This window comes from Medicago sativa, chromosome 1 (genome assembly GCF_051527215.1).
Source record: "Medicago sativa cultivar Bolivia chromosome 1, Bolivia_mono, whole genome shotgun sequence".
In the NCBI taxonomy this organism is placed as follows: domain Eukaryota; kingdom Viridiplantae; phylum Streptophyta; class Magnoliopsida; order Fabales; family Fabaceae; genus Medicago; species Medicago sativa.
The window spans coordinates 36,899,857-36,971,157 of NC_140749.1; the positions used below are offsets into that span (position 1 = coordinate 36,899,857).

General features: G+C 36.5%; 5 protein-coding genes and 1 pseudogene across 18 annotated transcripts; 4 read left to right on the forward strand and 2 right to left on the reverse strand.

Annotated features, from left to right (window-relative positions):
- Positions 1-17,441: 17,441 nt before the first annotated feature.
- Positions 17,442-18,683, forward strand: LOC146954699 (ribonucleoside-diphosphate reductase small chain). The gene has a single exon (XM_085717793.1). The coding sequence runs from the start codon at positions 17,505-17,507 to the stop codon at positions 18,495-18,497; it is 993 nt and encodes a 330-aa protein (XP_085573919.1). The 5' UTR covers positions 17,442-17,504; the 3' UTR covers positions 18,498-18,683.
- A 7,115-nt stretch (positions 18,684-25,798) lies between these two features.
- LOC146954700 (arabinogalactan O-methyltransferase 2 pseudogene) lies at positions 25,799-26,851 on the reverse strand (annotated as a pseudogene).
- Positions 26,852-32,115: 5,264 nt separating this feature from the next.
- LOC146954701 (cleavage and polyadenylation specificity factor subunit 2-like) lies at positions 32,116-41,563 on the forward strand. Of its 5 annotated transcripts, none has more exons than XM_085717769.1 (17): positions 32,116-32,367; positions 32,580-33,004; positions 33,081-33,207; positions 33,300-33,415; positions 33,635-33,729; positions 33,826-33,977; positions 34,626-34,683; positions 34,758-34,865; positions 36,335-36,587; positions 37,211-37,395; positions 37,845-37,937; positions 38,800-38,898; positions 39,708-39,839; positions 39,925-39,969; positions 40,057-40,224; positions 40,757-40,831; positions 40,943-41,563. In XM_085717769.1, the coding sequence occupies exons 2-17, from the start codon at positions 32,590-32,592 to the stop codon at positions 41,042-41,044; spliced, it is 2,223 nt and encodes a 740-aa protein (XP_085573895.1). In that variant the 5' UTR covers positions 32,116-32,367; positions 32,580-32,589; the 3' UTR covers positions 41,045-41,563. The 5 variants fall into 5 exon arrangements, with proteins under 5 accessions (XP_085573895.1, XP_085573903.1, XP_085573912.1 ...); XM_085717777.1 differs by having other exon boundaries at positions 37,211-37,383; XM_085717786.1 differs by having other exon boundaries at positions 33,662-33,729.
- Positions 41,564-43,544: 1,981 nt separating this feature from the next.
- On the forward strand, positions 43,545-49,932 carry LOC146954702 (uncharacterized). 9 transcript variants are annotated; one of them, XR_015014597.1, is made up of 3 exons: positions 43,592-45,389; positions 47,449-47,617; positions 49,425-49,932. XR_015014597.1 is itself a non-coding variant. In XM_085717835.1 (2 exons), exon 1 carries the CDS (start codon positions 43,741-43,743, stop codon positions 45,379-45,381), a length of 1,641 nt encoding a protein of 546 aa, XP_085573961.1. In that variant the 5' UTR covers positions 43,554-43,740; the 3' UTR covers positions 45,382-45,389; positions 45,850-46,112. The 9 variants fall into 9 exon arrangements, 4 of the variants coding, with proteins under 4 accessions (XP_085573961.1, XP_085573951.1, XP_085573933.1 ...); XR_015014598.1 differs by having other exon boundaries at positions 47,473-47,617; XR_015014600.1 differs by having other exon boundaries at positions 47,473-47,617; positions 49,514-49,932.
- Positions 49,933-51,135: 1,203 nt separating this feature from the next.
- BZIP60 (basic region/leucine zipper motif 60) lies at positions 51,136-53,767 on the forward strand. Of its 2 annotated transcripts, XM_085717862.1 has the most exons (4): positions 51,136-51,566; positions 51,612-51,646; positions 51,862-52,085; positions 53,288-53,767. In XM_085717862.1, the coding sequence occupies exons 1-4, from the start codon at positions 51,267-51,269 to the stop codon at positions 53,536-53,538; spliced, it is 810 nt and encodes a 269-aa protein (XP_085573988.1). In that variant the 5' UTR covers positions 51,136-51,266; the 3' UTR covers positions 53,539-53,767. The 2 variants fall into 2 exon arrangements, with proteins under 2 accessions (XP_085573988.1, XP_085573982.1); XM_085717856.1 differs by having other exon boundaries at positions 51,136-51,646.
- Positions 53,768-54,850: 1,083 nt separating this feature from the next.
- LOC146954704 (WAT1-related protein At5g07050-like) lies at positions 54,851-57,178 on the reverse strand. The gene is made up of 6 exons (XM_085717849.1): positions 56,623-57,178; positions 56,464-56,526; positions 56,010-56,367; positions 55,516-55,677; positions 55,265-55,416; positions 54,851-55,124 (listed from the first exon to the last, which is right to left on the reverse strand). Exons 1-6 carry the CDS (start codon positions 56,826-56,828, stop codon positions 54,992-54,994), a joined length of 1,074 nt encoding a protein of 357 aa, XP_085573975.1. The 5' UTR covers positions 56,829-57,178; the 3' UTR covers positions 54,851-54,991.
- Between the last annotated feature and the right edge of the window lie 14,123 nt (positions 57,179-71,301).

The following is a 71,301-nucleotide window of genomic DNA, read 5'->3' on the forward strand; positions in this document are numbered from 1 at the left end:
GTTTGAGTATTCATCCAGGAGCTGCTAAAATGTATCAAGATTTGAAGAAAATATTTTGGTGGTCTGGTTTGAAGCGCGACGTGGCGCAATTTGTGTATGCATGTTTGACTTGTCAGAAGTCGAAAGTTGAGCATCAGAAACCTGCTGGGTTATTGACACCGCTAGAGATTCCGGAATGGAAATGGGATAGTATATCCATGGATTTTGTGACGAGTTTGCCGAATACCAACAAAGGGAATGATTCAATTTGGGTGATCGTAGATAGATTGACGAAGTCGGCTCATTTCATTCCGATTAATATTACTTTTCCTGTGTCCCAGTTAGCAGAGATTTATGTTAGAGATGTTGTGAAGCTACATGGTGTCCCATCAAGCATTGTGTCGGATAGAGATCCGAGGTTTACATCGAGGTTCTAGAAGAGTTTGCATGAGGCCTTGGGCACTAATTTGAAGTTAAGTTCAACGTACCACCCGCAGACGGATGGACAATCGGAAAGGACAATTCAGTCGCTGGAGGATTTATTGAGAGTTTGTGTGCTTGAGCAAGGTGGAACTTGGGATAGTTATCTACCTCTAATAGAGTTCACGTACAACAACAGTTACCATGCTAGTATTGGAATGGCACCCTTCGAAGCATTGTATGGTCGGAGATGCAGAACTCCGTTGTGTTGGTTTGAATCTGGTGAAAGTGTGGTATTGGGACCAGAACTTGTCCAACAGACTACCGAGAAGGTGAAGTTAATTAGAGAAAAGATGAAAGAGTCACAGGATAGACAGAAAAGTTATCATGATAAGCGCAGGAAGGATCTTGAGTTTCAAGAAGGAGACCATGTGTTTTTGAGAGTCACTCCGGTGACGGGTGTTGGACGTGCATTGAAGTCAAAGAAGTTGACTCCGAGGTTTATTGGTCCGTATCAGATTTCAGAAAGGGTCAGAACGGTTGCTTTTAGGGTGGGTTTACCACCACATCTTTCGAACTTGCATGATGTGTTTAATGTATCGCAACTTCGGAAGTATGTGCCGGATCCATCCCATGTGATTCCAAGAGATGATGTGCAGGTAAGGGACAACCTTACAATCGAGACCCTACCGGTGAGAATAAAGGATAGAGAAGTGAAGAGGCTTAGAGGCAAGGAGATACCTCTTGTGAAGGTTGTTTGGGAAGGAGCAGCCAGTGAAAGTTTGACTTGGGAGTTGGAGAGTAAGATGCGGGAATCTTACCCAGAGTTGTTTGAACAAGGTACGTTTACGAGGACGTAAATATTCTAAGTGGGGGAGAGTTGTAACGCCCACTTTTTCATAATTAATATTTAAGTGATTTATGGTTTTTATTAGAATAATATGTGAATTATTATATATATATATATATATATATATATATATATATATATATATTGGTAGAAGATATGTTAATAATATAAGTATTTTCTTAAAGTGGGGGAGGAATATTGTTATTAGTAGAAATAATTAAATTAATAGGGGAAAGAGTAAGTTGTGGTGAGAAGAGCAATTAGGGAAAGAATAAAAGTCTGTAATTGGGAGAGAAAATTAGAACGCTACAACAGAGAAAAGAAGAGAGAAAGAGGAGAAGTCAGAGAGAACCCTAAAGAACGAAGAACGCGGCTAATGGATTTCAGAAACATAATCTAAGGTAAGGGTGAGACTAACTCTCATTATTAACAAGTTTTGATTCATAGGAAGTAGTCAATTGTTGTAGGTTTAAGGGATTGGGATTAGGTCCAAAAATCATTAAAATTGGAAGATTTAAGTGAATTGTTATGTAATTTGATGTAGACAGATGTTAATTAGTCATAGAACACGTTTAGATGTCGATTGGTGATGAATTAGAGGGCTGGGAGGTGAGAATTCGTGTTCTGAGATGAGAGATGAGAGCTGCGACAGAACCCTGTTCTGTCATCGCTCGCAGCTGCGAGAGATCCTACTCGCAACTGCGAGTAACCCCTTAGCTCGCAACTGCGAGCAATGTTGTACGCAACTGCGAGCTTCCCCGTTGAGCTCGCCACTGCGAGTTGTTTAGCTCGCCACTGCGAGTTAGTGCAGTACAGACCTGATGTTGTGCGAAATTGTGTCTTTTCGCCCGTATCTTTGATGATTTAGTTTCTGATGTTTATATTAGTGATGATGCTGCTAATTATGATGTTCCAGTGATGCTGTTTTGATGTAATGAGTTTTTGTGAATTATTTGTTAATTAATTTAACATTGAAAATGAAGATTGTTGCATTTAGAGTGATAAGTGTTTAAAAGTGATATATTTCATATAGGAGTTTAGGCATTTTAGTGACTTGTTTTGCAAGATTCTCTATGGAAAACTCCAATTATTGTGTAAATATGTCATTTATGCTTTTAAACCTTATTCTACCCTTTTTGTGCAGGAAAATACAAGCAAGGAGCAAGAAACGTCAAAGTTCAAGGTCCCACGCTATTAGCGTGTCCTACGCTATTAGCGTGATGAAGAAATGGCCAAGGTCAGAGAGATACACCATTAGCGTACCTGGGGCGTAGGATCTGGAGCACTCTTGAAGGCTACGCTATTAGCTTATACTGCGCTATTAGCGTACATTGTCCAGAGAGCTACGCCATATGCGTACCTGGAGCGTAGCAACCATGAAGAACTACGCTATTGGCGTAACCTACGCTATTAGCGTAAATACTCCAGAGAGCTACGCTAATGGCGTGGCTGGAGCGTAGCATCAGGGCAGGGCCAATGTGGCACACTCCTATTGGCCAGAAAATAGGCCGCCTTACCACGCTATTAGCGTGAGTTGCGCTATTAGCGCAGGTGCATAAATGCAGGCCCATTTAAATAGCATTCTTCCCTCTCTCTAACATTATTCACTATTCCATTGAAACATTTTATACATTTCTAGAGAGAGGTTAGAGCTATTTCATAGAGAGAAACACAAAGCAAGTGATTAAGGAGTAGATTCAACCCTAGATTCATTGAGACATCAAGGATCTTGGCATGGAATCTTCATCTTTCCTTCATTCCTTGCATTAGTTTACATGTCTATATGTAACTATCACCTTCTTTGTAGTATTGAGGTAACTATCAAGCTATTATGTAATCTTTTGATCTTTTAATATATAAGGTTCTAGCTTAATGATTCAATATTGTTGTTATTCTTGCTTTTAATGCTTTCAAAGAGATTCAAGATGATTTGGACACAAACTCTTGAATCTAGAACTAGAATAACAATCTATCTTATGTTATATCACTCTTGACAAGTTTGTAAACCTTTGATAATTACTTTTAATCAAGATTTTAATGCTTTCGGATACTTAATCAGGCTGGACACGGTCGATTAAGTTATCCGATCGACTTTGTTATCGTTTAAGGAATTTGGACACGAATGTTTAAACGCTAACTTGGAAATAACGATGTCGCTTTGGACACGAAGGATATTGTAGAAATGATTGTAATAATATTGGTTATAAAGCTAGAGTCTGTTAATCGATCGAGAGATTGCTGCTGTTATGCTTGCTCGTTATCTTATACCGCAAGCGAAATAGTTCGAGCCCCTCTCGTTTTTACTCTAGTGTCAAATATGGATATAGTGTTACAAACAAACAAATTATATCCAAACCCTTAATGTGAACGATTGTGTAAATGCTTATGATTAAACGTAACTCCCTGTGGAAACGATCCTATATATACTCACGTGTACATAGTTAAATGACATGTAGGAAAAATCTTACATCAAAATGGCGCCGTTGCCGGGGAGTAACGGAAATTTTTGTCATAAGTGTTGAAACAATTTTGTCATGTTAAGTCAATTTTGCACAAAATTCTTTCATGCATATACTTATACACATATATCATTCATTATTTTTTATGCTAACCACTTGGTATAGTCTTGGTGAACTTTGTTTATGCGAGGTACCGTTGCTCACGAAGACCTACAATTTGATCTAGAGATTGAGAAAACTGCTAGGTTACTTAGAAAGCAAGCAAAGGAAGCTAGGAGATTAGCCAGGCTGGCTCAGCCGGAATCTTTACTTTTTATTCCTTCTCCGTCAGGTTCGGTGCATACTATTTCACTAGGTGATTCTTCACATTCTTCTGCACATTCATCTCCGAGGAGTGAACCAGAAGTAGACATGGCTAATGAAGATGAGAATGCTCTACCTATGTGGGTTAGTCCGAGGAGGCTAGCTAATCTTGGCAATCGTAATGCCAAATCAATTGAGCTGAAGTCGGGGTTGATAAACTTGATAACTCATAACCAGTTTACCGGTATGGATCATGAGGATCCATATAAACATCTTACCAACTTCTATGTTACCGCCGGTACACTTGGTATGAAGGAAGATGAGGAAGAGGGTGTGTTTGTGCAATTGCTTCCTCATTCTTTGATCGGGAAGGCTAAGGAGTGGTATCTTGATCAACCAACTTCTTTGATGGAAAATTGGGGTGAGCTAGAGAAAGCATTTCAAGAAAGGTTCTTTCCGGAAGATAGGCATCTTGAGGCTAAAACTTCAATTACAACTTTTGCTCAAGGCCAAAGTGAGACTCTTTGTGAAGCTTGGGAGCGTTATAAATCATTGCTAAGGAATTGTCCAAAGCATGGTTTTGATAGCCAAATGCAACTATATCTTTTTCGTCAAGGGCTTCAAGACATGTCCAAGACGATGCTAGATGCAAGTGCTGGAGGTTCTATTGCTTTGAAAAACCCAGCTGAAGCTGTCAAAATCATTAACCAAATGGCTCTCAACACAAGAAAATCCTCTCACAACCGGAATCCTAATCAAAGGAAAGTCGGTATTCTGGAACTAGAAGCAAATGATGCGGTCTTAGCTCAAAATAAGCTCCTCACTCAACAAATAGAAGCTATGCAAAAGGAGATGAGAGCTATGCCTAAACAAATTCTTGAATCTCTCAAGCAAGAAGGAGGAACCGCTCAAGTCAATACTTGTGGACTTTGTACGGGGGATCATCCCACCGGCTATTGTCCCGAACCCGGTTCTTTTGAAGAGGAAGAGGTCAACTATGTGGGAAACCAACAAAGGCCTAACCAAACACAACAAGCCGGAACCTCACAACAAAATCCGGGTACTTCCAACTTCCAAGGAAGGTATCCGGCCAACCAAAACCAACAAAGACCGTGGAGAGCACCTTACAACAATAACTACCAATATCCTCAATCAAATTTCTACCAACAACCTTTCCCCCAATCCCAACAACCCTTCAATAATCAATACCAATTCCCACCACCAAATAACCCCCAACAACCTAACAATTCCCAAAGCACCGAGGAGGTCTTGAAACAATTCATGCAAGTGTCCATGGCTAACCAGAAAAACACCGACGCGTCGATCAAAGGCCTTGAGACACAAGTTGGTCAGTTAGCACAACAAATGGCTCAAGGTCCTCCGCAAGTGGGAACTTTCACCGCAAACACTCAACCAAATCCTAAGGAGCACCACAAGGCATAGCAGTCAAAAGCTATAGCTACAAGGAGTGGGAGAGTAGTAGGTAAAGGGGTAGGTGATGATATTGTTGTTGAAGAGAAGGATGATGAAGTTGTTAACGAGGAGGAAAAAGAGGAGTTAGAGGAGGATAGTGTAGAGATAGAGGAGGAAGTGTATATAAAGAATAAAGAAGCATTAGTTGAAAAAGAAAAAAATCAAAAAAGAGATCTTGAGGTACAAGTGGAGATGGAGAGGAAGAATAAAGATAAAGGGAAGAAACAAGTAGTTGAGAAGCAAGTGGTGGCTCAACGCTTACCATACCCACATGCTCCATCGAAGAAAGACAAAGAGCGGCAATACGCAAGGTTTCTTGAACTCTTCAAGAAGTTGCAAATTGATATACCATTCTCAGAAGCCTTGGAGCAAATGCCGGTCTATGCGAAGTTCATGAAAGATATCCTTTCCAAGAAAAGAAGAATCAACGATGAAGAGACGATCCAAATCGATGCCAATTGTAGTGCTATTATTCAAAGAACGTTGCCTAAGAAAGAGCAAGATCCGGGAAGAGTCACTCTACCGGTAGCTATTGGCACAACACATGTAGGTAAAGCACTACTTGATCTTGGATCAAGCATCAATCTCATGCCTTTGTCCGTTGCCAAAAGAGTTGGTGACCTTTGTATAAAGCGGACTAGGATGATGTTGCAATTGGCCGACAAATCCTTTGCAAAACCACTAGGTATGGCCGAAGATGTTCTTGTAAAAGTGGACAAATTTATTTTTCCGGCTGATTTTGTGGTTATGGATGTCGAAGAAGATGAGGATGTGCCTATCTTAATGGGAAGGAATTTCATGCAAACGGCTCGGATGATGATTGATCTTGATGATAATATCATGAAGGTCAAGGTAAATGATGAAGAGGTTACCTTCAACATCCGAGAAGCTTTGAAGTACTCGAAAGACAAGGGTGCGTGTTTCAAAATGGATGCAACCAAAGAAGTCATCTTGACTACTCGGAAGCAAATGCACAATAGAACACCCCTTGAGAGTGCTTTGGTGGACGCACTCAATGCTATTGATGAAGACGAAGCAAGTGCCATTGAAGAGTGTTTGAAGGAGCTAGATTCCTTGAAGGAGGTTCTTCCTAATCAAGCCATACTTGAAGATTTGAAAGAAGAATCCAAGGAAGAAGCCAAAGTTGATGACACCAAGGTAGAATTAAATGTTTTACCATCTAATTTGAAATATGTTTTTCTTGAGAAAGATGGTACAAAACCGGTGATCATTAGTAGCTCCTTGTCCATCGATGAAGAAACAAAGTTGGTAGAGGTTCTCAAGGCCAACAAGGAAGCGATAGGGTGGAAGTTATCCGACTTGAAAGGGATAAGTCCATCTTATTGTATGCACAAGATTATGATGGAAGAAAACTTCAAGCCGGTAGCACAACCACAACGCCGCTTAAATCCAAATATGAAAGAGGTGGTGCGAAAGGAAGTAGTGAAGTTGCTTGAAGCCGGCATGATCTATCCTATCTCGGATAGTGCTTGGGTAAGCCCGGTTCAAGTAGTCCCCAAGAAAGGAGGAATGACGGTGATCACTAATGATAAAGATGAGTTGATCCCAACTAGAACCGTCACCGGATGGAGGATGTGTATAGATTATAGAAGACTCAATCAAGCAACAAGGAAGGATCACTTTCCCTTGCCCTTCATGGATCAAATGCTTGAAAGACTCTCCGGTCAATCCTTTTATTGCTTCCTAGATGGTTACTCCGGTTACAATCAAATCGCCATGAACCCAGATGATCACGAGAAGACGGCTTTCACTTGCCCCTTTGGTATTTTTGCTTATCGAAGAATGCCATTTGGCTTGTGTAATGCACCCGCAACTTTTCAACGGTGTGTTCAAGCAATCTTCTCCAAACTTATTGGAAAATGCATGGAGGTGTTCATGGATGATTTCTCGGTTTTCGGTTCGTCATTTGATATGTGTTTGAATAGCTTGGATACCGTGCTGAAGCGGTGTATTGAAACTAGCTTGGTGCTCAATTGGGAGAAATGTCACTTCATGGTTACCGAGGGTATTGTCCTTGGTCATAAGATTTCTGCTAAGGGTATCGAGGTAGACCAAGAAAAGGTCGATGTCATAGGAAAGCTTCCTCCACCGGTAAATGTCAAAGGTGTGCGGAGTTTTCTTGGTCATGCCGGTTTCTACCGGAGGTTCATCAAAGACTTCTCAAAGATTGCAAAGCCTATGAGCAACTTGCTCAACAAAGATAAGTCTTTTGTTTTTGATAATGAATGTCTTGATGCATTTGAATCTTTAAAAGAAAAGTTGACCACCGCACCAATAATCATTGCTCCTAATTGGGATTTAAATTTTGAATTAATGTGTGATGCAAGTGATTATGCTGTTGGTGCGGTCTTGGGTCAACGTAAGGACAAAATTTTTCATGCTATTCACTATGCAAGTAAGGTTTTAAATGAGGCACAAATTAATTATGCTACAACTGAAAAAGAGTTACTTGCAATAGTTTATGCAATGGAGAAATTTCGTTCTTACTTTGTAGGTTCCAAAATTGTTGTTTACACTGACCATGCAGCTATCAAGTATCTCCTTACTAAGTCCGACTCAAAGCCAAGGCTCATCCGTTGGATGTTGTTGCTTCAAGAGTTTGACTTAGAGATCAAGGATAAGAAAGGCACGGAGAATCTTGTAGCTGATCACCTTTCAAGGTTGACAAACAATGAGGTAACCAAGAATGAACCGGAGGTTCGTGAAGAATTTCCAGATGAACGGTTGCTAGCAATCAATGTGAGACCGTGGTTTGCCGACATGGTAAACTACAAAGCAACCGGGTTCATTCCGGAAGATTTTGAATGGCAATAACGCAAGAAGTTCCTTCATGATGCTAACCACTTTGTGTGGGATGAGCCTTATTTGTTCAAAATTGGAGCGGACAATCTCTTGCGTAGGTGTGTGGATGATGAAGAGGCAAAGAAGATCATATGGCAATGTCATAATTCGCCCTATGGAGGTCACTTCAACGGGGAGAGAACAGCCGCAAAGGTACTTCAATCCGGGTTCTATTGGCCAACTTTATTCAAAGATGCCAATTTACATTGCAAGTATTGTGATGAATGCCAAAGAACCGGATCAATGTCAAAAAGAAATGAGATGCCTCTACAACTCATCCTTGAAGTGGAAGTGTTTGATTGTTGGGGTATAGATTTTGTTGGCCCTTTTCCTTCATCATATTCAAATGAGTACATCTTGGTAGCTGTTGATTATGTTTCAAAGTGGGTGGAAGCCGTAGCATCGCCTAAAGCCGATAGCAAGACGGTAGTGAAGTTCCTAAAAAAGAATATTTTCACCCGGTTTGGTACACCAAGAGTTCTTATTAGTGATGGAGGGTCACACTTTTGCAACACACAACTTGCCAAGGCCCTAGATCATTATGGAGTCAAGCACAAAGTAGCATCACCGTATCATCCGCAAACGAATGGACAAGCCGAAGTTTCTAACCGGGAGGTCAAACGTATACTTGAGAAGACGGTCTCTACATCTCGGAAGGATTGGTCGGCTAAACTTGATGAAGCTTTTTGGGCATATAGGACTGCATACAAGTCTCCTATAGGCCTCACTCCTTTCCAAATGGTCTATGGCAAATCTTGTCATTTACCGGTCGAGCTCGAACATAAAGCCTTTTGGGCGTTGAAGTTCCTAAACTTTGATCAAGAGAAGGCCGGTGAAAGAAGAAAAGTTCAAATGCATGAGCTTGAAGAATTGTGAAATCAAGCTTATGAATCTTCAAAGCTCTACAAAGAAAGGACCAAGAAGTATCATGACAAGAAGATCATTCTGAGACAATTCATGCCGGGACAAATGGTATTACTTTTCAACTCAAGACTGAGGTTGTTTCCGGGCAAATTGAAGTCTAAGTGGTCCGGACCTTTCATGGTTAAAGAGGTCAAACCGTATGGAGCTGTTGAACTTGAGGACCCAGTCACCAAAGCCAACTGGACTGTTAATGGGCAAAGGCTTAAGCCCTACTTCGGTGGTGAAATTGATCGGTGTTTGACGACGATTTCACTAATCGAGCCATGATTTCTTCAAAATGCGTCAAGCTAAGGACGTAAAACAAGCTCTTGCTGGGAGGCACACCCAGTTTTGTAAGTATTTTTATGTTTATTGCATATAGTAGTAGTACATAAGCATTTAACAAGCAGAAATGAAAACTTCGAAAAACTGATCCTGAAGCCTCACGCTATTAGCGTATTTTTCGCTATTAGCGTGAGAGCTCCAGAGAGCCACGCTATTAGCGTGAGTTTGGCGTGGGAGAAAAAAAATTTTGTGGGCCCAGGGGATTAACTCCCCTTAACTTCCCACAACCCCTCATTTTCCCCTTTTACGGTTTCATTACTTCATTTTCTCAAAACCACAAACAAAAACTTCTCTCCCACTCACTAACCCTAGAAATCAAACCCTCTTTTCAATTGGTTTCAAGCATCCATTTTTGCATCATTTCTTCTTGCATTTGTGTTGCTTCTCTCTGCATTAACAAGGTTTGATCTTCTCTTCCTATCTTTGTTCTTGAATTTAAAAAATCCATGTTTTTGACATGATTAGAGATGGTTAGGTTAGGGTTAGAGTTTTGATTTGTGAATAGAGATTGTTCTTCATTGATAATAGTTGGAAAAGGAACAATAATCATAACCCACATGCAACAAACATTCATCTTTTGATTTTGACCCATTTTGTAAATTTGAAAAATAAGGGTTTTGAATGATTTGTGTACCAATGTTGTGATTCTGATTCCTTTTCATGATTCTATTGTGTTTTAGAGACATAGGATGAAACCTAGGGTTGAAATTTGCTGGTTGGTGTTGTGAAATTGCAGGAACAAAGATTTTGAAAATTTGAAAATTGCAGGTACGAAGAACTACGCTAATAGCGAAATATACGCTAATAGCGCAACTTTTCCAGAAAAATTTCGCTAATAGCGTACCCTACGCTAATAGCGAAAGTTTTCCAGAAAAATTTCGCTATTAGCGTGGCAGGCGCTAATAGCGTAGATCTTCATACTTGCCCAGATTTTCAAAATTTTTGATGTTTTTAAATAACCAATTCTGCTTTGTGCTAATATTTTCTATGCAATATGTTGGTGTTTCCTGGTTTTGTTGCAGATGGCACCGAAAAATGTTGAAAAAACTACCGGGACCAAACGTCCAAGAGGCAAAGGTGCCTCTACCTCTGCTGCACCTGCAATCCCAAACCGTTTCCCCACCCCTGCCCACTCTGCCAGGTTTAAGAAGATGGCACAGTACAAAACCTGGCACGAGAAAACCTTTGACATTCACCCTAGTGGTGAGCATGCTGATATGCTCCACATTTTCACTGGTCGCAAATGGACCAAACTCCTTGTGCCCGCAACTGAGATTAACACCGACCTAATCAGGGAGTTCTATTGTAATGCTGTCCCTGATGCCTCACCCGCTACCTTTGCTGAGACTTTCTCTTGGACTTCTTATGTCCGAGGAAAGCAAATCCCATTTGATAGGGATGCAATCAATGATTTCCTTGAAAATGCCTTAAACCTTGAACCATCTGAGGACCCCACAATGCCCACCTTGTGTACCTATGCTAAGAGAAACGCTCAAGGCAATTGGAAATTTCAGCAAATTGAGCGTGATATCATGAACAAGGGTAGGTGCTTTGTAAAGAATGACAAGGGAGAGATTAGGCATGCACTTACCAAGGAGATGACCGTTACTGCCCGCTTAGTTTTCCAATTCCTTGTCCACAATGCCCTTCCTAGAGCCCATACATCCGATGCCCCAAAAGCCGTTCTACCACTCATCTGGTGCATTATGAAGGAAGTGCCTGTTGATATTGCTCGCATCATAGCCAATGAGATGAAGGCTGTGGCTTTGAAAGTTGCCACGGGTGCTAAGAAGGTGGCATTGTTCTACCCGGGTTTGATTATGGGATTGCTTAAGGCTAATGGAGTGCCCATTTCTGGACCCTATGATGAAGATATTGAAGGGGCCATTACTGACACTCATATTCGCACCTGGGAGAAATCAGAGCAGAGGGCAGCCCAATACCATTTCTCTGATGATGAAGGTGGCCCATCTGAGGGTGCTGGTTCTTTTGACTTTTCAGGTTTGCAGACCTTTATGCTGGAGCAGCAGATGCATAACCAGTACGTGAGGGACCAGAACAGCTTCTTAATGGATCAGAATGAGGCAATTTGGAGGAGCAACATGGGCATACACCAGGACCTCTACAATGCTCACATGCACCCGGGAAATGCTGAGTACCCGGTTATGACTCCTGAGCAGTACCAGGCTTATGTTCATTGGCCTGAGGGCAGGCCAAATCCTTATGTGGGGGTGGCTGATGCTGTTGATGATGAGGCGACACCTGATGATGCTGGAGTTGTGGGTGATGATGATGTGTACCAGGATCTTGATATGGATGATGCTGGAGAGGATGATCAGTGATCTGGGTTTTTAGTGATGTTTTTTCTTTCTGCTTTCTAACTCTATGTTTTTATTTCATGTTGGAACAGTTGTTTATTTGGTTGTATTTTGTACTCTTCAAGCACTGTGGTTTTAGTGCTTGATTTGTTACTTTGTTACTTTATATTTGGTTTAATAACTTAGCTTTTTGGTTTAATAACTTATGCTTTGGATGAAATTTTTGTTTACATCTTGCTTGTGTCTCTCAAAAGAAAATTGCTCATGAACAATAAATTTTAAAGTGCTCCATGGAGCCATGTTTGAGCAAAAGCAGGTGAGTGATAATGATATTACTTGTGATAAAGCGTAAGGCCAAGGTATTGGTTTCCTGTTATTCTAGGTTTTTAATAAGAATTTGAAACTTGTACTTTGCACAAAATATATATCATGTAAGTCTTTTCATAAACATAAATATCTTTGAACCACTTAGTACTTAACCTAAATGTGAGGTAGCTTCAATCTGTTGTATATATGCTGGAGACCGATAATCATCGTCTAACTTGTTTTAGTTATGTTAAATCTGATAATTATTTTGAATTGTTTGAAAGCATGGAAAGGATCAAGGCACTTTTTGAATTGAGAGTAACCTACTTGACCACATAAAGCCTACCTGTGAGAAGAGCGAGTATCCGATACCCCAATCTGAGCCAAATGAATCAAGTCCTCAAACATGAACTGTCAATATTCATAAGCACAATGCTTGTTGAATTTGCCTGAAATTTTTCAAAAATCCAGTTCATGGTTGAATCTTATAGGACTTTGATAATTTTACTTTGTTGAACTCTTAACCTTTTTGTACTTTGTCCCTTGCCTTAGGATAGGGGAACATTCAATTAAAGTTTTGTTGTATTCAAGTTGGGGAGGAAAAGGAGGCATTATATGTTAAGTTATGGTGAAATTGTAAAATAACCTGACAACATTGAATCAAAGAAAATAATTGTACATTTGAAAAAGAAAAGAAAAGAAAAAGAAAGAGAAAAATCAAAAAGAGAATAAGTTGTCAAGGTTATAAGTTTGATTGTTAATCACCAAAGGTTTTAATTCTTGGTAGGGAAGTATATGGATTTCAAGTTGTGATACAAAAAAATGTTCCTCTTTGATAGGCTTTCTGATCAATTGTCCCACATATGACATTTCTTTTGTAGCCCGGCCAAGTTATAACCCTTGCAAGACCTTTTGATCCATGCTTTTATGCTTTTTGAGACGATATTTGGATGGACACCTAACTTAAATAGGATGTTAGCATGATTGTTGGATGTGTGTTCATTACCTCATTCATTGTTATCATTATATTGCATTTACTTTCAAAGAAGTGTGTTAGGTGTGGTTCACAGATAGATATGTTTATGTTTTGAAGTTTATGATGTATAGTTTGTGCTTAGGACATTTTTCGCATTCTTAGTTTGAACCTAGAGTAGCGGAGGACTTCATGCTTATCCACGCGATCATATTTGAATCACCATTTGTTTATTTTTGTTTTGAATTGTTTGACACCATGTTGAAAACCTTGTCCAAAGCCTTGTTAGTTTCCTTTTCAATTGATTTGTTTGAGGACAAACAAAAAGCCAAGTTGGGGAGAGTTTGATAAGTGTTTAAAAGTGATATATTTCATATAGGAGTTTAGGCATTTTAGTGACTTGTTTTGCAAGATTCTCTATGGAAAACTCCAATTATTGTGTAAATATGTCATTTATGCTTTTAAACCTTATTCTACCCTTTTTGTGCAGGAAAATACAAGCAAGGAGCAAGAAACGTCAAAGTTCAAGGTCCCACGCTATTAGCGTGTCCTACGCTATTAGCGTGATGAAGAAATGGCCAAGGTCAGAGAGATACGCCATTAGCGTACCTGGGGCGTAGGATCTGGAGCACTCTTGAAGGCTACGCTATTAGCGTATACTGCGCTATTAGCGTACATTGTCCAGAGAGCTACGCCATATGCGTACCTGGAGCGTAGCAACCATGAAGAACTACGCTATTGGCGTAACCTACGCTATTAGCGTAAATACTCCAGAGAGCTACGCTAATGGCGTGGCTGGAGCGTAGCATCAGGGCAGGGCCAATGTGGCACACTCCTATTGGCCAGAAAATAGGCCGCCTTACCACGCTATTAGCGTGAGTTGCGCTATTAGCGCAGGTGCATAAATGCAGGCCCATTTAAATAGCATTCTTCCCTCTCTCTAACATTATTCACTATTCCATTGAAACATTTTATACATTTCTAGAGAGAGGTTAGAGCTATTTCATAGAGAGAAACACAAAGCAAGTGATTAAGGAGTAGATTCAACCCTAGATTCATTGAGACATCAAGGATCTTGGCATGGAATCTTCATCTTTCCTTCATTCCTTGCATTAGTTTACATGTCTATATGTAACTATCACCTTCTTTGTAGTATTGAGGTAACTATCAAGCTATTATGTAATCTTTTGATCTTTTAATATATAAGGTTCTAGCTTAATGATTCAATATTGTTGTTATTCTTGCTTTTAATGCTTTCAAAGAGATTCAAGATGATTTGGACACAAACTCTTGAATCTAGAACTAGAATAACAATCTATCTTATGTTATATCACTCTTGACAAGTTTGTAAACCTTTGATAATTACTTTTAATCAAGATTTTAATGCTTTCGGATACTTAATCAGGCTGGACACGGTCGATTAAGTTATCCAATCGACTTTGTTATCGTTTAAGGAATTTGGACACGAATGTTTAAACGCTAACTTGGAAATAACGATGTCGCTTTGGACACGAAGGATATTGTAGAAATGATTGTAATAATATTGGTTATAAAGCTAGAGTCTGTTAATCGATCGAGAGATTGCTGCTGTTATGCTTGCTCGTTATCTTATACCGCAAGCGAAATAGTTCGAGCCCCTCTCGTTTTTACTTTAGTGTCAAATATGGATATAGTGTTACAAACAAACAAATTATATCCAAACCCTTAATGTGAACGATTGTGTAAATGCTTATGATTAAACGTAACTCCCTGTGGAAACGATCCTATATATACTCACGTGTACATAGTTAAATGACATGTAGGAAAAATCTTACATCATAGAGTCGAGTTGTTGCATAGTCGGCGATGGGGGCTTAATGCCTAACAGGTTCTTATGACCTTAGCGATGGGGGCTTAATGCCCGACGGTCCAAATATGACCTTAGCGATGGGGGCTTAATGCCCTGGTGGTACCACATGCATGTTGATGTTGTCTAAGTTGTTGTTGATGTTGTTGTTGCATTATAGAGTCATCATAAATTATAATAAATGATGAATGTTGTGATGATGTTGCTGCCTTGTTGCTGTTGATGTTGTCACAATAATTATAATGATGTTAAATGATGATATTAATGTTAGATATATGCTGTTGATTATCTTTTATGAATTATTATTTGTTTTTAATGAATGTGAAGTCTCACCCCTTCTGCGTATATGTTGCCTCGACCGTGGGTAATGTGCAGGTAATAAAGACTAGCTGTGTTCGTGAGTAGACTCCTCACATCGTGTCGTCTAGGATGCTCTGATACGTAACGGGATGGGGATTGTCTGATGCTTGTTTCCTTGTTACGTATTTTATTCAATAAATGTTGAACATTTTATGAAGACTATTTGAGATGTTAAGTTGTGGCCTTTTATGCCAAAGATTTTATGTGACGTTGTGAACTAAATTTCCGCTGCTTTTGACTATTGAATTTTATAAAGACAGGTTGATTAAATAAATAGTATTCCCTATTATTATATTGTTGTTAAATGATGTATTGATGTATGTGATGCTCCGTTATGTTGATAAACTCTGATAATTTTTATGAAATTTTTAAGTCGGAAAAACGGGGCGTTACACCCTCTATTTTACTAACAAAACATTAATCTTCCTTATTTACTTATCAAAATGACAAACACTTCCGTTATAATTTAACACGGTTTAAGCTTTGTTAATTCCATTTTTTTAGCAATTAATTTCTTTTTACGGGTATGAACTCTCTTAATTTTCAACCATTTTGTATTCCCATTTTTTTCCCAAAAAGGAGAAGTAGCAAAGAGCTGCAACCTCAAAATGTAAACTAGATAAGAGAGAGAACAAAAAAAAAAAGGGGATTAGGCCAAAACCTCCCTAAACTAGACAAACTCCACAATTAGGCAATCCCATAAGATTCCTCACAAAAGGCTCTCTAATAAATGAGGGCAAAAAATGACTCACTAACCAAACTATATAAGAGTTCAAAGAGAGCCTTATATTAGCCATTTTGTCGGCACAATGGTTTCATTTCCTATTGATATGACTGATCATTATGTTCATTTGTCAAATCAAAATGTTGCAATTATCCCTCTATTCTTTAAGGAACATAGCATCAAAGAAGATTTCTTAAAAGCTCGAACAACTAGAGATGAGTTAGTCTCCGACCAAACTTAAGACTTTAGTGATTTTTCCAAACTGAAAGATCACTCGCTGTTCCTTTGTCAACATGGTTTAATTTTTAAACTCTAATGTAATAAAACAGATATATCGAAGATTATTTCCTTTTCATTAGTCAATCACAACGTCCATCTATCTCTATATTCTCTTTTAGTCACTTCTTTAATAGTCAAAATTTATTATATTGTTGGTAAAAACAATTGTTATGGTTTCTCCATTGCCAGAAAAAAAAAAAACCTCATTCAACTTATTGTCTAAAGAGGAAACAGATACAAGATATATCAAACCAATATGACTGAAATTAAATTATGTATTTTGAAGGTTATTGAAATGAAATTAGATAAAATTAGAAGGTGTGCTTGTGTTATTTAAGAAAATATAAAGGAAGGTCAATGTAATTTGTCTTTTTTATCATTAACGTCATCTTTATCGTTAATCTTTTTTCTATTTTCTCAATACATACAACATTGCAATTCGCTTTGACATATGACTCCTACTTCGACGTCTAACCCGTGCGGAGCACGGATTAGTGGCCAGATAATTAATTAATATGAACTCAATTTAGATAATTAATTGGGTAATATGAACCTTCAACTCATAACCTATACCATTCAAGTGTAACATTGCCACCAAATAAATATCATAACAACTTGACGGTAATATCATAACAACTTGACGGTACTCAACAGACACTCTTTCCAATTTCAAAACTCTCCAATTAAACACTACCACGTCACAAATTTTCCCACCAATAAAAAAACCCCAAATTTTCAAACTTATTCTAATTTTCTAAATCCCAACGCACTATTTCATCCTTATCCCTGGATTTTCTCTCCTCAAAACCCCAAAATACCGTTTTCCCCACTTTTTTCTCTCCCCAAACTACCCTCCACCAGATAAATCTTCTCATGAAAGCTTCCCCAAATTCACTTCAAAATTCACCCGCGTAGTTTCCAATTTCCTTCTTCTCCCGCACGCTTTTCCAAATTCAAAACCCCCCAAAATTTTCAAACTCTCCCGCTCCTATTTTCAGTCAAAAGTCATTATTTAAACCCTTCACCTCTTCATTCTTATTCACACTTCTTCAACCTATCAAATAATCACTTTTTTTCTTTCAATTTCAATTCTCCAAACCAAACATGCCTGCTTTTCCAGAAGAACCCCTTCTTGCCCCAAACCCAGACCGATTCTGCATGTTCCCAATCCAATACCCAAAAATCTGGGAAATGTACAAAAAAGCCGAAGCCTCATTCTGGACCGCCGAAGAAGTCGATCTTTCCTCCGATCTCAAGCACTGGCAGAATCTAACCGACGGCGAACGCCACTTCATCTCTCACGTCCTCGCCTTCTTCGCCGCCTCTGACGGCATCGTCCTCGAAAATCTCGCCGGTAGATTCATGAAAGAAGTCCAAATCTCCGAAGCACGTGCCTTTTATGGTTTCCAGATCGCAATTGAAAACATCCACTCTGAGATGTATTCTCTTCTCCTCGAAACGTATATAAGCGATTCTGCTGAAAAGAATCGCTTATTTCATGCAATTGAAACAATTCCATGTATCGCAAAAAAAGCTGATTGGGCGATGAAATGGATTGATTCAAGCGATTCTTTTGCAGAAAGAATCGTTGCATTTGCTTGTGTTGAAGGCATCTTTTTCTCTGGAAGCTTCTGTGCGATTTTCTGGTTGAAAAAACGTGGTTTAATGCCGGGATTAACCTTCTCAAACGAGCTTATTTCACGTGATGAAGGATTACACTGTGATTTCGCTTGTTTGTTATACTCACTTCTACGCAAGAAGCTAAGTCCAGAGCGCGTGAAAGAAATTGTTTGTGATGCTGTTGAAATTGAAAGGGAGTTTGTGTGCGACGCGCTTCCTTGCGCATTGGTTGGGATGAATGGGGGTTTGATGAGTACGTATATTGAGTTTGTTGCTGATAGGTTATTGGGTGAGCTTGGTTGTGAAAAGGTTTACAATGTTCAGAATCCGTTTGATTGGATGGAATTGATTTCGCTTCAGGGGAAAACCAATTTTTTTGAGAAGCGTGTTGGGGAGTATCAGAAAGCTTCAGTTATGAATAGCTTGAATGGTAATGGTGCTGCTGATTTTTGCTTCAAGTTGGATGAAGATTTTTAGAGCAAGAAAGAAATTAGGGTTATGATTATCTAGTATTTTTATTTCTGAATCTTGTTTAATTAATAATAATTTAGGGTTATGTTATGCATTCTTAGGTTTCTTTTTCTTAGTTTTTTTTTTTTATGATCATGGTTAATGTATAAATGCAGTTTAAATGTTTAATGAAATTTGGTTCTTGTGCTTAAATAATTGATGTTAGTTTTTTTTTAATTTTTGATGGTGTGATTGAATACTCTTTTATTATTATTATTTTTTATAAATTTAAATGTAATTTGACTGAATTTGTTCTTGATCATTAGTTAATTTGATTGAATGAAATTGATTAAATTCAATTTCTCTTGCTTTGGTTGATTTTGTGAAAAGCAAACTGATAAGCTTTCTATATATTTAATTTAATTATTTCCGTTAAATAAAAACATCCAATATATAATTTTTGAAAAGGGTATAGTAGGTTATAAAAAATGATATAGATAAGATTCGTTTACGCGTTGTTTGGCAGTGAGAAGGGTGTTCTTTTTGTGAATTGTTAATGGCTTCTGAAACTCAAAGCATTGGAATGTTAACTAGGGAGCAGCTTTTTCATCTTTTTGAGCGATTCAGTGTTCTTACTTCACAACCTGGTACCCAAATTTTGTTTCACGGTTTCTTTATCTTTTTCTATTTTGAATAATTGATTTTTACCCTTTTTGAATTAAGTTGTAGGAGTAATATGATTTCGTGTGTGTATTTAAAGATGTGAAGAAAAGGATTGGATAAGCAGGTGAATTTCTTTTGGGTATTTTGTCTTGGGGGTTTATTTATGTTCTTCCTATTTTTTGTGCTCTTCTGTTGGTATCTGAATTGGGTGTAGATTTAATTGTACAGTTCATCTTCAATGTTAGGTGAAATTGCTATTTGGGTTAGTAATATATTCCAGTTTCCAGAAAGATTCTTCATTTTTGTTTTATAAAAAGAGGCATCGGAGGTGATAAAAATACGCATGTATGATATAACTGGCTTGAATTCATTAACTTGTGACAGCTGAGCTGAGTAACTAGAACAATCTGCGTGTTTCCAGATCTTAGTCTCTATGTAGTGAATAATTTTGAAAATAGCAAACATGGAAAAGAATAGTTTTGGCTAGCATCTTTGTGTTCGGTTGGCTGTAGTTTTACGGACAGACTATTTGAATGTTTTTTTTTGACAAGTCTATTTATATGTCAGACATCAGATAAATGTACAAGTCGGTTTCACATTATACGTTATGTTATGAAAGTCCTTTTGTAACGTGCGGTGTTGTCATTTTTCTGGAACTACCGATGAGCAGGAACCTGTTGCTGTGACTACTGCAATACAAGAAGAAATATTTTTGGAGATGGGTGTTGGTATGTTTTTTGTATTGAAATATATTTGTTATTGGTTGTATTTTGGGTTTGGAGTACCTGTGCTTTGTTTTTCATATAATTTATCTGTGTAGAGTCACAATATTATTTGTTTAATTTCAACATAGCTGCCTGCTCTGCTTGTCTCACAATGCATTGTTTCCTGAAAGTTCATCTCTACATGTGTGTGTGTATCTATAGATAGGATATTTCTTTTTTAGCAGTTAAAGAAATACACAAATGATAAAATTTTGAACTAGTTATTGATGGATTATGATGTAATATTAGGTTTTTGAGTCCACAGGCTGAGTTATAGCAGCCTCTTAAAGGATTACAAGCCTCCCCTTTTTATTGTATCTGCATCAAATGAAAATCCAAACCATGTACGAGGCTTTATTCTCTCAACTGAATCTTTGGTTCTATCGCCCCCCACCCCCTGTGAAGCTTTATTATAGTTTAAGTATTAGTATGTGTTCTTACATGAAATTTAGTTTTGGGGATTTTTGGTTCTGCACAAATTACCTGTGACAGCAATTGATGTAAAGGGTGGTTTCAATTATCTACAGTTTAGTTCTGAACCTGTGATTTGCTGATTAGCTTCAGTGGATTTAAACGGTGTTTTAATCAAAAGCTATTGTATTGAGATGAGCTGCGCTGGCTTGAGTTATGGAAACGAAAAGTTTGATTTTGAATAAGTAACACATTCAAAGTAACACTTCTGGCCTATTTCCATTAGTGCAGATCTTCGTTTTCTTTCTCACTCCACACATTTTGAATCAAAGGCCTACTACTGTCAATTTCCCCTGAAACCTTTCGTCATGTCCTTAAAAGGGAAAATTGTTTTTGATGGAAGCTTTCACCTTTACATGAGAGAAGCTGTTGTATGAGATTGAATTTTGATGGAAGCTTTCACCTTTCTCTGCTGCACTTGTGGGGCGTAATATGAGATTTGGAATCTTGCTATTGTATCTCTCGACTGTGTTCTCTTTCTTGCTAAGGACCTCAGCCTTTATTATTGAATTTTGACATACACCTTGTTGGAAATTCCGCCTTAATTGTTGGACTAGTGGAGCAACCCACAACTATATTTATCAGCAAGTGGTGGGAGATCTCAACATACCAATAGAGGACATTCCTCCAACTCCTTTATTTTGTTGGGTGTGAGGGGGTGGGTTTAGTCCCACAATGCCTAAAGACATGACCTAAACAGAGCATAGGAAGCTTGGACAGTCTTCACCTTACAAGGTCAAGTATCTGTTTCTCTGGCAGTTGTCACAGTTTGCAACAAAATTCTGTATATCTCTCTTCATTGCCTCCCAAAATATCACTGCATCAACTCTCTTATACATACTCTGTTCTGATTTAACAGCCGTTTAAGGTTTCTTTATACACAACTATTAAGAAAAACAATAAATTGACTAATACAAGCTAGTTTTACCAAATTAACCATATTTATTAAGAAAATGCATGCTTGATAATATCTTTGGTTAATGAAAAGTTCCAATAAAATTACATATTTCGTATATAATTAACAGGGAAAAATTGAAAAGATATGTTAGAAGATACACTTGGTTTATTCAATTGACAGAATACTTTGAATCTAAATTTTTATTTCTGAATTCTTGTATTTTACATCATAGGCCAGGTATATTTATAGGCCAGTTAAGCTGCACACAAGCTTCAACAACCTGTAACTAACTTGACCAGTTAGTTACATGGTTTTTTGTAAGCTATGTCTACTCTACAATTGGTTAATATAAACCAAATTGTAGGAGTGTTGACTTTAGCAAGTTAACACAGCTGATTGGCTTAGTAAATATTCTACTGAATTTCCAATCCATGTAGCTAGATTTCCAAACCTTTGACTGCACTTTGTGGCCATCACCCGATAGGTAGGATTGTAGGAATTTTCTCTACTGGTATGTTGAGATCTCTCACCACCTGCTGAGAAATAAAGTTGTGGGTTGCTCCACTAGTCCACTGTCAATTAGGATTGTCACCACACTTTTCAGAAAAGTACCCCAAAGTTTGAGTTCTCTCTCCGGAGTAAGCCCTACCATGCTTTGAATGTCTAACTTCACCATTCTCTCATTCAAAGAACCCTCGAGTCCATTTTTCTCTAGCTCCCCCCTTTTACTCCCTCTAATTCCTTCACAATCATCACCTTGAACTGTTGTTTTACAAGGTGTGAATTTTTTATTACAAGTGAAGTAGAGTTCCTCCTTCTCTCCCAATATTCTCCTTCTGAAATAGATCAAATCCTCTTCCCTTGTTCTTATCAGTCACTTCTTTATTACTGATTCTATTGACAGAATTTGTTACCCTGCCAATGTTGGTAGCTTGGTTGCTGAGAGTTCCTTCACATCTCTCTGTAGATCTTCCTGGTTCTTGGTTGCTAAAACTCATTACTCCTGTGCTCTGTTCTGCCTGCTCTAATAGGATTCATCTAGGTAAGACTATTCTAACAGGATATCTGTGGGGGTAATGTTGATATTGATATATGAACAAATCTGTTTTACATTTCTTTTCCTGTATTTTACATTTATTTTCTCTCTATTTTAGTTTAGGATAGATGTGGGGTAAATTGGGGCATTTTGATACTCAGATTGTTGTATGCAGAATCTATGTTATCATCTAATCAAACTTTATAGTAATTTATTTTGGCGACCGAGGCAATAGGTTTGCGGTTTCTTTTTACTACTATATAATTTTCTTTAGGATATCTTGTATTTAATACTCCCTCCGGTCCTATTTACAAGAGAAAGTTGACTTTTTAGATATATTGAATAATGTATGTATCTAGTCAAAAACCTAAACCAAATACATAAATTATTTAATGTATCTAAAAAGTAAATTGTCTCTTGTAAATAGGACCAGAGGGAGTATGTCTATTTATATATATTTTTTTTCCATTATTTGTTTATACAACAGACCCAGGATTTGGTATTTCATGTCTTGAAAAAATCAGCACTGTATATGAGAAATGACCAAGATTTGGTGATTCAATTCTATAAATTCCTCGCCAAGTAAGTTCTCTATATCTTTATGTGTAGCATTAACTCATTTTTATCCTGTTAACGTTTTCTCTTCACTTCTTTGAGCAATTCATGAAAGTACATACCAAGCCAATATATTTTCTAGCTTTGAGTGGAAAAATGATAGGTAATTACTCACTAAGGTTTTTGTTTAGAAGAAGTTAAATAAGAAGCAGGGAATCATCTCCCTAAGCAAGTATGACTAAAGGAGTGTCTAGGTCTCTCAAAGAGTCCAGCACACCTTTTTTTGCTTCTGTTCTGTTGAGTGGAAGTGGGGAAGAGAGTTTTAGACTAAATTTCCGCGCAAATTTACGTCTTTTATCGACATCACAGTTGGATCTTCTTAATGTTTAGGCTACATATAAGGGACAACACTTTCACTCTTTGAAGCCACAGAATCCTCATATTGGTTGGAATAAGTTTAATAGTTTTTTTCATGCTGGAGGGCTTTGGAATATGGTCGTGCATAGTTATGCTTATGTTTTATTTATTCTAGTATTCTGGACCAGTTTGTGTGTTCTAAACAACTTATCTGGAGTTTTTTTTCCCACAAAAAATCAATCTAAGGAGAACGAACCTGAATCTTTCGAAGTTATCTATATTCTCTTTTCTGATTCTACACAAAAAAGGATTATTACTATTAGCAAACAGTTTTTTAATGCAAAAAGGGCCTTATACTAAAAATTATGAAATGTCAGAGAAGAGATGGCCTGCAATGAAGCAGAACTTGGGGAAGAAGAATTTGCAGAAAAAATGCGCCAGCAACAAAACTTACAAACATGTAAGCTTTTCAACTTTATGTTGAACTTTTCTGTACTTACATGTGCACACTAGATAGAGATGCTGCAGCAAAATTGCTAATATCGAGAGAGTAAATCTTCACAGCAACTAGAGATGCTGAAGCACATGCCCAAGTTTAACCTGGATGATCAATCTGCCATCCTTGAGAAGGTAAACACTAGTTTTCAAATTACAAGCACTTTAATTTTCTTGCATTATGGATTATCCAACGGTCGTAGTCAATTAACGCAGAAATCTGTCTCTTGGTTGCTATCATCATATATCATATTATTGCATGGTATTTGATTTTGGTCCATAAGTATCAAATGCATCTCTGATGGTTTACAAGTTCTGTGAATGGGTCTTAAAATGTTATTTAAATGTAAGCGTGATTGGTAATGGGACAAGTCTGCTAGCATTTGTTAGGATTTGTTCATTTGAGCTTTCATAGTTCAGTTAGAGTCTGTTTGGATTGACTTATTGAAGCTTATCTAGTGTCATAAGAACTTGTGGGACTCTTTGGGAGAACTTATTCAATAGCTTAAGACATGTTCATAAGCGGTTTTCAACGTATTTCCATAAGCTTTTCAGAATAGCTTATGAAAACAATTTACAGTTTATATGAAAACTGTTTGACATTATTTCTATCTTGTTATAGAAATAACTTGTACATTAGTACTTACATGATAAACGATAATTAAACCGTTTATCTAGACAGGGCCTTAGTTTATCTGAATTACATTACTTATATTCTAATCGAAATTATTAATATCCTTGGTTGTTGAATCATCAATGGTCAGTCTATGTTGCTCTTTCTAAAACTTCCGTATAATATTCAAATATTTCAACTTGGTTTAGCTTACTTACTTTGCAGATAGTTACACAGCTTGATAATATTTATGCATGAGTTTTTCTTGTTGAATATTATGTACCAAGTAAAGTAGTTGAAATGAAAACAAATTAATTCGATGAATTTTCCATTTGCACCAGCAGATGGAAAATGGGAATGATGAAAGCGAGACATCTATTTGTCAGCTGAGGAGATTGAAGAGATAGTTCAAAGGAAGGTGACCCCTCTGTTTAGCCCAAGTTAGACCCAAAATCTGCCTTTAGTCAAATGCATATTATTCCACGTTGTGTTGTATTATTCACTTCACTTCATTTAGACTTCTTCTTACATTATTGAATTTTTTGTTCGTTTTCTTCCTGAATGGTCTTGTTACACGCTTTGTAAACATTGCCGCGATCATCTTGAGAACATGTTTGGATGTCTTAAGTTTTTTTAAATTGGGTCAAATTTTAAACGACTTTATTAATCTATTTTGAGAACAAACACTTGAAAGTTATAGATTGACTTAATTGAAAAATTCTTTCATTTTTCGTCGTATTTGCTAGAACATGAATGCTTTTCATTTACCCAAATCCCATCTCATACTTTTCATAATTGCAGTTTTAAGATTTGCCTTATCCTATCGAGTATCAATTGTTGAATGATGCATTTCCCAAATAAGTAGATATACAGAAACTTGTTATTTTATTTTAAATTTTAAAGGTGGTTTGACGACATGAGAGTCAATCTCAGAATGAAATCAATTTGAAGAGAATCACTATACATTCTTAAACAACAAATTTATTTTATATATTTATGAAGATTTTACAATGAACTCAAATTTGTTACCCTTTTATTGTGGACAATTTTGAATCCATCCAATCATGTTTGGCATGTGTAGTTCAACCTGTTTCTAAACCAAGCATTCATTACATGGTTTCCAAAACATTCATAAGTAAATTTAACTTTGTATCAAACATTTGGTAGCTGGAGCTCCAGGTATAACAGTATTATATTTTTGTTTCTTTAAAGGGTTCAAAGCAAAGTATAAAGTATGAGATATGAAGTGAGTTGTATTTATAGTAAATATGAGTTTATCCCCTCTTTACATTAGCTCTCACTTCTAGAATTTGAGGAAAAGCAGAGTTTGTAGTATGTGATGTATTTTGCATTGGTTTAGCCCAATTTCTGATGATACTATGAGATCGTTGTACTCAATCTTGGTGCATGTCATAATATTGTATTGTCAAAATATTGTATAAACGTTACTTTGTTTTTCACAGATACTATAGAAGACAAAGTAAATGTTAGAACAAACTCTTCAAAGAAAAAAAAGAAATTAACAACACAACTATTCATGCACAAAATCCGAATGCAGTATCAGTAACATTTACAGCAGGTGGAATAATAAAATGCCAAAGTTTCGTAATACCACCAACTCTATATTTAATGCACAAAAACTCCTTAGCATAAAGTTTCTCAACCTCCCTATCCACATCATGAAGAAACACGTGCGTAACACCGGCTTTTTTCCTCCCACACGCCATCACTGATGCGGAATATATCACCGCCATCCTCCCTGGAGCCGAAGGGAAATATCCCCTCGGGGCATCAATCATAATCACATCCCAATCCTGATCATACACCTCTTCCGGAAGCTCGCCCAATGCAAGCCTGCAACGCAATCATCTTTCAGAGGGTGATCGTCTGCGCTGATGCCACCGCAATCCTTCTTGCTTTAGCCTCAGTGAGGCGCGTGTTATAACGCTCGGTATGTGCATGTAGGACAGGAAAACCTTAGGGCAGAAATGATCCACTTAGGATATTCTACGAGATATAGCGTGATTCCACGTGGATTAAACGAATCCCACACAAGCGTGTCGTGACCAATTCCAAATACGAGAAAGTTGTCTGGCTCTAAGGATTGTAACACATCGAATGGTCTTCGGATCTCGCCTTTAGACAGTAGGGGAATGTCACGCGCTGTTGCATAGTGGAACATTGACACGAGAGGGATCGCCGAGGTGTGGAATTCCTCAGTGAGTGTGGAATCCCTCTTGTTGGAATGGGATGTGTTTGGGTGTTTCTTTTTATGGAATGATTTTGAAATTAAAGATTGCATAATATGATGAGTGTGAATATTTGAGTATGGTGAGGTTTGAATGAGTGACTAATGTGATGATGGAGAAACTGATGCATGGAGATGAAAACCGATTTCTTAGACCATTTACAATGGACTAACTGAAAAAAAAAATTCAACCATTAAATTAATGCAAGGGCATGTTGAAAAACATGTGGATTATTTGAGGTTGAATTTTTTCAACTGTTGAATGTTGAATGAGGAGATAGTGGGGGAGGGTGTGGGGTCCAATTAATACACTTGTCAAAATCTAAAAAATCACAACAACCAATAGTATTTTGCCAAGTGTATTAATTGGACCCCACACCATCCCCCTCTATCTCATCATTCAACGGTTGAAAAAATTCAACCTCAAATAATCCACATGTTTTTCAACATGCTTTTCATGCCATTGCATTAATTCAATGGTTGATTTTTTTTCTTTTCAACTAGTCCATTGTAAATGGTCTTAGGTGTTAAGAGTTAGAAGGGGCCCTTTTTGTTTATGGTTATGACTTTTTCTAAAATTAGCTTCATTTAGACATTGTCACCTTAAGTTGTGGGATGAATAAATTTTTTAAGAAATAAATAAGATAAAGAAAAAAGACTACCGTTGATAAGGGTCTTCACTTGAATGTGAAATCAAGTTAGTATATGAATTTCAAAGTTGATATAGCATTGCTGGTCACAAAGGGCAAAGTTGAGCCATGCATCAGACTTGAATTAAATTAAAAACAAAGGTAAAAATAGTGGATTGTTTCCCCCCTGGATTATAGAACTCGTAAGTAATAGGGAAAATAAAGTTTTTGTTTTTTTTCATAACTTGGAAATCATCTGTACGCAAAGATAAATCCCTTAAGTCGGGAGGAATCACAATGAGTGGCAAAACTCTTCCTCAAGAGATTTTACAACGCATTATTTTAACGTTTGGACTTGAACTCATGACCTCTGATTAAGTTGGAAGAGATATCTTACCATTTTGTCCAAATGCTATTGGGTGAAAAATAAAACCAATAACCACTCTATCATACTATAGATATCTTTTGTCATTTTAATATATAATATAGTTTAACAAAAATATCCAATATATTTGATATATCCATGGTATGTTCCTAAATTATTCTTTAGTTAAAGTTCTACGATATAAACAACACTCTAATATTAATTATATTTACTTTATTACTTCAAAAAAATTTAATTATAATCAACTTTGGAATTATAAAATAAATTAGTAATACTTAATTTCTTTTTTGAACAGGAAATTAGTAATACTTATTAATTAGGAGTATATTTAAAAAAAATTATAAATATATAGGTGGTATAGTAACCTCTTGTAAGAATATAAGAATGCTGAAATTTCGCTTTGCCATCTCATCTTTCTACCAAAAAAATAAAAAAAAATAAAAACAAGAAGCTGGCACCATTTGCACAGCTTTGTATTCATTTGCAAAGACAGACAAACATACAAAAAGCTATGAGAGTGATTTCTTTCAACTATAATAACAAACTTGTTATTCACCAAAGAGAATATAAGCTAAACAGAATAACATCGGTCTAAATAGAAACTAAAAAAATCCACATCATTAGCAGATATAATTTGAATGGGCACATCATTAGTAGTATGTTGTTACTACAGCCTCCAGCACGATTCTATTTTCTGATCTTCTTAATCATCTTTTTTCAACCCTGGTATACAGCAATTTTGCAACGGGACAGCATCCGAGGATCGATCATTAAGCAATCACATTAATGCAGATTGATTAGAGTGTAAGCTTATTTCTTAGTAACGGATGAGCCCGAGTTAGATCCCTTCCCGCGCTGAACAGCTCGAGGGACAAATGACATGCCTTTGGTGTTACGGCGACCAAAGCTGATAGAGGAAGGAGTGGTGTCCGAAGTGTTAAGAGTCCCACATCGGTTAGGAGTTGGCCTGACAATTTGTTTATAAGATGGTATCAGAGCCTCTTCACGATTATGGGCCACCTGTTGTCAGGTTTCCGTTATCGGGCCACCCGTCATTTATGTTCACGCTTTAGATGTCTAATCCTGAGCGTGAGGGGGTGTGTTAAGAGTCCCACATCGGTTAGGAGTTGGCCTGACAATTTGTTTATAAGTGGGGGCAATCCTCACTTATAAACAAATTGTCAGGCCAACTCCTAACCGATGTGGGACTCTTAACACGAAGTATTTAATCTAGCTACTGCTAAAACAAGGTCATCCATAGGTGCATTTCCCACTTCCATCATTCCTGAAGAATCCTCCTTTTGAGAAGCTAGCTACTGCTAAAACAAGGTCATCCATAGGTGCATTTCCCACTTCCATCATTCCTGAAGAATCCTCCTTTTGAGAAGATTTTTTGCGTTGAGACTTTATCTTGTGTTTCTTTGATGGAAGAGCCTTCTTGAAAAACTTGAATAAAAGGGCAACCCGGTGCACTAAAGCTCCCGCATACGCAGGGTCCGGGAATTTATGTTTGTCAACTAGATGTTGCTGCCTACTTCTGTAGCTTTTGAATTTCAAACCGAAACCTTCCACTAAGCATTCATACTATATGACAAAGACATAAGAACCATGTCATAGAGATTGTCATTTGTCGCCTAATAGATTACACAACAATAGAGGTGACCAAAGTCTATTCTCATCAGGCGAGGTGAGTTACATGAATCAAATGAGATCATAATATCCCTATCGTTAATGATATATAACGATAGATCATTTAATTTGAATTCCTTCTTAATGATTTGACCTATAGTTTTCTCTGGTTTCGCTTTATCACTAACTAATGGACTATCTTTGCTTTGATCTACCTTCTAAAAACAAACTCAACTATGAGCTCTAAACATTAAATTAAATAGAAGATATGAAGGATGTAATAAAGGAAGAAAGATATTCTAAACATTGTTTGAAATAACCAAAATTGTAAAATAGGTCTTTCTTTTTTCAATTTGTAAGATTTTAAATTAAGGTAAGAAAAAAATATGAGAGTACTTCACTGTAAAGAAATTTGAAGAAACAAAAAGCGTAGTTGAATATCTTACAACTACCATCTCATTAAATTTAATCATATACACTAAAAAAGAATCATGAGCTTCGGACATTAAAATAGGTCTTTCTTTTTTCAATTTGTAAGATTTTAAATTAAGGTAAGAAAAAAATATGAGAGTACTTCGCTGTAAAGAAATTTGAAGAAACAAAAAGCGTAGTTGAATATCTTACAACTACCATCTCATTATCTTACAACTACCATCTCATTAAATTTAATCATATACACTAAAAAAGAATCATGAGCTTCGGATACATGTATGCTGAGCAAACATGATGTTTGTTGGGTGCAAACATGATGTTGGGTAGACTAGACAGATACACTAAAAAAGAATCATGAGCTTCGGATACATGTATGTTGAGCAAACATGATGTTTGTTGGGTGCAAACATGATGTTGGGTAGACCATGATGTTTGTTGCGTGCAAACATGATGTTGGGTAGACTAGACTCTAGAATGTAACATGTAACGAATATTGGGGCCTAACTCATCGTTACAAAAAACTAGCTTGTACGGTGAGGAGTGCATCCTCTTTATAAACTCTTCTCCATAACCCTATCTATCTGATGTGGGACTAAATCCCACCGAGTGTTGGCCGCCAACATAGAACACACAGAACATGATGCAGTATGCCTTGCATTATAGTGATTTTCAAAATCCTCCATTGAAGCCAAACACGCTCCACACCCAACAATGGGACGGAAAATTTCCCTGCACAAAGCGATATGTTACGAAATGAGGCGCGCATGCTACCATTTTATCAGTATAAATTCAAAGTCAAAGATTAACTTATAGGAAAAATCACAATCTTCAACAAAGGTGAGGCCAATTCGCGATAAGTTTGGCAAAATTACAACATGTCACCATTATGTTGATAAAAGATACACATTGGAGTTTCAACAAAATCACGGTGTTATTGTGATTTCGTGAAACACATCGTTATTTGAAAGAATTAATAGCAGTTTTGGCCCCCTATGTTTCAAGAAGTTGTGATTTTGTCCCCTAACAAAATAAAATACAAAACCGTTCCTAAGTATTGCCCCTTTTGTAGTTTTGGCCCCCAGACCAATTTTGACCAAGTCAAAGCTGACGTGGACGCCAAATGTGTAGTTTATTTATTTTTTTAATTAAAAAATTTTATTATTTTAATAATTAAAAAGTTAAAAAATTACACACGTGGCATCCACATGTGCATTTACTTGGTCAAAATTGACCTGGGGGCCAAAACTGCAAAATGGGCAATACTTAGAGAGCGGTTTTGTATTTTATTTTGTTAGGGGGTCAAAATCGTAACTTGTTAAAATATAGGGGGAAAAATTGCTATTAAACCTATTTGAAACATACAATGGTGTAAAGCAAATCAAAATGTGTTTTTCCACACAAAGGATTATAGATATAAAGTAAACATTTTCAAGAACTATAAGAAAGGTCTTTCATCGAGAAGCATGTAGACTATAGCTAGAAATGACAATCAATCCATCATTAACCGTCTGTTTGGTTGAAGAGAAATAAGGAAGAGAGAAAGAGAGAAGAGAGAAAGAGAGAAGAGAGACCAACTTTCTCTTGTTTGGAATGAAGAGAAACATGGAAGAGAGATTAAAAAAATGGAAGAGAGATTAAAAAAGTGTGGGACCCACCACCTTTTTATGTCTCCTCACGATAGAGAAGAAAGTGGGGAGAGAAGGCTTTTACCCTTGTTGTTCCTTTTTTACCCTTGTATTGAAATATTATATCCAATTTTTTACCCTTGTTCCTATTTAATCTTGTTGTTCCTTCTATAATCTCTCGGCACTGTGTATGAAGTGTTTCTATATTACTGGAAAAGCAAGTGATAGTTTAGTAGATAGACCAACATTGGAAATGAATTTATGAGTTGATTTAGTTAACTATTTTTTTACCAGAACTAAATTATTTAAACCTTGTCAAAAAAACTAAAAATAATTAATCTAATCAAATTAAAAAAAAATTATTAGTTTGTAGTTTAATAAATAAATTCACATACATAAATAAATTAGTATATGTTGATCGAAGGATTTTAATTTGGATTTATGAAAAAAATAATTTTTTCCTTAAAAAAAATAATTTTTAATTTGGGGCATTTTAGTACTTTCAAAAGTAATTAACACTTCTTTCTTCTCTATTTCTTCTATCTTTCTCTCCTAACAAACAATCCATCAAATCTACTCTATTTCTCACTTATTTCTCTCTTCTCTTATGCTCTCTCACCTATTTCTCTCTTCACAACTTCTCTTCACAACGAAACAAAGTGTAACTGTTCTCAAAGGCTAATGATCTCAACAACTTCTATTGAACATCAGCTGAAGTTTGAGGAAGACCTAATAGTACATTAAATATTTTGAATGAAAATTTGGATTTATGGATATTGGGTACCCGTTTCTTTACGGGTGGGTCATTAATTTTTGGGCGTAGTAAGAGAGCCGCTGCATTGCTTAAACACTTTTATCATCCCAACTCAACGTGTTCTACCAAACATGGTGGAGAGTTACACCATCAGTCATCACCACCTTGAATCGTGATTTTCCAATACACTTCATTCTCGTCCCAATTTTCACATCATCATCATCATTCTCTCTTCTTCTCACTCTCTCTCTCTCTCTCTCTCTCTCTCTCTCTCTCACACACACACACACAACCAGTGTGTGTCACCACAAGTCACAGTTCAGTAGTCATTATTCACTCTAAGGTAAGCCAATTGATTTTCCAATTTCTTGTTTTAGGTTTTCAAAATTGGGAATTGGAAATGAAATTTTGTTATGACCAAATTGATGCTTTTGTTTCATGTAATTGGATTGGATATCAGTTGTTTGTTCAAATGTCTGAATGAATCCGACTCGCATTTATGTATATCAGTTGTTTGTTCAACTGTCTGAATGCATTTTCCTTTTTGACATACAGAAGAAGGCAGATGGGAACATCGGTGCAAGTAACACCACTTTGTGGAGTTTACAATGAAAACCCTCTCTCTTATTTGGTTTCCATTGATTCTTTCAACATCCTAATCGACTGTGGTTGGAACGACCACTTCGACCCTTCACTCCTTCAACCCCTTTCCAGGGTAGCATCAACTATAGATGCTGTTTTACTTTCACATCCTGATACACTTCACCTTGGCGCTTTACCATATGCCATTAAGCATCTTGGACTTTCTGCTCCTGTTTATTCAACTGAGCCTGTTTATAGATTGGGACTTCTCACTATGTATGACCACTTCCTCTCCAGAAAGCAAGTGTCCGACTTTGATCTCTTCACTCTAGATGACATTGATTCTGCTTTCCAAACTGTAACAAGGCTAACATACTCTCAGAATCATCATCTCTCAGGTAAGGTAACATAACACCTTCCTCAATTTATTATGTGTTTGTTACCATCAATGACATTCATTTTAACCAATATTAGGAAAGGGAGAGGGAATCGTGATTGCACCACATACTGCTGGACATCTTTTGGGAGGTACGATATGGAAAATTACAAAGGATGGTGAGGATGTCATATATGCTGTTGATTTCAATCATAGGAAAGAAAGGTAAATTATTGATTTTTTTACTTCTCCAAAATTTATCGCGTATATTCTTAACGACAAGAAAGTAAGCTACTTATCAATCTTATTTTCACTAGGCATTTGAACGGAACTGTTCTAGGTTCTTTTGTTCGGCCGGCTGTTCTAATAACCGATGCTTATAATGCTTTGAATAATCAGCCTTACAGACGTCAAAAGGACAAAGAATTTGGAGGTAACTAACATTTAAATCTTATAATTGCTACACTTTGACACAAATAAGCTGAATTTTTCATTTTTTGTTTTGCTATTAAGAGAAAACTGAAATATTTTTTCGCCTGGGATATTCAAAGACAAGGCATGCAAGCATTAAAAAGTCTTCATCACGAAATGAGAAAACTGTCTAGACTATATACTTGGTTTTTTCTGATCATATATCTTGTTGATTATTTAGATATCTTAAAGAAGACTCTAAGGGCAGGTGGCAATGTGTTACTACCTGTTGACACTGCTGGACGAATATTGGAACTTATTCTGATGCTGGAATCGGTCAGTACAAGAAAAGAATTACACTTTTATTCTCTCTTTCTCAGTTTATTCCTAAATGTACATGCATGTGTTGACATCAGATCTTGCTGTTTGCAGTATTGGGCAGATGAAAACTTGAACTATCCTATATACTTTCTTACATATGTTGCATCCAGCACTATTGATTACGTGAAAAGTTTCCTTGAGTGGATGAGTGATTCCATAGCGAAGTCCTTTGAACAAACTCGTGAAAATATATTTCTTCTGAAGTAAGTTGTGTCTTCCTTGATTTATATTGGGAGCAAGATAATTATATGTCAATTGCATTTTTGTTCTTGGGGATGCTACCATGCCTTTTTATTGTTTAAAATTTCAAACCTAAAAGTAATGAGTTTCTTGTGATATTTTAAAATAGAAAATTTTGTTCAGTCATGGGTGAAAGATGAGTTTTAATAACCTACAGGTTGTCACGCACACTTTGAGGATCTTTCCTATATACACCCTCCGGTCACAAATATAAGCAAAAATTCACTTTTTAGGTTTATTCAATAAATGATGTATGTGGACTATTTAATAGTCCAAATACATCATTTATTGAATGAACCTAAAAAGTGAATTTTTGCTTATATTTGTGACTGGAGGGTGTATGTATTAAACAAATATTTAAGAGAGAGGGAGATATGCACGTTCAGTGTAAACTAGTTTTACACCAATTTCCAAGAAGAAATATTTTAGTTATTTTTAAGATGTTGTTGAAAAATCGGTTTATGTGGCAATATGATGAATTGTCTTTGGATGTTGGTGTAAAACTAATTTACACCGGCAATGCACCTCCATTAGCTCAAAAGTTAATCTCCTTTTATTTTAGTTTCTGCATTTATCTTGTGTTTAAAATAGACTGTAATGCCTACCTGCAGGAATATCACACTTTTGGTTAGCAAGGCTGACCTCGACAATGCTCCTGACGGTCCAAAGGTTGAATGATTTCTTATGCTAATATTTTATGAAGCCTGCTTCCTTACTGATTCTGATACACATATCTTGTATAGGTTGTTCTAGCATCCATGGCAAGTTTGGAAGCAGGTTTTTCACATGATATATTTGTTGAGTGGGGGAACGATGTCAAAAATCTTGTGCTTTTTACTGAAAGAGGCCAGGTATACTCTTTAGAATAAAATCATTTCTGATGTATTGTGTTTTAGTATTCTTGTGATAGAACTTCTTTGGAAAACTCCTACTCTTGGTCAAGGGAACCTAAAGGAAGGTGAAGCAAGAGTTCTTTAGAATAAAAACATTGATGATGTATTGTGTTTTAGTATTCTTGTGATAGAACTTCATTGGAAAACTCCTACTCTTGGTCAAGGGAACCTAAAGGAAAGTGAAGCAAGAGCGCTTGAGAGTGGAGATTAGGCAACTCAATAAACAACTAACTCCTGTGCATTCATCCCCAATGTGTGGCTCAAGTGGTTGAGTTGGATCAACTGAAAGAGTTTGAGAAGCAGTTCTAGAGTTCAAACTCTGGCTACTAACAACCCATTTGGGTTGGCGTTGTGGTGTTGGCTTGGGATCTTGGAGTGTGCTCCTCTCAAGGTCTCACATTCGATTCCCCGTGGTGCCAATTTTAGTGGGCTAAGTCCATATAGAGCTATGCTCTGGCTTTAAATGGGTACCCCCGCACGTGGACGGTGTGATTGGATCCCTCGGGTTAGTCGGTCCTTAGGCTGGATACCGAGTTTGCGAAAAGAAAAAAAACTCTGGCTACTAACATAACATACTAACAATAAGGTAGATATAACATGATATACTCCCAACAATTCTCTTATCTAAATCTAAGGAACAATCTTTTCGAAAATTTAATCCAATGGCTAACTTGAATTCGTTGCTTTTCGTCATCACGTCCCTCGTACCATTTAGTTTTCCTTTTATTATCTATGTTTTGAATTTTAAGGTGGGATTACCAACACACGCCCTCACGCTCGGGGCTGGATTTCCAACACACCCACTCATGCTCAGACCCAATGGGCATGGAGCGTGGCAACGCGGAATCCCGACAACGGTAGATCTTGGATAGGCTATGATACCATGTTGAAATCCGGGGCCTAATTCATCCTTACAAAACCGGTTTTGTAAGGATGAGTTAGGCCCCACATTTTGATACACTATCTAGTATACGCAAATCATCCTTTTTTATACTCCCTCCGTTTCAAAATGAGTGTCGCTTTAGCCAAAAAAATTTGTTTCAAAATGAATGTCACTTTCAGTTTCCAATGCAATAATAACTTTTTCTTTTCAATTGTACCCTCCAATTAATACTTTGCACAATACTTCCAAAGTATTACTTTTAAAACTAACCAATAGTTAATAAGGATAATTTGGTAAAATAACCATTCTCTTTCTTTTAATCATTGCATTTCTTAATATGTGTATAAACGCCTAAAACGACACTCATTTTGAAACGGTGGGAGTAATTTTTAAGGTAGATATGATTAAAGTTAAATATTTTTAGTGACCAACGAGTATGATTAACGACAGTAATAAATTGTTCATTTCAATTAAATCATTTCTTTAAATACTATATATTTGTTAATCTTATGTTTCAATTGATCCTTATGTATACAATGCATAGTTTGGCACACTAGCTCGTATGCTTCAAGCTGATCCACCTCCAAAAGCTGTCAAAGTCACTGTGTCGAAGCGAGTTCCTTTGGTTGGTGAAGAGCTAATTGCCTACGAGGAAGAGCAAAACCGAATAAAGAAAGAAGAAGCTTTAAAAGCAAGTCTTGTGAAAGAGGAAGAATTTAAAGCATCTCAAGGGGCTGATAATAATGCTATCGATCCAATGATCATTGATACTGGCAATAGTCAACCATCACCAGAAGGTATGTATTGTATTAATTATTTTGGAGCTAATGATTAGAAGTGTTTCCTTTTTTTTTTTTTTTCCTTCCTTTCACTACAAATCATGACAAATTTGGTGTTGTTTTTATGTTAAATGCATTCACTTAGGTATTTAGAATTATCCACTTGTGTTTCCTCATATCATATTAATTTTCTTTTTTGTTTTATTTAATTGTTTTATTTAACTATGCCATTTTGGGTCCTGTATACTTTTTTCTACTATTATTAGCTGAATCTATTTATCTTTAACTAGTTTTGAGTCTTGGAAAGTGCTACACAGAGTGTTAAAACAAAAGAATAAATAACTTCATCCATTCCCTTCAGTTACAAAACAACCACTGAAATCTATTAAATAAGCTACATTTAATAGCCATATAATATAAATCAATTTTGGAGCTAACATTTCTGACACTTTTATCACTGTTTTCTGAACCTGCTGATGTAATATTACAATGCAATTTGTATGATATAATCATGTTACATCTACCTTAAAATAGCTATATCATGTGTGTGTGTAATATAATGCATCTTCGAATATATTTTGTATTTTTTTTTTTTACGATGTTTCTTTCGACCCCTTAAGTAGTTTAATTTGCACTTGCAGTGGCTGTTCCTAAAAATGGAGGATACCGGGATGTATTCATTGATGGATTTGTTCCCCCTTCATCTAGTGTTGCCCCAATGTTTCCCTGTTATGAGAATATAACAGAATGGGATGATTTTGGTGAAGTCATAAATCCAGATGATTATGTAATTAAGGAGGAAGACATGGACCAGGTAGCAAATAATGTAAGTTTCCGCTATAAAATATCAACCTCGTGACATCCCAGTTTCATTAGAAATATCTATTCCTGTTCAAAATGGCATTAGTGTTCATATCACATGTTTCCGTTCTGAGTTACTAGTTTATTGTAGACCACATTATAAAGGAAAAGCTTATAACGGTTATTATAATTTTTTACATTGATAAAGGTTAATGCCATCATTGGATTGAAAAGGAGTAGGAAACGTTATAAATGATAAGATATGATACGTTCGGCTTATGGAAAAGCTAGTCTTTAACTATTTCCCCATGACTTAAATGTGGAATGTTAGACATTTGTCTTCTATCCATGAAAAAAATATTTGCTGTGATCTAAGTTTTCTTATTGGTGATTAGAAATGTTTGCTGGTAATTGCACTCCAACCCTGTTATGAAAAATAATACTTGTTTATCATTTTCCTATTTTTTCTATTAGGTAGGTGGTGATTTAAATGGAAAACTAGATGAAAGTGCTGCAAGTTTGATATTTGATACAAAGCCATCAAAAGTTATATCTGATGAAAGGACTGTAAGCTTCACTCACTATCTTTTTCTTAAATCTTTATGTTCCATGTTCTTGTGATTGGTAATTTTATGTAATTGTGTTGGAATTTATTACTGCTATATTCATATATCGATTAGATGAATGAAGTTGAATCGCCTTTTCCGTTTTTGGCTTTGTCACCAAATTTATTATTTTGCAAATATTAAAAGTCTCCGTCTTTGATATTTTACAAAAGATATTATGTTTGTTTTTTCTAACATCTGTATAGTCCTGCAACTGATTTTCTTTCCCAAACTACTTATTTGCTCCTTAGTTAGATAGATTATAGTCTCCGATGGAAGTTTATCTTACAGGCATTTTTTATCTTATTTTATCCCTTAAATTCAATATATTAGGCGGAACATCGATGCAATAGGTTACAGAGTTGAAACCACATTCATGATTTATTAAAATTCTAAGCTTTGTCGTGTGCATTAGGGTTGAGTTCGACCAATCCAAATTCTAAGATGGTATTAATGTCTATCCTAGATCCACTGGGCCACTCGGGTCACACTCTAGATGTCCAGTCATGGGTGTGAGGGGGTGTTGAGAGTCCCACACTAGAGAGATATGACTTGATAATGTGTTTATAAGTGGGAGACATCCGTCACCTTATAAGCCAGGTTTGTAGGGTTAGGTTCAACCCAGATTCTAAGATACATATACATTTCAGACTGCAAAACACATTAGACAATAAGTACTATTATGGGCAAGGAAGCTTGTTTTGATTGTGGATTTACACTTGCATTTCTTGTATTTGTAATACCTTCTGCATTTATTACTCTACTTGTATGAATCTTAAATGGGACGAACTACTTATGATGGTGTTGATTTTGTTGTTGTCTAGGTCCAAGTCAGATGTTCATTGGTTTACATGGATTTTGAAGGTCGTTCAGATGGAAGATCAATTAAGAACATTCTCTCCCATGTTGCTCCCCTAAAACTGGTATGTATCTTTTTGGTCTTTTTCAATACAATCAACAGGGCACATCATAAATCTTCTATAACGTACTTGTATTTGGAGGATAGATCAGAACTCATAGGTTGCCATATATTTCCACCATTAAAAACCATATGATATTGAAAATAATCGATTTTAATTTTTAATTGATGTGAAAAAGTGTTGTCAACTGCGGATTGTCGAAAATAGTGCTCTGTTAAAATTCCTCCTCTACCCTATAGTGCTATTAGCGCTACTATAGCCACTGTTTGTCAACACTTTGTACTAAATCGCATATCCCAGAACAATAGCAGTTTGGTAAAATTCACTACCCTATAGCCACTATTTGACAACACTGATGCAATATTTTAAGCAAAGAATACTTTGACCTTCTGGCTGCAATTTTCAGTAGGGGCAACAAATTAGGATTTTAGCTAACTAGGGTTATAACTTTTTATTTATAAAGGCACTGGAATTTGAAAATATGTAAAATCTAAGATGCCTACTTAAAGTATTAAATTCTATTGAAATGCACACTATTGATATCTATGGCTGTGTGTTATATAGCTATTTTATGTTCACATTCCTATTAATTGTGTACTAGTCTTTAATTTTGAGAAATATTTTTATTTTCTCATTTATAAAATGTTTTGTACAAATAATTTATATTCTTCGGCACAGCAGCCATCTTGCTATAGCAATTTTGGGATTGGCAACTGCACTCTAAGCATCTATTTGTCATGTTTATCATTGTATCATTTGCTTTTGTTATTTTTATATCATGCATGATGATGAATCTCACTATTGTCCTGAAGGTTTTGGTGCATGGATCGGCTGAAGCTACAGACCATTTGAAGCAGCACTGTCTAAAGAATGTCTGTCCTCACGTTTACGCTCCCCAAATTGAAGAGACTATTGATGTTACCTCTGATTTATGTGCTTATAAGGTGCAATGACATAAACTTTTGTACATTTGCTGAAAAAGCTGTCCAACATGTCAAAATTAATCATGTTATGCTTTTCTGGTTATAGGTTCAATTATCTGAGAAGTTAATGAGTAGTGTACTCTTCAAAAAGGTATATAACATATGTCTGAACTGATTCATTTTATACAAATTGTCTGCCAGTTATCGTGTTGAATAATAAACATAAATTCAATTGCAGCTGGGAGAATATGAAATTGCTTGGGTTGATGCTGAAGCAGGGAAGACAGAAAATGACATGCTTTCGCATCTCCCCGTTTCCGGAGCGCCTCATCCGCATAAATCTGTTCTTGTTGGTGATTTGAAATTGGCAGATTTCAAGCAGTTCCTCTCCACCAAGGGTGTTCCGGTAATTCTGCATTTATAGATTTAGTACTAGTTTACTAATTCCTTCTTGCACTGATTCTTTATTCCTAAATGGAGCGATTTCCATTTCATTTCTCTGCCATTGAAAATGCGAGTTACCATGCGTTCTGAAACTGAAACTTGACTCAATTAAATCTGAACATTTTCTACTTTATAAAAAATACTTAATTAAAGTTTTAGTCCCCGTATTTTTACTCATCCATGGAATTGATCGCCCCAATTTAAAATCACGCGGTTTTGGTCCCTTTTTCATATTTTTCAACTCAGAATTGTGGATGTGACATGTTTTAAATGATGTATCATGCAACCCAATGATGTCAAATTATCAACCATTAAAAATGACCAGAAAACCCCCTTAAAACTTCAATTTCAGTATCACCATTTTTAATTTAAAAAATCTAAAAAAGGGACCAAAACTGTGATTTTAAAATGGGGGACCGATTCCGTGAGTGAGTAAAAATATGACTGTAATTAAGCCTATAAAAAAATGTGTCATAACATGATAACTTTTGTAGGTGGAATTTGCTGGCAGGGCTTTACGTTGTGGTGAATATGTAACTGTTCGGAAGGTTGGGGATGCAACTCAGAAGGTAAATGCTTCTTCTGAACATTTGTTAAATTTTATATTTTCTTTGGAAAACGACTTTTCGAATACAGCTGCGGCTATATATTCAGTTTTCTGATAAAGATATTTTAAACAGGGTGCTGGTTCTGGTACTCAGCAAATTATTATTGAAGGTCCTCTATGTGAAGATTACTATAAAATTCGAGATTATCTCTACTCGCAGTTTTACTTGCTTTAGATATGGTTGTACAAGTGCATAGGCTAACCGTTAACTTCTTACCTTCCCTACCCTGTTTTCCAAAAAAGGCAGAATGCAAAGTACTATGTAGATGCTTGTAAACATGGTTAATTCTGTAGCCATTCTAACAAGATTCACAGGAGCTGTTGTCCATTTTCGAAGTTTTAAATGAAGAAATCACACTACATTATTCTCAGTTTCTACCTCAAATTTACATCAACCATCATATCAACTGGGGTTTCAAGTGTGTTTGCTCTATTTGTATTTGTAGAAAAAGAATTTAATATGTTCCTATTTATCTGTGCCATTACTTTTCATCTCTAGTATATGCAGTGTTTAGACACTAACATTGAATTGGATAGATAAACAAATCTGTGTGGAGATCGTTTCTTTTCATCCTTTGATAATTTGGACCTTTAGCTATATTAAGAACTTATTGTTTACTGAATCACTATGACAATCCGATGGTGGTTCCTTTTCTTTAATGTTATTTTAGAAAGAAAAAGAGCATTCGTGAAATTCGTGGGATATTCTAGTCGTGATATATAGCATCACCCTTCTTTATTCTATTAGTATTGGTATTCTTAATTTTTACACAAACATTAACAGGTGCTTTTAGAACGTTAAATGTAGCTTTACACATCATCATCATCAAGAAGATTTGTAAATCGAGACATCAAGAGAATATTCACGGTCACTCTTCAATGCATTGTTTGAAAGCTTAACATCATTCTCAACTACACACTGTCTTTCGTAACACATATATCAAAAGCTCATCCGTATCTGCACCAAATTGCCATTCATGTCGAACAATATTAATCAATTGATTGTGTGTGAGTGAGAGAATAGTATTTTAAAACCACAAGCAATCCAAGAGAAATGAACCATATTGATTAAAAATCAGAATCAAATAATACACAAAAGAAAAGAAAAAAGAGGGCTCAATTCCTAAAGCAATCTACTTTATTTTAAAACTCAAGATATAGACTATCTTATGCAAACAACAAATTAAAAACAAAAGAGAGTTGATTGAATATCTTTGATCAAATCATAACAGTACCAAGTGAAAACGAACATAAAATGATCTTCGATGGATAAGGGACTATGAATCTACCAAGCATGATTGATCACAATAAATAATAGCATAATAATTATAACAAACATTAGCAGCAGAATATTTGATTGCGAACAAAATGACATCATTGAGGAGGTTGTAACAAATTACCACTTCTTAAACCAATTATTTACAATTCAATGATTATTTTCAAGCTTGTACTTACCTCAATCTTTTTCAAATCTGTCGAGCTCAACTCTTGCAACCTATGATAATCAAAACTGGGCAAGAGAGATGTTGCATAGATAGAAAAAATGTAAGAATTCAAAGTTTCAACTTTTTCTATAAATCACTAAAAAGAAGGAAATCTGATTGTTTGTTTGCATTTCTCAATTCAATCTATTACTCACAAAGTATCTTGTTCACATTGTTTAATAGATTGAAAGTTCCAAGACAAATGAGATAAAGTCAATGGTGTGTGCTTAGACCACCATTGACTTTTTTTAGCTTAGTGGATAGCTTAGACCATCCACAATGGTGGGTGCTTAACCTATCACATTCAATAGGAACCCCCAATGTGAAGTAAAATATATGGGTGCCTATGGAGAAGGGTGACTATGGAACCACCCTCTCTCTCTCTTCATTTTTCGCGGGACCTATTTAATAAATCTTAATAAATTATATAAATTGTGTTGAAATGTAATGATATAGAATTATTTATGGGACCTATTTAATAATTTCTTTTGAGGTGCTGGGTTGGAGAAAATTGGTGCTTATTAAGTATAACTGTAAAATTAATGATAGGGACCTAGATGACCCATTTAAACACTCAATTTGAGGTGCTCTGTTGTGGATGGTCTTATACACTATTTTTGTGTCACAAAGACAGAAAAATAAAAAAACCATAGTCACATAATTCGAATTCGTTTCGGTATGCGGTGCGGGTTCGGGTAGGCGGTACGCAACTTTTAAATTTTTAGATATGTGAGGGGTATACATAGTCAGTACGCTATTTCAGTTCGTAGTATGTTCTAATATACTAATAAAATGTTAAAATATTAATATCAAAAATAAAATTCAATTTTAACACACATAATTTTGTAAGAACAAAAATAAAAGCTTAATTATTATTTGGGAAATGTTAACTTGTGCCCTTGAGGCACAAGTTTAGAACATAAACATAGAAACTTTTTCTTGAAAATTGTGCATTCAATATATTAAAAGTTTAAAATTTTGTCTTTTCAATACAAAAGTTACTTTTTAATTCCATTTTTAGTTTCTTAACTTGTGCCCTTAGGGCACAAGTTAACATGACCCTTATTATTTCTTCTCTTGATATAATGTGTTATAAAGATTTTGTGAATTTGTCAACAAAAAAAAAAAAGATTTTGTGAATCGTGAGGCATGTGTTGGGAAGTGTAAACTCTGGAGCATGTGTCTGGCACATTTGGGGGTTTTAATCCCCAATGTGGCACACCCTTTTTATTTTTTTTTTGAAAAAAAGACAAAAGAAAAAGAAACAACACGTGAGAGAGAAATCTCAAAAGCTCCAACCATTTTCTTCTTCTTCCTCTTCAAAACAAAACCCAGCCACCATCATCATAAGATTTTCGTCCACCGCCGCCGCCTCCGCCGCCTTACAATGTTGTTTTCACTCTTTCGATCTAGGGTTCTTTCAATTTCAAAACCTTATTTTCCTTCTCTCACCTCAACCTTATCTCACTTCCACTCTCAATCAACACCTCTGAATGTTGATGATGCTGTTTCCTCCTTCAACCACATGCTCCGAATGCGTCCTACCCCATCCATTATCGAATTCAACCAAATATTAACTTCTCTTGTCAAGATAGATAAGAAGCACTCCTCCACTGTCATTTCTCTTTTCAGACAAATGGAATTTCAAAGAATTCAGCCATCCATTATCACTTTAAGCATCTTGATCAATTGCTATTCCCACCTCCGTCAAATGAAGTTCGCCTTCTCTCTTTTCGGTAAAATTCTCAAGATGGGTTGCCATCCCGATGTCATTATCTTCAATACACTTATCAAAGGTCTATGCCTTAACAACGACGTTAAGGAAGCTCTACACTTTCATGACAAATTGGTTTCCCAAGGATTCCAGCTAAGCAAAGTTAGTTACGGGACGTTGATCAATGGGTTATGCAAAGTGGGACAAACCCAAGCTGCCTTTCAATTGCTAAGACGCGTTGAGAGACAGCTGCTTTTCAGACCTGATGTGGTGATGTATAGTATAATTATTGATAATCTTTGTAAAGATAAACGTGTAAATGATGCTTTTGATTTATATTCTGAAATGGTTAGTAAGAGGATTTCTCCTGATGTTCTCACTTACACAAGTCTAATACATGGGTTTTGTATGGTCGGTCGATTGAAAGAAGCGTTTGTGTTGTTAAATGAAATGGTATCGAAAAACATCAATCCGGATGTTTATACATTTAATACATTGGTTGATGCTTTGTTCAAGGAAGGAAAGGTCAAAGAAGCTGAATGTTTGATTGCGGTGATGATGAAAGAAGGTGTTGAACCTAGTATTGTTACTTATAATGTTTTGATGGATGGGTATTGCCTAGTTAATGAAGTGAACAAGGCCAAAGATATGTTCAACTCTATGACGCAAAGGGGAGTGACTCATAATATTCAGAGTTATACTATCATGATTAATGGATTATGTAAGATGAAAATGTTGGATGAAGCGGTAAGTCTCTTTGAAGAAATGCATTCCAAAAATATGACGCTTGATGTAATAACTTATAGTTCTCTTATTGATGGTTTATGCAAATCGGGGAGATTAATTTCTGCTTGGAAGCTTTTTGATGAGATGCTTGATAGAGGTCTGCCACCCGATGTAATAACTTATAATTCTTTATTAGATGCTTTATGTAAAAGTCATCAAACCGACGAGGCAATAGCATTACTAAGCAAAATGAAAGATCAAGGTATTCAAGCAGATATCTTTACATACAATATACTTATTGATGGACTTTGCAAAGATGGAAGACTTGATGATGCGCAAAAGATTTTCCGGGATCTTTTGATTAAAAGCTACAATGTAGACGTTGTAACATATAATGTTATGATCAATGGGCTTTGTAAAGAAAGTTTGTTTGATGAAGCATTGACCTTGCTGTCAAAAATGGAAGCCAAAGGTTGCATTCCTGATGCTATAACTTATGAAATAATTATTCGTGCTCTCTTTGGAAAAGGTGTGAATGATAAGGCTGAAAAACTTCTCCGTGAAATGATTGCCAGAGGTCTATTATAAATGTAAACGTAAGTGATACGCTTTGTGCTTTATATCATCATGGTTCCCTATTTTATTTGGAGCAAATGTATGTGAATGTGGACTACTATTCAAAAACAATTTATAAGAGATGATTTATTTAATAAAAATTAATGTCTAGAGGGTTCCTGTGATTCTTTTTAAAACATCTTTAAAGTTATTGCAAGATATTTTCCTGGTTTTTGTTGATTATGAGTTACTTGTGGAAACCCGTATTTCATGATTTTAATTTATGATAATGACCCATGTAAAAGTGTCATGTTTTTTGTGGTATGTAATAATTTCTTTTATATCATGATTGGATTGTGTTGATTACAAGGATAATGAGTTTATCTTTATAAGAAATTTCATTTAGCAGAACTGTTGTTTATAGGATGGCTCAATGCCAAAATGAAAGGGGGGCAGTATAATTTAAGCCCTTTTAGTGGTTTTGTTGTTGTGGTACTTTAGTTAGTTGGTGAATGGAGCTGGGTCGGTGAACCTTGGCACGACGATGGGATTTTAATCACAAAAAACTGCCTCCATGATTGAAGGGACAATTTGCAAAAGCAGTCCTTGGTGTTTTTAGATTTACTCATCTTTACATATTGGGAATATTAGATCATTTCATACTGGTTGTTTTCAGTTTCTTCAACTGCTTGAATATGTAGATTGCTATAACTATTTGTTACTGATTTTTATGAGGAAATCCAAAATCATGTTATGCTTTCTAATCATGTTTTACAGATTGGAGATTTTGGTGGTTGTGGAATTCTTGTAAATCATAATTCATATGCTTAATTTCATAAAATAAATAATCTAAACTATGTACAAGTGACCTAAGTTATCTATATTTGATTCTGCTTTTTTGTTCTAGAATTTTACTGATATGTTCTTTGACATTATACTTTAATAATTATAATTATATAGTAGGATTTCAACTCTAGTAAGATTATAATAATTTCATTACATGAGAGTCAAGAGAGGAATAAACATGAAGCTTAAACTGAATAAACACTTGTTTGTATAAGATTGATTATTATTATGTTCCAGCCCAAATAACTAGTTATTTATGTCAGATTTGTCATCAACTAGCATAAGTAACTACTTGACTGAATCATGTGCTCTAAAACTAATGCAATTTGTCTCGATAATTTACCTTTGGAGGCTAGATAATGCAACAAATTGCATGTCCTGAAAGAATGAGTTTGACAGTTCACATTATGTTGAATGATCTCTTTTATGATCTGTTAATGACTAAGGCGTTGAGTTCGAAAAAGAATTCCACTACGAAATATATACCTTTGGGAATTAGTTTATATTTTCAAGTTGTAGATGATTGGTAATTTGGGAGTTGGCAAGAGTAGACTCACACTATAGTATAATAATCAATTATCTAGCTAGTGTACATTATCTTGTGAAGCAATTTGCATCCTTAAAACTAGATTTTGACGATTTGCTGTCTCTTTCACTTTGTTTTGATGTTTGGATAACTATTCCTACCGTTCCTCTTTTTTGTGACATAGCTTACCAGTATGTGATAGTTTCTTTCAGTTTTCAATCTGACATAAAGCCTTTGAAGAAGATTTCCTCTACTAGGTATCTCATAAGACTCTAGAGTATCACCGCTTGTAACATCAAAATAATAACATGTAGATTGCAAACTTTCAGAATGGCTTAGCATGTGAGTAACTATATTCTGTGTTTAGGAAGGGCGAATATTATATTCTTTATCTATATCGTTCTATCAATGAAACATGATAATCTTTATCACAATCATATTCCGCTTATTTAGAGAGTTTCTAATTCTGTGATATAACTGCTTGGGAAATCATAAGACATGAAAATTTTCCATTTAACTTTGTCTATGCCTGCATTTGATTCCTATGAAAGAAGCTTAACTTGAGTTAGACCACATTATGCGTGTTACAGCAATTGTGATTAATGATGGTGAACATTTTAATTCGTATTTTACCTGTAGTTGTGAGTATAGTTATTTTATCTTCTACTTGTAATTTGGATAGCTGATTCTGCTACCTATCTTGCTGTGGTTTTGGAAAAATCCACCAGAACATTCATGTGTATCACTTGCAGGTAGTATGTTTGAAGATCTTGAGCTTTAAAGAAAAGAAACAACTAATAAATGAAAAGGCTTATACTCTGCTATGACTATATTTGCTTTGCATGTCGAAGAAGCATTTCATGTCCTTTGTCAAGTTATTCTTTGTAATAGTTCAAGGTACATTGAGTGAATATCCAAATTATTCTGAAGTAGAAATTATTGTGTTCACTTTTATGGAAGAAAAGAGTTCCTATTCCTATTCTATTATTATCTGGCCTTTGTATTAGATTAGTCACTTTGCATGCTATTTTGACTTTTGTATTAAATTAGAAACTGTTTCTGAAGTTCAAGTGCATAAATTGCCTCGTCTTAAGAGTTCCAAAGGCATCATATAGAAGCATCTATCAGTTGTTATATAACTCCCTCTCCTCTACGTGTTTGGTTCAGAGCCACTTGCTGTGGAAGTTAATGATAAGGTTGCTAACTTGGAGACTTGCCTTGAAGTTCAAAATGTGTCTACATGCTCAGTCGAAAATGTTGCACACATTGTTATTCCTGATTCCCAACCTTCAATTAGTGATAAAAATGCAGACATAACACCTTCTAGCCTAGCTAGGATGAAGGGTGTCAGCATTTTAAAAACTCATTGGGAGAGATTTGGTGGATGAAGAGCATGATATGACGGCTGAGCATGATCAGAACCTAGAAGGAAATACTGATGAGGATAGCTTATACACTCTTTTTGTGTCACAAGGAAGAAAAAACAAAATAGGAAGCATAAGTCAAAAGCGCCAAGCAATGGTGTTCAAACCCGTTCCAAAAAGGGTGGCCCAAAGGCAGATATCAATTGATGTTTATTCTGGTTTATTTGAGCACTATCCTATTATACTGGAACTTTAGCGGAGGATATGAAGTGCAACAATCCAGTTTTTTATGCATGCAACAAACTTCACTCTGAAGGTCATTGCCAATTGTCCAAACCTGAGACCTCTTTGTGTTGGATATAACTCCCTTTTCACATATTAAAAAGTTCTGATGGGAGTTGAGTTTGTAGCAGTCTATAGTATTTTGCATCTCTTCTGAATTTTGTGAAGCATAGAGTATAGTTTTGCAGTTTTGGATCATCTCCTATGGATTCTGTTTCAGCAATATGGTTTGTATCTGCCTCTTTTAGTTTGGTTAGAGTGTGCCTGGGGTTAGAGTTATATAGTCCTTTGTGCTGTCCCTATCTCTCAAATGGTTGAAAGGTTACTGCTGTTGGCAAAACCAAGTTGCTGTTCTCATTTTTGGGACATTTTGGTTCAACTTATTTTCAAGGCAGAAGCTTCATCATCTCTGTGACAGTAGACTAGGCTCTAAAAGAGCTGTTTGGTTCTTTTTAGAGACTCACTTGGTAGTTCATTGCTTGTTGGTTTTTGCCCTTTTTGTTGTTCTGATCGTTTTGTTCCCCCTAGGATTTGTTGTTCATTTTGCAGGTGGACTACTGGTCCTCTTCTGTTGGGCATTGTTTCTGTATTGGTTTGGTCCTCCAAACCTTTTTTCTTTTTCCTTTGCCGGGTTATGGTTTGGTCCCCCCAACTTTGTTTCTGTTTTTCTTTTATTGGCTCTTTTAATAAATTGTTGAAGCTTGATTTTGCAGGCTCAATTTATCAAAAAAATGAAAAAATTACTTAAGGTGTAGTTCTGAAATGTAATTCTTTGGACTTCAAAAGTTTTAGTCTTTGAAGTATCAAAGCACTATACACACTTGATCCATTACATTAGTATCGTCTTTCAAAACATAATCTGTATTTTTTTTAATAAAAAATTCTCGATGTGTTCCGCATTGGATTACATTCAGATCAATCTTTATTATATAGTATGTTTGGAAAAAAGTCAGCAGGCCACTATATTTTAATACCTATTATTGTTGATTTACATGCTGACAGACCAGTTCCTGTTGTCTCATCTCATCGAAACTTTTTTTTTTTTTTTCCTGTTTCAGTGCTGAGTTTACTAGGAGCTTGATGATGTATTAGAGTAGAGGCAACAGTTTTGGTACAATGGGTTTGAAATAATGCTGTAATAATGCAGATTGGTGGAGAGCCGAATAGGAACTGAAAGTGAGTATACCAGGGCTTGTTGCAGCATGGACATGCTGGGATAGGTGATAGGTCCATAATGCTACTTTTATTGAATGAGAACATTGAAGGAGTAGGTGGCGTGCTGTGGCTGCTGGCCAGTCGCTGGCGTAGGAATAGGACTAGTTCTTTGTTTGTTTATATGTTTGATTTTTACAATTTCTATTGTGTATGATAGAAGTTTTCTGGAAATGTATTTGAGTTTGTCCAAATGTGATGTGTGTAAAAGTTGTTGGTGGGTGGGAAACTGATCAGCGGGAGAGTCATGTAAGTGTCCTCAGTTTTGCAAGTAATCAATTTAAACAATTTATGGATTACAGTGATGTGTTAAATATGCCTAATTATCTGTTTAAGGATGACTATTTTGGTTAACATTGTTAAGTTGCAGTTTATCTTAAAATGGTCATCATATCATGTTCTTTCTTTTGCTGTGTTTTTGACAGAGTTTTTCATATCAGTTAATGATAATATCTGCTCACGATGTTCTATGATCATATCATGTTCTTTCAATAAAAAAATTCAGGACCTGTAAAGACGAAGCATCCACAAAAACAGAGTTTATATTCCTATTTCTTTTTAGCATTTTGAGTACTAAACGTCATTAGCTAATGGTCATCATAATCATATAATTCCTCCTTCCCATACATATGTTCTCTGTTTGTAAAGGTATGGACGTAATATCTAAGGACCTCGGTATAAATGTTTATAAACAGGGTAAAACTATAGGAACCAAGTACGCAGCAGGAATTGAAGAGTCAGGGAAGAGAAACAGAAGATATTCTTTTCATTTGGGTATATAGTAGGAATCTAGATCATAACACTACACAAATGAGGAAAAAATAGGAAAAAAGGAGTCTGGGGGATAGGAAGCTGCATTCTATTTGTTATCACAAAAATGTTCACATGATAGAATTTACACAAGTTTAAAGAGTTTAGTGGCTGCTACTTGTGGAGTGGACAGTAACATTAGTTAGAACATATATATTCTATATTTTAATAAAATTATAGAAGGATTAATTTAAAATGTATATATTCTATATTTTGAAATGTTTAATAAAATTAGTTAAAACACATATATATATATATATATATATTCTATATTTTAAAATGTTTTAATTTAGGTATAATTTAATCATTAAAATAACCCAGCTAAGCACAAAATTGAATAAGAACTACAAAATTAGAAAGAGGGTAAATTTGGGAGACTGAAATCGCACATTTTAAACTTAGGGTGTCAAAACCGCACAATTTGAAAACTTGGAGGGTATAAAATGCAATTAAACATTATTATTTTTTTTCTTCATAATTATCGTATTGTTCGCATTTAATAAATCAGATAGTATATAGCAAACCCGGATGTGAAAAAAAAAAAAACAGACTACTAGTAAAAACAGAAGGATTGTCTCGGTTGAGATAGAGAGGCCACGTGTAAGATTAATGCATTCTGATTGGTCGAGTGACGGTATACATAAAACTGTTCCAAACTGGAATTATTCTACGCGGTTCCTTCCTCCTCAGTTTACAGTTTTTATTACTTTTCCTTTTTTATATTTATTTATTTTACTTTTCCTTAATCACTAAGACAACACAATCAACGCCACTGTTCATAACCGCTCTCACTTTTTTTTTTCTTTTTTTATATGCATCACCTTCACTAATTCCATTCAAATCATTCATCATCATCTTCTTCGTAATTTCTGGGTACCATGGACGATTTAGAACCCCAAATCGATTTCGAATCTCTCTTCGCAGAATACGAAGTCGCCGATTTTTTGCAGGAGGATGAGGATATCAATCCTTCTGTTTCCGTCGCAGACACTCCCTCGCCTCTCTCAGAGATTGAGAATCTTCTCATGTCTGATGCCGAGGGAATTGCGTCGTCATCATCGGATTCCGACTATCATAAGTTTCTCGAAGATATTCTCCTCGACCCAATCCCTCAATCGGATGATCAAGGTTTCGTTCCTTCTGATGAAGCCAGAGTTGATCCAGTAACTCCTCAAGAGGTTCCTTCTGATGAAGGCAGGGTTGATCCAGTAACTCCTCAAGAGGTTCCTCCTGAACCCGTTTCAAAAAAGCAAATTAGGTAAAACAAAATAATTTATAAGAATTGTCAATGTTGATCATATTCTGTAATTAAGACACATAAGTATTAATTAGTCTATAAGAATCATGATTTGTTTTTTTTTTTTCCAACCTGCTGGAGTAATTTGTAATTTGTATTCGAGGTTACCGAATTTGATGGGGTCTTATGGGATGATTATGGTTCTAATGAGAAGTGTTTTGGTATCTGATTTTCAGGCAGATGAGGAACAGGGATGCTGCTGTGAAGTCAAGAGAGAGGAAGAAGATGTACGTGAAAAATCTTGAGACGAAGAGTAGGTATTTTGAAGGGGAATGCAGAAGACTGGAGCATTTGCTTCAGTGCTGCTATGCTGAGAACCATGCTTTGCGGCTTTGTTTGCAATCGCGTGGTGGCTTTGGTGCTCCCATGACCATGCAGGAGTCTGCTGTGCTCTTGTTGGGTAAGGCTTGTGATTGCAAATCAGATTTGCTTTGCTTCTTTTTTTATTGTCATTATCATTTTATTCTAGGTATTGTAGTTTAACTTCTAAAAGTATAACCATATGAAGGATTACAGTGACCTTGCACGAATGATTTTGTTTCATTATTGCATTCTTTGGTTGTTTGGCCTAACAATTTTTTTTTTGCTTACTTTCTTGAATGGATGGACCTTTTGGTAATGCTATATAGTTTCAATTTCATATATTGGACTTATCATAGTTTCCCAAATTGTAACCTTAATCTCTAATGACTACTGTAGATATATTTATGCCATGTTTTCTTCTTGCTGTTATGTAGATCCGATGTTAAAGACGTCTTTAGGTTTTTTATTGGGTTTTGTAGAACACAAAGTACTGTGTGAATGTATTTTATGTTTAACAGTGTTATGAATAGTGGTGTAGCGGAGTGGCCCTTGGCTGCTACAAACAAGCTGTAGTGCAGCTGCTGCTAGAGCGGCCAATATAGCTCATGTTGCGGCCTCTAAAGTGCCGCACGAGATGAGATCTGAAATTCAAATGAAAAAATTTTGACAATAAAAAATCCCATGAAACAGAAAACCTTAGATTTTGGAGTATCTTAGGAATTTTTCAATTATGAAAAACACCATGACAGTGTTCGGGCTTCTCATGCTGTCTCATTCAGGCTATAATATTTCACCTTCTCACTGGTCAGTCACCATAATTAGTGAGTTTATGTATGTACTGGTCATCCCGCTATAGTGTTTTTGAGGTCAGCAACTATGCTATGTTATCTGGGATTGATACATACCACTGCTGTTTAGGTTTTTGCGTCTAAATGGAAAAAAATTGTGTGGGTTGTATGTATAATAATAACAATCACAACCACTTGTTGGTCTTTGTCAGAGTGAAAGTCTACCTCCTGTAGCCTTTTTTTTTTTGGTCCAAAGGTGTACCTCCTTTTGCTGTAATCCAGATTTGTGTACTTATGCAAAATACATAAAACATAAACAACATGGAAATTCCAAAACTCAGAGAAAAAGTAGATTCCCTTTATGCATGTTAAATGAATAGAAAGTGATTTTGATATGTCAATTCCAATGTTGCCATCATTCGAAGAGTGGGTTTTATGAAGTTGCTCTAATGGAGTTCATGTTAATTAGATCATCATTTATTTACAAATATTGATCATATTCATTTTGCAGAATCCCTGCTGTTGGGTTCCCTGCTATGGTTCCTGGGCATCATGTGCCAACTCAGTCTACCCCTTCCACTGTGGCTAACAACAGTGTTACCTCCAAGAGAAAACATGGAACACAAAGGTCTAAGAAGGGTGGCTCTAAAAGGGCCAAACAGTAAAAATATCTCTGATTATTTCCTGACTCAATCTTTTGTAAAGAGTAGAAGATGCCAAGCTTCAAGAACGAAGATGAAATTTGATTTTATCATGTTATAAAACTTTTGAAGTGGGGCCTTTCAGATGTCTATTTGTTCCTTCTTTCTTTGCATTTTCTCTCTTTCTCGCTCCCTCTCTCTCTCACTTTTTGGTTTTTGTTTTATTGAGCTCTTAGATAGAGTCCTAGTTACAAAAAAATATGTAAACCAAACATGTTGGGATGCTTTTGGCATGTATTATAAGTTGCTATGTTATGCTCTTTGATGCTATGTGTTCTTCCTATTTGAAATATATGGAAGTTGTTTTTTATGTAGCATTTTAGACCGATTGCTTTTTTATTATTGATTGATTCTTAGAAAGAATAATTTTTCTATGTAATGATATCTCTGAACATCCTAGCCAGACCATTCAAAAACCCAAAGCGACCTATAAGCCAGAGTTCCACCTCTAACAACCATGAAATCTCTTCCATGAAGCACTATCAACCATCAACCTCCTACGTTTAGATCGAATATAACAGAAGCACCAAGAGAAGGATCACCATCCTTCACTCGTCACACCAAAGACAAGTGTGACACACCCGTCACATTTAACTTCTACCTTCCCAATCTACATTAAACCACACCATTACTATCTTCTGTTACCATAGTCCACTCAGTACTCACCCGTGCACATGAGGTTTCACTTTTTTCCCTGCAAACACCACAATTAAACAACCCTCATGAACCTAGAACTCATGCTGTACTCCGAAGTTTTCATAACCACTAGAACTGATTATGATAGATTCAGAAGGAGTTCTAACTAGGTAGGGGGGTAATTGAAGTGGAGACGAGAGAAATGGATCACCTGCTACTAAAAGTCTTGAACAGACTGCCTCCTCCTCAATCCTCTCTTAGTTAAAAATAGTTCAAGATTCAAGTCATAATAAACCAAATGACAAGAAAAGATCAGAATTCATCATAATTTAGTATCAAATCGAGATACAACACATGTCTTAAGGGTGCGTATGTCCTGTCCCTTGCCTCCCAATTTGTCATATCTCTGGAATAGTTTTACAATCAAACACAGTGCAACTGGGGTTACAACTGGAGTTGTCATGTCTAGTCCCTTATCTTTTAGCAAATCAAACACACCCTTAATGTTATTTCTATACTTTGTGGTGTGTAATGAATTATGAATGGCACATTATGATAATCAGTTGTCTTGTTATCCTTTCCTTCATCTTTGATTATTATTTATTTATGTTACTGGTTGTACTGCTTGGTGAGTAATTTTGATTTAATGACATGAACTATACAAATATTTAGTTTTCATTGCTGGAGTTTTTGTTGGTCAATATTATGAAAAATTGTCTTGTAGAAGTAAAAAGTGGTGAAATAGAACTTTGTGAAGCCATGGTTTTTGCACAAAATGTACAGTCAGAATAACCTACAAATCCTCCTGGTGTACAAATTTTATTCTATTCTCTCACTTAGATGTAGTACATTTCAACCTTTGCAGCTAAAGTTACTGACTATATTCTGCATTCTGAGTCTTCACTATAGCACTGCAATTTACCTTCGGTCTTGAAATCAACCTCTCTGTCACTTTCTTTCCCCCACAGTAACAAGTACATTCCCACGATGACAATAAGTGCACCTATGATGCTGAAAATTTTATGAAAAAACCAATTTCAGAATTATAACTAATTATGCTAAAAAAAAACTATTCATGGTAAAACTAGATGTATCCCCAATTCATTGCTTTCTTATTACTATGAAAAGAACTATGAGTCATTGCATGTTACCTGCCCAAATAAAGTTTTTCACCAAGGACAGAATATGCCAGAATTGCCACAAATATGGTACTAAGAGGGTTAAACATTGTGACAAAAACTGGTCCTTTTTTCTCGGTGCACCATAGTTGAGTGTACGTCAACAAACCACTCACAACAATTCCCTGTCATCAATGATTGATAAAGTCAGAACTCTAGATTTTGCAGTATTTTCTTTACAAAAATCATGTCCTTGTTATGAGCTGATTATTTAGTATACTAACCCCATATATTGTGGCCCACAAGTCAATGTTGAGCCCTATAATCCATGCTGAAGGGTTATTATGTTCTGCTATCACTGTGAAAATAGCTGATTGTGCTGCTCCAATAAAGCACATCCATGTAGTGAGTGATAGTTGAGCAGGGTATCTTTTTAGAGTTGATGCCTGAATTTCCAATTTACAACCAAGATATTAGAGTTGTAATGGTTTCCAACGTCAAAAATTGGTGCCAGTATTGCCTGCAATGACAAGCATTCAGCACATCCGTAATGGTTGGATCAAGATTAGACGATCTAGATTTTAAACTTCGTATTTTTTTATTTAAAGAAATCGAAATATGTTTTGAAATTTGGATCGTCAGATCTCGATCCATCGAACAAGAAGGGTACTTGCTATATGAAGAATCCTTAGGAAAAGGTCAAAACAATAAAAAATGAAAGAAAAAAAAATTATTAGAATTTTCCGGCTAAAAACTAATCATGAGTTAAGATAAGGACCTGCATAATGAAACACATAGACCATGTAACACAGCATAAAACTATAAGAAGTGAACCCTTAAACTGGCTCTTCTCATTGACAGAAGAAGCAGTTGTTGGTTGAATAGTAAATAGAGGACGCCAAAAATTGCTCATAATAGGTCCTTTATATAGTGTCATGGTCATAACACCGGCTAAGGAGATTAAGGTACCAAGGACCTTTGATATACCATGAGGATTTCTAAGATCAAGAACCTCAAACCTGAGTGCCACTGCAATAATGAAGGTAAGGGAAGCTATGCAGTTGACCATGGAAGCAATAAAAGTTGGAGAAGTGTACTTGAAGCTTACAAAGTACATATTCAGTGTCAAACTGACCCTGCAATTGTATTTAATACAATACAAGTTATGTTTTCATATTCGTACATATATATTACAGTGTAATAGCAGTCATTTTTTTATTATTTGTCCTTACCCTAACACTGCAAGCACAAAAAATTCCATAAAAAGAGAAAATGTCAGCTTTGGTCTTACATTTCTACAAGAGAAACAACAATCGTCATCAAAACAAAAACTAAGAACTCGGATGCATGCATTTGAAGATAATGAAATGTATATATGTGTGTGTACGTACTTCTCTAGAAAGTATGCAAAAGGGAGCATCACAAACCCAGCTACAACATGGCGATAGGTAACATACACGTAAGGACTCATTCCATGGTTAAAGGAAGCTTCAGTGATAAAATATAACAAGGTATAGCCCAACTGGCCAAATACCATGACTAAGTGTGGCTTGAACTTTTTGTATACAAGTAGACAAGAAAATATTTTTTGCTCCATGAGTGTTGAGCTTATTTACAAGCTCTCAACAAGTTCACCATATTCACTTTTATATATAACAGAGTGTTCGCCTAAACAAATTTGAAGGGACCAAAAGCCTAAGGAATTATAACATATTATTATACCAATTCAAGTATAACTCAATGAATGATTGAATCCGTGAACCATGAATCAATATACTTATTATGCCACGAAATGGCCAGTTCCACTAATTAATTCTTCTTTATCAAAGGTCTGCCTCTTTTTTTTTTTTTTTTTATTTACAAAGGGCATGTCCAACTTGATATATAATATTCATGGTTAATGAGAGTATTTTCTAAAATAATTTATTTTTGGTCGAATTAATCACTCAGTCATTGCAGCTTCACTCAAATTTTTTATAGGGACCTGCCTAACTTTATTAAAATAATAACAACACTGATTGATGAGTATTTTCTTGAATAATTTATTTTTGCGGTCGAATTAATCATTCATGACTGCAGTTTCTCTCTTTTTTTTTTAGCTGCTATATATTCAACTTTATACATTATTTTTTTTTAAGAACTTTATACATTATTGATTAATGAGTATTTTCTTTAAGTCGTTAGAGTTAAAAAATTTATAATAAACTTTTTTTCACATTTGTTTACCGACCAGGATAACTTCCGTTCGCTTTGTCCTGGAACTACATTTCTTCTTTTACACTCAACCTTTCTCTTTCATCAAAAGTTCAATTAGTTTTTACGAAATTTAGGTCTCAAATCACCATTGTTCAATTCCTAAAAGCTTGCTACACTCAAATCACCATTGAACCTCCCGTTGATTCTAATATGAACATTGTTGAACCCGACGTTGTTGAACGTTATGCATGATGTTGATACTGAGTGTGATATACTTTTGTACATATAAGACTTATAAAGTTCGAGATGATTTGATTAATTGGGTTCATCGTAAAGTATAAAGTATGATTTACTATAATTAAAGAAAAACCAGATGAAGGTTCTAAATGAAGAAAGCCATTCTCATTCTTTGTCTTTGGTTGTGAAAGGGGTGGTTTGTACCAAGGAACTGAAAAGAACTAGAAACGAAAAGACGCATAATAAAAGAAATGTGCATGTTCATTCTGGTTGCGTGGTTATTTTTTTAAATCAAATTAATGGAGTCTTAGTGTATTGTATGGAGTAGAAAACCATCTCATGGAGTTAAAGTTAGAAGGTCATATTATTGGACATGGCCGGTTGTGTATCATCTTATGTTCGCTGATAATCTGCTATTGTTTGGCGAGGTTGCTCATGTTCGGATGCAGTGTGTCAATGCTATTTTACAGCATTTTTGCAGTTTATCCGGGTAGCAGATAAGCCAAAGAGAAAATTAGTATGTTCTTTTAAAAAGAAAATACGAATTATGCTCTTCTCCCAGCACATTTTGCTCGCGCCCAGCTGAAAAGACTATAATGCCCCTGCGTTAGTTAAGTCACGCTGCGTGACTTAACTAACGCACGTTGTAATTGCTGCGTGACTTAAGTAACGTAGCGTGAGTTAAGTCACACAGCGTCACTTAAGTCATATATCAGCAAAACTGAAACACAGTTCCCTCATTTCCTAAACTTCTCAACTTCGAATTTTTCCCCCCAAATTCGAATTTCATCATTCTTGCGCCTTTTAAAGTCAATTTCTCACACAATATCAAGTAAGTGATGATTATCCTACTTCATTGCATTTTTTTTGTTGAAATTTTAGTTTTTTTTTTTTTTTTAAGAAATTTAACATTTTTAGGTTTATATAAATTTGGCTTGCATGTTAGTTTTTAGGATTGTTAGTGATGAATTAATTTATGGATAGTATTTTAGATGTTGTTTAGAGTGAAATATGGTAGTTTTAGGTATTAATTGTTTGATTTTAAGTTGATTGAAAGTTGCATTGTAGGTGTTTGATAAAATGTCTCAATGATTTTTTTTTTTTGGATTTTTAATGATGAAATTAGTTAGAAATATGTTTGTTAATGTTGATTATAGTTAGTTTGACTACAATGTGGTAGTTTACGAATTGAAATGACACTGTCGAAATATTAGTGTTGTTGAATTGTTAGAAATGACACAATGTCCGTGTGAAAATGTGTCATTGATTTTTTGCTTTTTGAAATGTTGTGCAGATATGTCTAGGAGGAATACGTCTCAGAGACCGCCTGAGCCGCCTCAGGATAGGACTGGCAGATTTAGGTTAGGGAGACCTGCCCGTACTAGTAGTACACGGAGGGAGAAGCAAGCACTACGCCCTCCTATGGCTGGTCGAGGGAGAGGCGGGGCACGAGACTTGGTAGAGATGATGCTGCGGGGGGATCAACGTCACAGACGGGTCTATCCCAGATGGTCGACCCGACGCAGTATCAACAGGATTATCAAGTGTATCAGCAGGCGCAGAATCAGGCGTATCATTTTGAGGAGCCTCCCTAGTATAATTTTGATGCGTATCAGCAGCATCAGTATGAGGATCATCATGAGCAGCTTGATAATGAGCAGGAGCAGCCTGATATTGAGCAGCCTCAACAGCGACCTCAGGGGGTGCCGAGGGTGGAGTACGAGGCCGGACCAGACGGCTATGGAGGGGGGCCTTCTGACATCACGCTTTTACCTCACTTTGGTAGACATGTGGCATGCAGGATATGAGTCGATGCCAATGTAAGTATATTTTAATGTTTATTTTACTTCTTAAACTATTTATACAACTTATTTTAATTATTATTTTACTTATTTTATGTTAGAATATATTTAATGTTTATTTGACTTATTCTAATGAATATTTTACTTATCTTATGTTAGAATTAAAATTTATGTTAGAATATATTTAATGTTTATTTTACTTATTATTTATTTAACGGTGTTGTTTTTTGTTTTTTGTTTTTGTATTTCAGTTTCGAAAAAAAACATAGGGTGAAAGGTATCTCGCACGGGAAGAAGCTGAACCTTTCAAACTTAATATTGCCTACACCGGGAAGACAAAATGACTGGTTTTGGGAAGAAGTGAATATGTTCGGTCTTACTCCCCTCATGAATAGTGGGTAAGAAAAACATCTCTCACGGGTTCGTTTGTGCGATGTCAGAGAGATGGCATGAGGAGACCAAAAGCTTTCATCTACCTGTTGGGGAGATGACCACCACACTAGATGATCTGGCGTGTCTCCTAGGCATCCCCATCACTGAGAGGCTCCTTCCTGATAGAGAGTTAACCCGTGAGGAGGGGATAGAGATGATGTAGGTGGACCTACTTTTTACAGCAGAGGCTACCGCTAAGGAGGTGGGAAAACAGGGTGATGTTCATATCAATTTTGGTAAATTGAAGAGGCGCTTCGAGGAGCTCTTGAATAGGTGTAATCAGCTGCTTGAGCCTGACACACAGGAGGAGCAAGACGAGCAAGCTCAAGTTAGGCTAGCCTGCATTAAGGCGTTTTTGTTGCTCTTGCTTGGCTGGACCATTTTTTCCGGCAAGAACAGCAAAAACATTAATCTGTTGTGGCTGCTTGCGCTGCAAGATATGGACGAGTTGGACAACTGGTCATGGGTGGGGTGGGACTTGCTTTCTTATATGAGTAGCTATCTCTTACCTCCGACTCATCAGTGGCCTCCTGTGGTGGTTACATGACCTTGCTTGAGGTAATATTTGTTTTTGTTCTTTTCTACTTATTGGATCGTAAATGTATAGTTGTTTGTACAATACTCGTGTTGATATAAATTTGTTTCTTTGTGTTTACAGGGATGGACTTTGGCGAACTTCACGAAACTCATTCCGAGGATTGATAATGATGAGTACGACCCTACTAATCCCCCGCTTGTGAGTCAATGGAAACCTTCCAGGGGCTTTTCTGATCCTGGACACTATAGAGATGCCATTGATTCGTTGGACCATTCTCATGTCATCTGGAGGTCGTACGAGAGACGACGACACATCACGCCATTTCAGGACATATGCGGATGGATCATGGCCGACAAAGACAGGAGGGTTCGTCACTTGCCAGAGCGGGTTCTTAAGCAGTACAAGTATGTCTAGACATGGCCTAGGCCTCCTATAGACATTGAGCCTCTTGCGGCAGATGACGTGGCTATGGCCTTCACAGAGTTTGCTCTACATGTCCTCAGCCAGCAGCAGAGGGGTCATCCGGTTCCGGATAACGAGTCGTGGGCTCATTTTAGGGGGTACATGAGATGGTTCATTAGAGTATCACATCCTATTGTGAAACCCCGTGCGGCCATTTCTGATTACACAGTTGATGCCCATCCTCGCCTTGTCCCTCCTTACGAGGAGGTTCTTGTTGAGCAGCAGTGGGCCAGACATCCTCCCGACCCATACCAGATCATCAACAACATCAGAGCCAGAGTGGACGGTGCAATGGCGCATCCTGCTGTGTTTCATAATCCAGAGGAGGTTATTCGCTTGATGCAGGGCATACAGTCTGAGTGGAGCATGCTGGAGCAGATGCCGGCTCCACGGAGGAGGAGTAAGAGTCCACATGAGTAGGATTTTATGATATTTTCTATGTTTTTTATGACATTGTCAGATATGGATGTAATCATAATACATTTGCGCTTTTTGGCGTTTTGACATTATTAGTTATTTTATTCCTTTATTTTTCGTAATTTAATTATGAGTTAATGTTTGATTGAATGAATGCTTGAATGAATGATGAAAAAGGTATGCAATTGACTGAATGAATGTATGAATGAATGAAGGAATGAAAAAGTCAGGGAAAATAGAGGTTCTGCCAGTTCTAGCTTGCTGCACAGACTGGGCGTGAGTTAACTAACACATAAATTTACACTTGTGTTAGTTAACTAATGCAGGGATATTTTGGTCAGTTTGGCTGGGTGGGAGCGAAACTTGCTGGGAGAAGAGCAGAATTCAAAAAAATACTAGTAGATGTATTAAAGATTAATTGTTACAATTGTTTGGTTTCTGTGAAACAACTTCACTTGGGAAATATCTAGCTGCTATATATTCAACTTTATACATTATTTTTTTTAAGAACTTTATACATTATTGATTAATGAGTATTTTCTTTAAGTCGTTAGAGTTAAAAAATTTATAATAAACTTTTTTTCACATTTGTTTACCGACCAGGATAACTTCCGTTCGCTTTGTCCTGGAACTACATTTCTTCTTTTACACTCAACCTTTCTCTTTCATCAAAAGTTCAATTAGTTTTTACGAAATTTAGGTCTCAAATCACCATTGTTCAATTCCTAAAAGCTTGCTACACTCAAATCACCATTGAACCTCCCGTTGATTCTAATATGAACATTGTTGAACCCGACGTTGTTGAACGTTATGCATGATGTTGATACTGTGATATACTTTTGTACATATAAGACTTATAAAGTTCGAGATGATTTGATTAATTGGGTTCATCGTAAAGTATAAAGTATGATTTACTATAATTAAAGAAAAACCAGATGAAGGTTCTAAATGAAGAAAGCCATTCTCATTCTTTGTCTTTGGTTGTGAAAGGGGTGGTTTGTACCAAGGAACTGAAAAGAACTAGAAACGAAAAGACGCATAATAAAAGAAATGTGCATGTTCATTCTGGTTGCGTGGTTATTTTTTTAAATCAAATTAATGGAGTCTTAGTGTATTGTATGGAGTAGAAAACCATCTCATGGAGTTAAAGTTAGAAGGTCATATTATTGGACATGGCCGGTTGTGTATCATCTTATGTTCGCTGATAATCTGCTATTGTTTGGCGAGGTTGCTCATGTTCGGATGCAGTGTGTCAATGCTATTTTACAGCATTTTTGCAGTTTATCCGGGTAGCAGATAAGCCAAAGAGAAAATTAGTATGTTCTTTTAAAAAGAAAATACGAATTATGCTCTTCTCCCAGCACATTTTGCTCGCGCCCACCTGAAAAGACTATAATGCCCCTGCGTTAGTTAAGTCACGCTGCGTGACTTAACTAACGCACGTTGTAATTGCTGCGTGACTTAAGTAACGTAGCGCGAGTTAAGTCACACAGCGTCACTTAAGTCATATATCAGCAAAACTGAAACACAGTTCCCTCATTTCCTAAACTTCTCAACTTCGAATTTTTCCCCCCAAATTCGAATTTCATCATTCTTGCGCCTTTTAAAGTCAATTTCTCACACAATATCAAGTAAGTGATGATTATCCTACTTCATTGCATTTTTTTTGTTGAAATTTTAGTTTTTTTTTTTTTTTTAAGAAATTTAACATTTTTAGGTTTATATAAATTTGGCTTGCATGTTAGTTTTTAGGATTGTTAGTGATGAATTAATTTATGGATAGTATTTTAGATGTTGTTTAGAGTGAAATATGGTAGTTTTAGGTATTAATTGTTTGATTTTAAGTTGATTGAAAGTTGCATTGTAGGTGTTTGATAAAATGTCTCAATGATTTTTTTTTTTTGGATTTTTAATGATGAAATTAGTTAGAAATATGTTTGTTAATGTTGATTATAGTTAGTTTGACTACAATGTGGTAGTTTACGAATTGAAATGACACTGCCGAAATATTAGTGTTGTTGAATTGTTAGAAATGACACAATGTCCGTGTGAAAATGTGTCATTGATTTTTTGCTTTTTGAAATGTTGTGCAGATATGTCTAGGAGGAATACGTCTCAGAGACCGCCTGAGCCGCCTCAGGATAGGACTGGCAGATTTAGGTTAGGGAGACCTGCCCGTACTAGTAGTACACGGAGGGAGAAGCAAGCACTACGCCCTCCTATGGCTGGTCGAGGGAGAGGCGGGGCACGAGACTTGGTAGAGATGATGCTGCGGGGGGATCAACGTCACAGACGGGTCTATCCCAGATGGTCGACCCGACGCAGTATCAACAGGATTATCAAGTGTATCAGCAGGCGCAGAATCAGGCGTATCATTTTGAGGAGCCTCCCTAGTATAATTTTGATGCGTATCAGCAGCATCAGTATGAGGATCATCATGAGCAGCTTGATAATGAGCAGGAGCAGCCTGATATTGAGCAGCCTCAACAGCGACCTCAGGGGGTGCCGAGGGTGGAGTACGAGGCCGGACCAGACGGCTATGGAGGGGGGCCTTCTGACATCACGCTTTTACCTCACTTTGGTAGACATGTGGCATGCAGGATATGAGTCGATGCCAATGTAAGTATATTTTAATGTTTATTTTACTTCTTAAACTATTTATACAACTTATTTTAATTATTATTTTACTTATTTTATGTTAGAATATATTTAATGTTTATTTGACTTATTCTAATGAATATTTTACTTATCTTATGTTAGAATTAAAATTTATGTTAGAATATATTTAATGTTTATTTTACTTATTATTTATTTAACGGTGTTGTTTTTTGTTTTTTGTTTTTGTATTTCAGTTTCGAAAAAAAACATAGGGTGAAAGGTATCTCGCACGGGAAGAAGCTGAACCTTTCAAACTTAATATTGCCTACACCGGGAAGACAAAATGACTGGTTTTGGGAAGAAGTGAATATGTTCGGTCTTACTCCCCTCATGAATAGTGGGTAAGAAAAACATCTCTCACGGGTTCGTTTGTGCGATGTCAGAGAGATGGCATGAGGAGACCAAAAGCTTTCATCTACCTGTTGGGGAGATGACCACCACACTAGATGATCTGGCGTGTCTCCTAGGCATCCCCATCACTGAGAGGCTCCTTCCTGATAGAGAGTTAACCCGTGAGGAGGGGATAGAGATGATGTAGGTGGACCTACTTTTTACAGCAGAGGCTACCGCTAAGGAGGTGGGAAAACAGGGTGATGTTCATATCAATTTTGGTAAATTGAAGAGGCGCTTCGAGGAGCTCTTGAATAGGTGTAATCAGCTGCTTGAGCCTGACACACAGGAGGAGCAAGACGAGCAAGCTCAAGTTAGGCTAGCCTGCATTAAGGCGTTTTTGTTGCTCTTGCTTGGCTGGACCATTTTTTCCGGCAAGAACAGCAAAAACATTAATCTGTTGTGGCTGCTTGCGCTGCAAGATATGGACGAGTTGGACAACTGGTCATGGGTGGGGTGGGACTTGCTTTCTTATATGAGTAGCTATCTCTTACCTCCGACTCATCTGTGGCCTCATGTGGTGGTTACATGACCTTGCTTGAGGTAATATTTGTTTTTGTTCTTTTCTACTTATTGGATCGTAAATGTATAGTTGTTTGTACAATACTCGTGTTGATATAAATTTGTTTCTTTGTGTTTACAGGGATGGACTTTGGCGAACTTCACGAAACTCATTCCGAGGATTGATAATGATGAGTACGACCCTACTAATCCCCCGCTTGTGAGTCAATGGAAACCTTCCAGGGGCTTTTCTGATCCTGGACACTATAGAGATGCCATTGATTCGTTGGACCATTCTCATGTCATCTGGAGGTCGTACGAGAGACGACGACACATCACGCCATTTCAGGACATATGCGGATGGATCATGGCCGACAAAGACAGGAGGGTTCGTCACTTGCCAGAGCGGGTTCTTAAGCAGTACAAGTATGTCTAGACATGGCCTAGGCCTCCTACAGACATTGAGCCTCTTGCGGCAGATGACGTGGCTATGGCCTTCACAGAGTTTGCTCTACATGTCCTCAGCCAGCAGCAGAGGGGTCATCCGGTTCCGGATAACGAGTCGTGGGCTCATTTTAGGGGGTACATGAGATGGTTCATTAGAGTATCACATCCTATTGTGAACCCCCGTGCGGCCATTTCTGATTACACAGTTGATGCCCATCCTCGCCTTGTCCCTCCTTACGAGGAGGTTCTTGTTGAGCAGCAGTGGGCCAGACATCCTCCCGACCCATACCAGATCATCAACAACATCAGAGCCAGAGTGGACGGTGCAATGGCGCATCCTGCTGTGTTTCATAATCCAGAGGAGGTTATTCGCTTGATGCAGGGCATACAGTCTGAGTGGAGCATGCTGGAGCAGATGCCGGCTCCACGGAGGAGGAGTAAGAGTCCACATGAGTAGGATTTTATGATATTTTCTATGTTTTTTATGACATTGTCAGATATGGATGTAATCATAATACATTTGCGCTTTTTGGCGTTTTGACATTATTAGTTATTTTATTCCTTTATTTTTCGTAATTTAATTATGAGTTAATGTTTGATTGAATGAATGCTTGAATGAATGATGAAAAAGGTATGCAATTGACTGAATGAATGTATGAATGAATGAAGGAATGAAAAAGTCAGGGAAAATAGAGGTTCTGCCAGTTCTAGCTTGCTGCACAGACTGGGCGTGAGTTAACTAACACATAAATTTACACTTGTGTTAGTTAACTAATGCAGGGATATTTTGGTCAGTTTGGCTGGGTGGGAGCGAAACTTGCTGGGAGAAGAGCAGAATTCAAAAAAATACTAGTAGATGTATTAAAGATTAATTGTTACAATTGTTTGGTTTCTGTGAAACAACCTCACTTGGGAAATATCTAGCTGCTATATATTCAACTTTATACATTATTTTTTTTTAAGAACTTTATACATTATTGATTAATGAGTATTTTCTTTAAGTCGTTAGAGTTAAAAAATTTATAATAAACTTTTTTTCACATTTGTTTACCGACCAGGATAACTTCCGTTCGCTTTGTCCTGGAACTACATCTCTTCTTTTACACTCAACCTTTCTCTTTCATCAAAAGTTCAATTAGTTTTTACGAAATTTAGGTCTCAAATCACCATTGTTCAATTCCTAAAAGCTTGCTACACTCAAATCACCATTGAACCTCCCGTTGATTCTAATATGAACATTGTTGAACCCGACGTTGTTGAACGTTATGCATGATGTTGATACTGTGATATACTTTTGTACATATAAGACTTATAAAGTTCGAGATGATTTGATTAATTGGGTTCATCGTAAAGTATAAAGTATGATTTACTATAATTAAAGAAAAACCAGATGAAGGTTCTAAATGAAGAAAGCCATTCTCATTCTTTGTCTTTGGTTGTGAAAGGGGTGGTTTGTACCAAGGAACTGAAAAGAACTAGAAACGAAAAGACGCATAATAAAAGAAATGTGCATGTTCATTCTGGTTGCGTGGTTATTTTTTTAAATCAAATTAATGGAGTCTTAGTGTATTGTATGGAGTAGAAAACCATCTCATGGAGTTAAAGTTAGAAGGTCATATTATTGGACATGGCCGGTTGTGTATCATCTTATGTTCGCTGATAATCTGCTATTGTTTGGCGAGGTTGCTCATGTTCGGATGCAGTGTGTCAATGCTATTTTACATCATTTTTGCAGTTTATCCGGGTAGCAGATAAGCCAAAGAGAAAATTAGTATGTTCTTTTAAAAAGAAAATACGAATTATGCTCTTCTCCCAGCACATTTTGCTCGCGCCCACCTGAAAAGACTATAATGCCCCTGCGTTAGTTAAGTCACGCTGCGTGACTTAACTAACGCACGTTGTAATTGCTGCGTGACTTAAGTAACGTAGCGCGAGTTAAGTCACACAGCGTCACTTAAGTCATATATCAGCAAAACTGAAACACAGTTCCCTCATTTCCTAAACTTCTCAACTTCGAATTTTTCCCCCCAAATTCGAATTTCATCATTCTTGCGCCTTTTAAAGTCAATTTCTCACACAATATCAAGTAAGTGATGATTATCCTACTTCATTGCATTTTTTTTGTTGAAATTTTAGTTTTTTTTTTTTTTTTAAGAAATTTAACATTTTTAGGTTTATATAAATTTGGCTTGCATGTTAGTTTTTAGGATTGTTAGTGATGAATTAATTTATGGATAGTATTTTAGATGTTGTTTAGAGTGAAATATGGTAGTTTTAGGTATTAATTGTTTGATTTTAAGTTGATTGAAAGTTGCATTGTAGGTGTTTGATAAAATGTCTCAATGATTTTTTTTTTTTGGATTTTTAATGATGAAATTAGTTAGAAATATGTTTGTTAATGTTGATTATAGTTAGTTTGACTACAATGTGGTAGTTTACGAATTGAAATGACACTGCCGAAATATTAGTGTTGTTGAATTGTTAGAAATGACACAATGTCCGTGTGAAAATGTGTCATTGATTTTTTGCTTTTTGAAATGTTGTGCAGATATGTCTAGGAGGAATACGTCTCAGAGACCGCCTGAGCCGCCTCAGGATAGGACTGGCAGATTTAGGTTAGGGAGACCTGCCCGTACTAGTAGTACACAGAGGGAGAAGCAAGCACTACGCCCTCCTATGGCTGGTCGAGGGAGAGGCGGGGGCACGAGACTTGGTAGAGATGATGCTGCGGGGGGATCAACGTCACAGACGGGTCTATCCCAGATGGTCGACCCGACGCAGTATCAACATGATTATCAAGTGTATCAGCAGGCGCAGAATCAGGCGTATCATTTTGAGGAGCCTCCCTAGTATAATTTTGATGCGTATCAGCAGCATCAGTATGAGGATCATCATGAGCAGCTTGATATTGAGCAGGAGCAGCCTGATATTGAGCAGCCTCAGCAGCAACCTCAGGGGGTGCCGAGGGTGGAGTACGAGGTCGGACCAGACGGCTATGGAGGGGGGCCTTCTGACATCACGCTTTTACATCACTTTGGTAGACATGTGGCATGCAGGATATGAGTCGATGCCAATGTAAGTATATTTTAATGTTTATTTTAATGTTTATTTTACTTCTTAAACTATTTATACAACTTATTTTAATTATTATTTTACTTATTTTATGTTAGAATATATTTAATGTTTATTTGACTTATTCTAATGAATATTTTACTTATCTTATGTTAGAATATATTTAATGTTTATTTTACTTATTATTTATTTAACGGTGTTGTTTTTTGTTTTTTGTTTGTGTATTTCAATTTCGAAAAAAACATAGGGTGAAAGGTATCTCACACGGGAAGAAGCTGAACCTTTCAAACTTAATATTGCCTACACCGGGAAGACAAAATGACTGGTTTTGGGAAGAAGTGAATATGTTCGGTCTTACTCCCCTCATGAATAGTGGGTAAGAAAAACATCTCTCACGGGTTCGTTTGTGCGATGTCAGAGAGATGGCATGAGGAGACCAAAAGCTTTCATCTACCTGTTGGGGAGATGACCACCACACTAGATGATCTGGCGTGTCTCCTAGGCATCCCCATCACTGAGAGGCTCCTTCCTGATAGAGAGTTAACCCGTGAGGAGGGGATAGAGATGATGTAGGTGGACCTACTTTTTACAGCAGAGGCTACCGCTAAGGAGGTGGGAAAACAGGGTGATGTTCATATCAATTTTGGTAAATTGAAGAGGCGCTTCGAGGAGCTCTTGAATAGGTGTAATCAGCTGCTTGAGCCTGACACACAGGAGGAGCAAGACGAGCAAGCTCAAGTTAGGCTGACCTGCATTAAGGCGTTTTTGTTGCTCTTGCTTGGCTGGACCATTTTTTCCAGCAAGAACAGCAAAAACATTAATCTGTTGTGGCTGCTTGCGCTGCAAGATATGGACGAGTTGGACAGCTGGTCATGGGTGGGGTGGGACTTGCTTTCTTATATGAGTAGCTATCTCTTACCTCCGACTCATATGTGGCCTCCTGTGGTGGTTACATGACCTTGCTTGAGGTAATATTTGTTTTTGTTCTTTTCTACTTATTGGAACATAAATGTATAGTTGTTTGTATAATACTCGTGTTGATATAAATTTGTTTCTTTGTCTTTGCAGGGATGGACTTTGGCGAACTTCACGAACGTCATTTCGAGGATTGATAATGATGAGTACGACCCTACTAATCCCCCGCTTGTGAGTCAATGGAAACCTTCCAGGGGCTTTTCTGATCCTGGACACTATAGAGATGCCATTGATTCGTTGGACCATTCTCATGTCATCTGGAGGTCGTACGAGAGACGACGACACATCACGCCATTTCAGGACATATGCAGATGGATCATGGCCGACAAAGACAGGAGGGTTCGTCACTTGCCAGAGCGGGTTCTTAAGTAGTACAAGTATGTCCAGACATGGCCTAGGCCTCCTACAGACATTGAGCCTCTTGCGGCAGATGACGTGGCTATGGCCTTCACGGAGTTTGCTCTACATGTCCTCAGCCAGCAGCAGAGGGGTCATCCGGTTCCGGATAACGAGCCATGGACTCATTTGAGGGGGTACATGAGATGGTTCATTAGAGTATCACATCCTATTGTGATCCCCCGTGCGGCCATTTCTGACTACACAGTTGATGCCCATCCTCGCCTTGTCCCTCCTTACAAGGAGGTTCTTGTTGAGCAGTAGTGGGCCAGACATCCTCCCGACCCATACCAGATCATCAGCAACATCAGAGCCAGAGTGGACGGTGCAATGGCGCATCCTGCTGTGTTTCATAATCCATAGGAGGTTATTCGCTTGATGCAGGGCATACAGTCTGAGTGGAGCATGCTGGAGCAGATGCCGGCTCCGCGGAGGAGGAGTAGGAGTCTACATGAGTAGGATTTTATGATATTTTCTACGTTTTTTATGACATTGTCAGATATGGATGTAATCATAATACATTTGCGCTTTTTGGCGTTTTCATGACATTATTAGTTATTTTATTCCTTTTTTTTCGTAATTTAATTATGAGTTAATGTTTGATTGAATGAATGCTTGAATGAATGATGAAAAAGGTATGCAATTGACTGAATGAATGTATGAATGAATGAAGGAATGAAAAAGTCAGGGAAAATAGAGGTTCTGCCAGTTCTAGCTTGCTGCACAGACTGGGCGTGAGTTAACTCACGCATGTGTTAATGGATGCGTGAGTTAACTTAAGTGACGCAGCGTTAGTTAACTAACACATAAATTTACACTTGTGTTAGTTAACTAATGCAGGGATATTTTGGTCAGTTTGGCTGGGTGGGAGCGAAACTTGCTGGGAGAATAGCAGAATTCAAAAAAATACTAGTAGATGTATTAAAGATTAATTGTTACAATTGTTTGGTTTCCGTGAAACAACCTCTCTTGGGAAATATCTAGGTGTTCCATTACTAGGTAAAGTTCCCAAAAAAGAGGATTATAATCAGGGCCAGCCCATAGCCCGTCGCGGCTGGGCTATGTCACTGGGCCTCAAATTTTTTGGGGCCCAAAATATTATTTTCTTTGTTTGTATCTAAGACACTATATAATAGTTATAATGATTAAAGCGAACAAATTTCAATTCGTATACAGTACTTCAGTGGCGCGAGAATCTTATATTTGGGTGTATGGTCGTGGGTTTGAGACTCATCAGAGTATTTTTTTAATAAATTTGCTTTATTGCTTTATTTAATTTTTTTTGGGCCTAAAATTTATATTATTTTACATCCCTTTAAAGACTATATCTGGGCCTACAAATTTGTTAAGACGACCCTGATTATAATTATATTGTCGAACAAGTGAGCATGAAGTTGACGAGTTGGAAAGCACTTATCCTTTGTGGGAAGGGTGACTTTGGCTAAAAGTGTGATGGAAGCAATTTCGGTCTATCCAATGATGACTACAATAATTCCAAAATCATGTTTTGATGAGATTCAAAGAATGCAACAAAAGTTTATATGGGG

What these genes read in the sequence shown, in the direction of transcription:
- LOC146954701 (XM_085717769.1), top strand. Translation starts at nt 32,590, where the DNA reads ATGGGAACATCGGTGCAAGTAACACCACTTTGTGGAGTTTACAATGAA. An exon ending in GAAAATATATTTCTTCTGAA is followed by an intron (nt 33,978 to 34,625) that starts GTAAGTTGTGTC and finishes GCCTACCTGCAG; the next exon opens with GAATATCACACTTTTGGTTA. An exon ending in GTAGTGTACTCTTCAAAAAG is followed by an intron (nt 39,970 to 40,056) that starts GTATATAACATA and finishes ATTCAATTGCAG; the next exon opens with CTGGGAGAATATGAAATTGC.
- LOC146954704 (XM_085717849.1), bottom strand. Translation starts at nt 56,828, where the DNA reads ATGGAGCAAAAAATATTTTCTTGTCTACTTGTATACAAAAAGTTCAAG. An exon ending in TTTGCATACTTTCTAGAGAA is followed by an intron (nt 56,527 to 56,622) that starts GTACGTACACAC and finishes TTTCTCTTGTAG; the next exon opens with AAATGTAAGACCAAAGCTGA. An exon ending in TTTGTGCTTGCAGTGTTAGG is followed by an intron (nt 56,368 to 56,463) that starts GTAAGGACAAAT and finishes ATACAATTGCAG; the next exon opens with GGTCAGTTTGACACTGAATA.
- BZIP60 (XM_085717856.1), top strand. Translation starts at nt 51,267, where the DNA reads ATGGACGATTTAGAACCCCAAATCGATTTCGAATCTCTCTTCGCAGAA. An exon ending in GTTTCAAAAAAGCAAATTAG is followed by an intron (nt 51,647 to 51,861) that starts GTAAAACAAAAT and finishes TCTGATTTTCAG; the next exon opens with GCAGATGAGGAACAGGGATG. An exon ending in GTCTGCTGTGCTCTTGTTGG is followed by an intron (nt 52,086 to 53,287) that starts GTAAGGCTTGTG and finishes TTCATTTTGCAG; the next exon opens with AATCCCTGCTGTTGGGTTCC.
- LOC146954699 (XM_085717793.1), top strand. Translation starts at nt 17,505, where the DNA reads ATGCCTGCTTTTCCAGAAGAACCCCTTCTTGCCCCAAACCCAGACCGA.
- LOC146954702 (XM_085717835.1), top strand. Translation starts at nt 43,741, where the DNA reads ATGTTGTTTTCACTCTTTCGATCTAGGGTTCTTTCAATTTCAAAACCT.